Below are 72,089 nucleotides of genomic sequence, written 5' to 3'. Positions count from 1 at the left end.
AAGAGAATACCAATTCAGCCTGCACCTTGGATTCATCGATTACGAAAAAGCGTTTGACAGTCTGGATCAGGAATCTATGCTACAAACACTGAAGAAATTCAGCGTCGAGGCCAAGTACTTAAACATAGTGAAGTTGATCTACAGAGATCCTTCGGCAAAAGTCTACATCGGCTCCTCCATCACCAATGTGTTACCAGTTAAGCGAGGAGTTCGTCAGGGAGATCCGATCTCACCTAGACTTTTCACTTCAACACTAGAGGAAGCCTTCAGAAGCTTGGACTGGGAGAACAAGGGTGTCCGTGTTGATGGAGAACACCTTACCCATCTGAGGTTTGCGGACGACATCCTTTTATTGAGTCACGACCCAGAGGAACTGAATGGTATGATGCAAGAGCTCGATGCGGCAAGTAGAAAAGTTGGCCTTAAGATGAATATGAAGAAGACGAAAGTGATGTCCAATTCCAACACAGGCATAACACAATTTAAAGTGGGGAATGAAACACTGGACACAGTAGATGAGTACATATATTTGGGACAGAAGATCACATTTAAGATTGGGAATTCAGAGGAGATTCAGAGGAGAATACAACTTGCATGGGCAAAATTTGGCAAGTTGAGTTACATATTCAAGGACAGAAAAATACTGCAAAAGATGAAGCGTCAACTCTTCGACCAGTGCATCATCCCAGTTTTAACATATGGCGCTGAGACTTGGGCACCTTCAAAGAAATCAGAGCAAAAATTGCGAGTCACCGTACGGGCAATGGAAAGAATAATGGTTGGGGTCACAAAGAGAGACAGAATAAGGAACGAAGATCTTAGAAGAAAGACAGGGGTGCAAGACATAATAGTTGAGATCAAAAAGAAAAAGTGGAGTTGGGCAGGACATGTCATGAGAAGAGACAACCACAGATGGACCCTGAAAGTAACGGATTGGACGCCATTATCATTGAAGGGGCGAAGAGGAAGACAGCCTAAGAGATGGCGAGATGAAATCTCTGATTTTTAATAGGGAAGAAATGGAAACAACTGACAAGGGAACGAAAAGCATGGAAAGTTAGTGGAGATGCCAGCAGTGGATTGAATTAGGCTAATGATGAATATGCTGTGCAACACTCACTGACTGTACAACACTAAACATTTGTGAAGTTTGGATTGAGTGTTTATTTTTTCCACAATGAGTGTTTTCATCCGAAGACAGATGGTTCTTTATTTCTATGTTATCTGTTTTGCATTTTATGTATTTTAAAATTTTATTCAATGTCTTGCAATTTGCGGTAAAAATGCGATGGTTTTACATACACATGTACATGTGTATACATGTACGTTGTACGGCGCTTTCGTGTACACAACACACGCGGCACTGGGCCAGCTGGTCCCCGCGCACCAGTTTGTACGTGCTAGTGAGAGGCTAGATCGTGAACCAGCGATGCAGCAGTCCTAATTCTCTGCGAAGCTTTGGAATTGTAGTCTGATTTTCAACGTCTATATTTTATTTTAAAATGTTGACCCAGCAAAGAAAAAGTATGGTTTGGCTATTTTAATAACTGAATAATGGTATCAACATAAAGATTTCTTCTGAAAAAGTGCATTTCCCTTTTTTTGAAGGGCTTTTGAAAGTCTTCGATACGCGAATAAATTCATCCCGCATTGCAAACATGTTGGCGAAAATTCCCCTAAACTACACCTTGGGATATAAATGATACCCCTTTCTCATTTATTTCCTAAAGAAAGCATCATATTCCACCATTGCCTGTCATTTATGATTGTAAAACATATTTCTAAAGTGTATAATTTTGACAATATTTGGGACGAAACATCGGAATTTTTTTCTGTACGGTGACGGCGCCATGTTGTGTGACGTCATCGGCATCATTGGAGTTAAAAAAATACTGAACTAACGCATTACAGAACCTTTGTGTGTGTGCGCACAATGCATGTGGAACTGCCGTGAATACTTATCAGGTCAACATAACAATGAACAGCCGCACAGTAGCCACAGCTGTTTGACAATACCAACCACTTGCAGACAATACTTTATTATCAGGTCAATACAACAATCAACAGCCACACAGTAGCCACAGCTGTTTGGCAATGCCTGCCACTTGCAGACAATACTTTATCAGGTCTATACAACAATCAACAGAAACACAGTAGCCACTGCTGTTTGGCAATGCCTGCCACTTGCAGACAATACTTTATCAGGTCAATACAACAATTAACAGCCACAAAGTAGCAACAGCTGTTTGACAATGCCAGCCACTTGCAGACAATACTTTATCAGGTCAATACAACAATCAACAGCCACACAGTAGCCACAGCTGTTTGACAATACCAGCCACTTGCAGACAATCAACAGCCACACAGTAGCCAATGCTGTTTGGCAATGCCTGCCACTTGCAGACAATACTTTATCAGGTCAACATAACAATCAACAGCCACACAGGAGCCACAGCTGTTTGAAAATACCAGCCACTTGCAGACAATACTTTATCAGGTCAATACAACAGTCGGCAGCCACACAGTAGCCACAGCTGTTTGACAATGCCAGCCACATGCAGACAATACTTTATCAGGTCAATACAACAATCAACAGCCACACAGTAGCCAAAGCTGTTTGGCAATGCCTGCCACTTGCAGACAATACTTAATCAGGTCAACACAACAATCAACAGCCACACAGTAGCCACAGCTGTTTGACAATACCAGCCACTTGCAGACAATACTTTATCAGGTCAATACAACAATCAACAGCCACACAGTAGCAACAGCTGTTTTTGACCAGTGGGACAGTCAATGAGAGGTACCACTCATTGTGAATGCACTGTGTGACAGTCATACAGACGGGTCAAAATCATTCGTCTGATTTTGACCCGTGGGACAGTCAGTGAGAGGTACCACTCATTGTGAATGCACTGTGTGACAGTCATATAGACGGGTCAAAATCAATCATCTGGTTTTGACCCGTGGGACAGTCATGAGAGCTACCACTCATCGTGAATGCACTGTGGGACAGTCAATGAGAGGTGGGTCAAAATCAGTCGACTGGTTTTGACCCGTGGGACAGTCAATGAGAGGTACCACTCATTGTGAATGCACAGTGGGACACTCAATGAGAGGTGGGTCAAAATCAGTTGACTGGTTTTGACCCGTGGGACAGTCAATGAGAGGTACCACTCATTGTGAATGCACAGTGGGACACTCAATGAGAGGTGGGTCAAAATCAGTCAACTGGTTTTGACCCGTGGGACAGTCAATGAGAGGTACCACTCATTGTGAATGCACTGTGGGACACTCAATTAGAGGTGGGTCAAAATCAGTTGACTGGTTTTGACCCGTGGGACAGTCAATGAGAGGTAGCACTCATCGTGAATGCACTGTGGGACACTCAATGAGAGGCGGGTCAAAATCAGTCGACTGGTTTTGACCCGTGGGACAGTCATGAGAGGTAGCACTCATCGTGAATGCACTGTGGGACACTCAATGAGAGGTGGGTCAAAATCAGTCGACTGGTTTTGACCCGTAGGACAGTCAATGAGAGGTACCACTCATTGTGAATGCATTGTGGATTACAATATTTACTCCATGTTTTTTTTGGGGGGGGGGGGGGGCTCAGATATTTCATGTCAGTATAATATCGGGTAGTTGCTGGTGTTTTGTTAGGTGTTTTTTAATTGTGGCGGGGCTCAGATAAATGACAGGATAATAGTTGCTGGTGGATTTCAATACTTCCTTGGTGTGTTTTAGGGAGGGGTGTGATTTTTTAGGGGGGGGGGGGGCCTTCAGATAATTTACAGAGCAGAGTAGTTGCTTGGTGGATTACAATACTTCCTTGGTGGTTTTTTGTTTGATGAGGGGTGTTTGTTTTTGGGGGTTCAGATAATTCTCAGAGGAGCCACAACTGTTATTGACAGGGATCATGATTCAAAAGACAACAGCCACTATGGAGTCGTTCAGTCACCGTTTTGAATTCCCATTAAAACACTGGTTGCACTCGTTTCAGTGTAACTTTCTTGCCAAAACGATGTCTGAATGCTTTTTTATTAGACCGAATCGGTCAACTCGAAAATAAAACGGCAACTTAAACCCCCTCGGAGGGAGAGTTTAGCGAATAATAAGAATGAGTTTATCTCTTGGTACGATGTCTGAACTATTTTAGCTAAAACGCTGCCCGTTTTAGCCAGTGCAGTGACCCGGAGTTACGTAACGCCTTCTCCGTGGCGTGAAACCTGATTTCACTAATTGAGGACATGCCTGCATTACATGTGCACTTTGTCAAACAGCTGTTTGACAATACCAGCCACTTGCAGACAATACTTTATTATCAGGTCAATACAACAATCAACAGCCACACAGGAGCCACAGCTGTTTGACAATACCAGCCACTTGCAGACAATACTTTATCAGGTCAATACAAAAGTCGTCAGCCACACAGTAGCCACAGCTGTTTGACAATGCCAACCACATGCAGACAATACTTTATCAGGTCAATACAACAGTCAACAGCCACAAAGTAGCAACAGCTGTTTGACAATGCCAGCCACTTGCAGACAATACTTTATCAGGTCAATACAACAATCAACAGCCACACAGTAGCCACAGCTGTTTGACAATGCCAGCCACTTGCAGACAATACTTTATCAGGTCAATACAACAATCAACAGCCACACAGTAGCCACAGCTGTTTGGCAATGCCTGCCACTTGCAGACAATACTTTATCAGGTCAACACAACAATCAACAGCCACACAGTAGCCACAGCTGTTTGACAATACCAGCCACTTGCAGACAATACTTTATCAGGTCAATACAACAATCAACAGCCACACAGAAGCAACAGCTGTTTGACAGTACCAGCCACTTGCAGACAATCAACAGCCACACAGTAGCCAAGGCTGTTTGGCAATGCCTGCCACTTGCAGACAATACTTTATCAGGTCAATACAACAATCAACAGCCACACGGTAGCCACAGCTGTTTGACAATGCCAGCCACTTGCAGACAATACTTTATCAGGTCAATACATCAATCAACAGCCACACAGTAGCCACTGCTGTTTGGCAATGCCTGCCACTTGCAGACAATACTTTAGCAGGTCAATACAACAATCAACAGCCACACAGTAGCCACAGATGTTTGACAGTACCAGCCACTTGCAGACAATCAACAGCCACACAGTAGCCAAGGCTGTTTGGCAATGCCTGCCACTTGCAGACAATACTTTATCAGGTCAACACAACAATCAACAGCCAAACAGGAGCCACAGCTGTTTGTCAATACCAGCCACTTGCAGACAATACTTTATCAGGGCCCAATTTCAAAGCGCTGCTTAACAGCCGACTATGTGCTTACCGAGCCTCCATCTATTTCATAGGGACGCTTAAGCAGTAAGCACAGCAAAAGCAGGCTTAACCCCAGAAGAAAACTTTGCTTAAATCAGTAACGTAACAATAGAAATCTCCATGCGCGCGCAACTGTAAGCACAATCACGGCATGAAATAGTGCTTAAGCAGCAGCATGATTTTCTGCTATGGTAAGCACAACTTTTCTGCTTACTGTTAAGCAGTGCTATGAAATTGGGCCCAGGTCTATACAACAATCAACAGCCACACAGTAGCCACAGCTGTTTGACAATGCCTGCCACTTGCAGACAATACTTTATCAGGTCAATACATCAATCAATAGCCACACAGTAGCCACTGCTGTTTGGCAATGCCTGCCACTTGCAGACAATACTTTATCAGGTCAATACAACAATTAACAGCCACAAAGTAGCAACAGCTGTTTGACAATGCCAGCCACTTGCAGACAATACTTTATCAGGTCAATACAACAATCAACAGCCACACAGTAGCCACAGCTGTTTGACAATACCAGCCACTTGCAGACAATCAACAGCCACACAGTAGCCAAGGCTGTTTGGCAATACCTGCCACTTGCAGACAATACTTTATCAGGTCAACATAACAATCAACAGCCACACAGGAGCCACAGCTGTTTGACAATACCAGCCACTTGCAGACAAAACTTTATCAGGTCAATACAACAGTCGGCAGCCACACAGTAGCCACAGCTGTTTGACAATGCCAGCCACATGCAGACAATACTTTATCAGGTCAATACAACAATCAACAGCCACACAGTAGCCACAGCTGTTTGGCAATGCCTGCCACTTGCAGACATTACTTTATCAGGTCAATACAACAATCAACAGCCACACAGTAGCAACAGCTGTTTTTGACCAGTGGGACAGTCAATGAGAGGTACCACTCATTGTGAATGCACTGTGTGACAGTCATACAGACAGGTCAAAATCATTCGTCTGATTTTGACCCGTGGGACAGTCAGTGAGAGGTACCACTCATTGTGAATGCACTGTGTGACAGTCATATAGACGGGTCAAAAACAGTCATCTGGTTTTGACCCGTGGGACAGTCATGAGAGGTACCACTCATCGTGAACGCACTGTGGGACAGTCAATGAGAGGTGGGTCAAAATCAGTTGACTGGTTTTGACCCGTGGGACAGTCAATGAGAGGTACCACTCATTGTGAATGCACTGTGGGACAGTCAATGAGAGGTGGGTCAAAATCAGTCGACTGGTTTTGACCCGTGGGACAGTCAATGAGAGGTAGCACTCATCGTGAATGCACTGTGGGACACTCAATGAGAGGCGGGTCAAAATCAGTCGACTGGTTTTGACCCGTGGGACAGTCAATGAGAGGTACCACTCATTGTGAATGCATTGTGGATTACAATATTCCCTCCATGTTTTTTAATTGTGGCGGGGCTCAGATAAATGACAGGATAATAGTTGCTGGTGGATTTCAATACTCCCTTGGTGTGTTTTAGGGAGGGGTGTGATTTTTTAGGGGGGGGGGCCCTTCAGATAATTTACAGAGCAGAGCAGTTGCTTGGTGGATTACAATACTTCCTTGGTGGTTTTTTTGTTTGATGAGGGGTGTTTGTTTTTGGGGGTTCAGATAATTCTCAGAGGAGCCACAACTGTTATTGACAGGGATCATGATTCAAAAAACAACAGCCACTATGGAGTCGTTCAGTCACCGTTTTGAATTCCCATTAAAACACTGGTTGCACTCGTTTCAGTGTAACTTTCTTGCCAAAACGATGTCTGAATGCTTTTTTATTTAGACCGAATCGGTCAACTCGAAAATAAAACGGCAACTTAAACCCCCTCGGAGGGAGAGTTTAGCGAATAACCAGAATGAGTTTATCTCTTGGTACGATGTCTGAACTATTTTAGCTAAAACGCTGCCCGTTTTAGCCAGTGCAGTGACCCGGAGTTACGTAACGCCTTCTCCGTGGCGTGAAACCTGATTTCACTAATTGAGTTCATGCCTGCATTACATGTGCACTTTGTCAAACAGCTGTTTGACAATACCAGCCACTTGCAGACAATACTTTATTATCAGGTCAATACAACAATCAACAGCCACACAGGAGCCACAGCTGTTTGACAATGCCAGCCACTTGCAGACAATACTTTATCAGGTCAATACATCAATCAACAGCCACACAGTAGCCACTGCTGTTTGGCAATGCCTGCCACTTGCAGACAATACTTTATCAGGTCAATACAACAATCAACAGCCACACAGTAGCCACAGCTGTTTGACAATGCCTGCCACTTGCAGACAATACTTTATCAGGTCAATACAACAATCAACAGCCACACAGTAGCCACAGATGTTTGACAGTACCAGCCACTTGCAGACAATACTCTATTAGGGCCCAATTTCATAGCGCTGCTTAACAGCTGACTTTGTGCTTACCGAGCCTCCATCCATTTCATAGGGACGCTTAAGCAGTAAGCACAGCAAAAGCAGGCTTAACCCCAGAAGAAAACTTTGCTTAAATCAGTGACGTAACAATAGAAATCTCCATGCGCGCGCAACTGTAAGCACAATCACGGTATGAAATAGTGCTTAAGCAGCAGCATGATTTTCTGCTATGGTAAGCACAACTTTTCTGCTTACTGTTAAGCAGTGCTATGAAATTGGGCCCAGGTCAATACAACAATCAACAGCCACACAGTAGCCACAGCTGTTTGGCAATGCCTGCCACTTGCAGACAATACTTTATCAGGTCAATACAACAATTAACAGCCACAAAGTAGCAACAGCTGTTTGACAATGCCAGCCACTTGCAGACAATACTTTATCAGGTCAATACATCAATCAACAGCCACACAGTAGCCACCGCTGTTTGGCAATGCCTGCCACTTGCAGACAATACTTTATCAGGTCAATACAACAATTAACAGCCACAAAGTAGCAACAGCTGTTTGACAATGCCAGCCACTTGCAGACAATACTTTATCAGGTCAATACAACAATCAACAGCCACACAGTAGCCACAGCTGTTTGACAATACCAGCCACTTGCAGACAATCAACAGCCACACAGTAGCCAAGGCTGTTTGGCAATGCCTGCCACTTGCAGACAATACTTTATCAGGTCAACATAACAATCAACAGCCACACAGGAGCCACAGCTGTTTGACAATACCAGCCACTTGCAGACAATACTTTATCAGGTCAATACAACAGTCGGCAGCCACACAGTAGCCACAGCTGTTTGACAATGCCAGCCACATGCAGACAATACTTTATCAGGTCAATACAACAATCAACAGCCACACAGTAGCCACAGCTGTTTGGCAATGCCTGCCACTTGCAGACAATACTTTATCAGGTCAACACAACAATCAACAGCCACACAGTAGCCACAGCTGTTTGACAATACCAGCCACTTGCAGACAATACTTTATCAGGTCAATACAACAATCAACAGCCACACAGTAGCAACAGCTGTTTTTGACCAGTGGGACAGTCAATGAGAGGTACCACTCATTGTGAATGCACTGTGTGACAGTCATACAGACGGGTCAAAATCATTCGTCTGATTTTGACCCGTGGGACAGTCAGTGAGAGGTACCACTCAATGTGAATGCACTGTGTGACAGTCATATAGACGGGTCAAAAACAGTCATCTGGTTTTGACCCGTGGGACAGTCATGAGAGGTACCACTCATCGTGAATGCACTGTGGGACAGTCAATGAGAGGTGGGTCAAAATCAGTCGACTGGTTTTGACCCGTGGGACAGTCATGAGAGGTACCACTCAATGTGAATGCACTGTGTGACAGTCATATAGACGGGTCAAAAACAGTCATCTGGTTTTGACCCGTGGGACAGTCATGAGAGGTACCACTCATCGTGAATGCACTGTGGGACAGTCAATGAGAGGTGGGTCAAAATCAGTCGACTGGTTTTGACCCGTGGGACAGTCAATGAGAGGTAGCACTCATCGTGAATGCACTGTGGGACACTCAATGAGAGGCGGGTCAAAATCAGTCGACTGGTTTTGACCCGTAGGACAGTCAATGAGAGGTACCACTCATTGTGAATGCATTGTGGATTACAATATTCCCTCCATGTTTTTTTTTTGGGGGGGGGGGGGCTCAGATATTTCATGTCAGTATAATATCGGGTAGTTGCTGGTGTTTTGTTAGGTGTTTTTTAATTGTGGCGGGGCTCAGATAAATGACAGGATAATAGTTGCTGGTGGATTTCAATACTCCCTTGGTGTGTTTTAGGGAGGGGTGTGATTTTTTAGGGGGGGGGGGCCTTCAGATAATTTACAGAGCAGAGTAGTTGCTTGGTGGATTACAATACTTCCTTGGTGGTTTTTGGTTTGATGAGGGGTGTTTGTTTTTGGGGGTTCAGATAATTCTCAGAGGAGCCACAACTGTTATTGACAGGGATCATGATTCAAAAAACAACAGCCACTATGGAGTCGTTCAGTCACCGTTTTGAATTCCCATTAAAACACTGGTTGCACTCGTTTCAGTGTAACTTTCTTGCCAAAACGATGTCTGAATGCTTTTTTATTTAGACCGAATCGGTCAACTCGAAAATAAAACGGCAACTTAAACCCCCTCGGAGGGAGAGTTTAGCGAATAACCAGAATGAGTTTATCTCTTGGTACGATGTCTGAACTATTTTAGCTAAAACGCTGCCTGTTTAGCCAGTGCAGTGACCCGGAGTTACGTAACGCCTTCTCCGTGGCGTGAAACCTGATTTCACTAATTGAGTTCATGCCTGCTTTACATGTGCACTTTGTCAAACAGCTGTTTGACAATACCAACCACTTGCAGACAATACTTTATTATCAAGTCAATACAACAATCAACAGCCACACAGGAGCCACAGCTGTTTGACAATACCAGCCACTTGCAGACAATACTTTATCAGGTCAATACAACAGTCGGCAGCCACACAGTAGCCACAGCTGTTTGACAATGCCAGCCACATGCAGACAATACTTTATCAGGTCAATACAACAATCAACAGCCACAAAGTAGCAACAGCTGTTTGACAATGCCAGCCACTTGCAGACAATACTTTATCAGGTCAATACAACAATCAACAGCCACACAGAGGCCACAGCTGTTTGACAGTACCAGCCACTTGCAGACAATCAACAGCCACACAGTAGCCAAGACTGTTTGGCAATGCCTGCCACTTGCAGACAATACTTTATCAGGTCAATACAACAATCAACAGCCACATGGTAGCCACAGCTGTTTGACAATGCCAGTCACTTGCAGACAATACTTTATCAGGTCAATACATCAATCAACAGCCACACAGTAGCCACTGCTGTTTGGCAATGCCTGCAACTTGCAGACAATACTTTATCAGGTCAATACAACAATTAACAGCCACAAAGTAGCAACAGCTGTTTGACAATGCCAGCCACTTGCAGACAATACTTTATCAGGTCAATACAACAATCAACAGCCACACAGTAGCCACAGCTGTTTGACAATGCCTGCCACTTGCAGACAATACTTTATCAGGTCAATACAACAATCAACAGCCAAACAGTAGCCACCGCTGTTTGACAGTACCAGCACCTTGCAGACAATCAACAGCCACACAGTAGCCAAGGCTGTTTGGCAATGCCTGCCACTTTCAGACAATACTTTATCAGGTCAATACAACAATTAACAGCCACAAAGTAGCAACAGCTGTTTGACAATGGCAGCCACTTGCAGACAATACTTTATCAGGTCAACATGACAATCAACAGCCACACAGGAGCCACAGCTGTTTGACAATACCAGCCACTTGCAGACAATACTTTATCAGGTCAATACAACAGTCAGCAGCCACACAGTAGCCACAGCTGTTTGACAATGCCAGCCACATGCAGACAATACTTTATCAGGTCAATACAACAATCAACAGCCACACAGTAGGCAAAGCTGTTTGGCAATGCCTGCCACTTGCAGACAATACTTTATCAGGTCAACAAAACAATCAACAGCCACACAGTAGCCACAGCTGTTTGACAATACCAGCCACTTGCAGACAATACTTTATCATGACAAACCTGTAGATGTCAATGCAACAACCGATAACCGGAGCATAATTATCATAATACACTCATATATTCAACCAACAGGAAAACCTTGGCGTTGATTGGTCAATATTGCAATGTTAATATCATGTGTATTTACATTACTTTATCAGGTCAATACAACAATCAACAGCCACACAGTAGCAACAGCTGTTTTTGACCAGTGGGACAGTCAATGAGAGGTACCACTCATTGTGAATGCACTGTGTGACAGTCATACAGACAGGTCAAAATCATTCGTCTGATTTTGACCCGTGGGACAGTCAGTGAGAGGTACCACTCATTGTGAATGCACTGTGTGACAGTCATATAGACGGGTCAAAAACAGTCATCTGGTTTTGACCCGTGGGACAGTCATGAGAGGTACCACTCATCGTGAACGCACTGTGGGACAGTCAATGAGAGGTGGGTCAAAATCAGTTGACTGGTTTTGACCCGTGGGACAGTCAATGAGAGGTACCACTCATTGTGAATGCACTGTGGGACAGTCAATGAGAGGTGGGTCAAAATCAGTCGACTGGTTTTGACCCGTGGGACAGTCAATGAGAGGTAGCACTCATCGTGAATGCACTGTGGGACACTCAATGAGAGGCGGGTCAAAATCAGTCGACTGGTTTTGACCCGTGGGACAGTCAATGAGAGGTACCACTCATTGTGAATGCATTGTGGATTACAATATTCCCTCCATGTTTTTTAATTGTGGCGGGGCTCAGATAAATGACAGGATAATAGTTGCTGGTGGATTTCAATACTCCCTTGGTGTGTTTTAGGGAGGGGTGTGATTTTTTAGGGGGGGGGGGCCCTTCAGATAATTTACAGAGCAGAGCAGTTGCTTGGTGGATTACAATACTTCCTTGGTGGTTTTTTTGTTTGATGAGGGGTGTTTGTTTTTGGGGGTTCAGATAATTCTCAGAGGAGCCACAACTGTTATTGACAGGGATCATGATTCAAAAAACAACAGCCACTATGGAGTCGTTCAGTCACCGTTTTGAATTCCCATTAAAACACTGGTTGCACTCGTTTCAGTGTAACTTTCTTGCCAAAACGATGTCTGAATGCTTTTTTATTTAGACCGAATCGGTCAACTCGAAAATAAAACGGCAACTTAAACCCCCTCGGAGGGAGAGTTTAGCGAATAACCAGAATGAGTTTATCTCTTGGTACGATGTCTGAACTATTTTAGCTAAAACGCTGCCCGTTTTAGCCAGTGCAGTGACCCGGAGTTACGTAACGCCTTCTCCGTGGCGTGAAACCTGATTTCACTAATTGAGTTCATGCCTGCATTACATGTGCACTTTGTCAAACAGCTGTTTGACAATACCAGCCACTTGCAGACAATACTTTATTATCAGGTCAATACAACAATCAACAGCCACACAGGAGCCACAGCTGTTTGACAATGCCAGCCACTTGCAGACAATACTTTATCAGGTCAATACATCAATCAACAGCCACACAGTAGCCACTGCTGTTTGGCAATGCCTGCCACTTGCAGACAATACTTTATCAGGTCAATACAACAATCAACAGCCACACAGTAGCCACAGCTGTTTGACAATGCCTGCCACTTGCAGACAATACTTTATCAGGTCAATACAACAATCAACAGCCACACAGTAGCCACAGATGTTTGACAGTACCAGCCACTTGCAGACAATACTCTATTAGGGCCCAATTTCATAGCGCTGCTTAACAGCTGACTTTGTGCTTACCGAGCCTCCATCTATTTCATAGGGACGCTTAAGCAGTAAGCACAGCAAAAGCAGGCTTAACCCCAGAAGAAAACTTTGCTTAAATCAGTGACGTAACAATAGAAATCTCCATGCGCGCGCAACTGTAAGCACAATCACGGTATGAAATAGTGCTTAAGCAGCAGCATGATTTTCTGCTATGGTAAGCACAACTTTTCTGCTTACTGTTAAGCAGTGCTATGAAATTGGGCCCAGGTCAATACAACAATCAACAGCCACACAGTAGCCACAGCTGTTTGGCAATGCCTGCCACTTGCAGACAATACTTTATCAGGTCAATACAACAATTAACAGCCACAAAGTAGCAACAGCTGTTTGACAATGCCAGCCACTTGCAGACAATACTTTATCAGGTCAATACATCAATCAACAGCCACACAGTAGCCACCGCTGTTTGGCAATGCCTGCCACTTGCAGACAATACTTTATCAGGTCAATACAACAATTAACAGCCACAAAGTAGCAACAGCTGTTTGACAATGCCAGCCACTTGCAGACAATACTTTATCAGGTCAATACAACAATCAACAGCCACACAGTAGCCACAGCTGTTTGACAATACCAGCCACTTGCAGACAATCAACAGCCACACAGTAGCCAAGGCTGTTTGGCAATGCCTGCCACTTGCAGACAATACTTTATCAGGTCAACATAACAATCAACAGCCACACAGGAGCCACAGCTGTTTGACAATACCAGCCACTTGCAGACAATACTTTATCAGGTCAATACAACAGTCGGCAGCCACACAGTAGCCACAGCTGTTTGACAATGCCAGCCACATGCAGACAATACTTTATCAGGTCAATACAACAATCAACAGCCACACAGTAGCCACAGCTGTTTGGCAATGCCTGCCACTTGCAGACAATACTTTATCAGGTCAACACAACAATCAACAGCCACACAGTAGCCACAGCTGTTTGACAATACCAGCCACTTGCAGACGATACTTTATCAGGTCAATACAACAATCAACAGCCACACAGTAGCAACAGCTGTTTTTGACCAGTGGGACAGTCAATGAGAGGTACCACTCATTGTGAATGCACTGTGTGACAGTCATACAGACGGGTCAAAATCATTCGTCTGATTTTGACCCGTGGGACAGTCAGTGAGAGGTACCACTCAATGTGAATGCACTGTGTGACAGTCATATAGACGGGTCAAAAACAGTCATCTGGTTTTGACCCGTGGGACAGTCATGAGAGGTACCACTCATCGTGAATGCACTGTGGGACAGTCAATGAGAGGTGGGTCAAAATCAGTCGACTGGTTTTGACCCGTGGGACAGTCATGAGAGGTACCACTCAATGTGAATGCACTGTGTGACAGTCATATAGACGGGTCAAAAACAGTCATCTGGTTTTGACCCGTGGGACAGTCATGAGAGGTACCACTCATCGTGAATGCACTGTGGGACAGTCAATGAGAGGTGGGTCAAAATCAGTCGACTGGTTTTGACCCGTGGGACAGTCAATGAGAGGTAGCACTCATCGTGAATGCACTGTGGGACACTCAATGAGAGGCGGGTCAAAATCAGTCGACTGGTTTTGACCCGTAGGACAGTCAATGAGAGGTACCACTCATTGTGAATGCATTGTGGATTACAATATTCCCTCCATGTTTTTTTTTTTGGGGGGGGGGGGGGGCTCAGATATTTCATGTCAGTATAATATCGGGTAGTTGCTGGTGTTTTGTTAGGTGTTTTTTAATTGTGGCGGGGCTCAGATAAATGACAGGATAATAGTTGCTGGTGGATTTCAATACTCCCTTGGTGTGTTTTAGGGAGGGGTGTGATTTTTTAGGGGGGGGGGCCTTCAGATAATTTACAGAGCAGAGTAGTTGCTTGGTGGATTACAATACTTCCTTGGTGGTTTTTGGTTTGATGAGGGGTGTTTGTTTTTGGGGGTTCAGATAATTCTCAGAGGAGCCACAACTGTTATTGACAGGGATCATGATTCAAAAAACAACAGCCACTATGGAGTCGTTCAGTCACCGTTTTGAATTCCCATTAAAACACTGGTTGCACTCGTTTCAGTGTAACTTTCTTGCCAAAACGATGTCTGAATGCTTTTTTATTTAGACCGAATCGGTCAACTCGAAAATAAAACGGCAACTTAAACCCCCTCGGAGGGAGAGTTTAGCGAATAACCAGAATGAGTTTATCTCTTGGTACGATGTCTGAACTATTTTAGCTAAAACGCTGCCTGTTTAGCCAGTGCAGTGACCCGGAGTTACGTAACGCCTTCTCCGTGGCGTGAAACCTGATTTCACTAATTGAGTTCATGCCTGCTTTACATGTGCACTTTGTCAAACAGCTGTTTGACAATACCAACCACTTGCAGACAATACTTTATTATCAAGTCAATACAACAATCAACAGCCACACAGGAGCCACAGCTGTTTGACAATACCAGCCACTTGCAGACAATACTTTATCAGGTCAATACAACAGTCGGCAGCCACACAGTAGCCACAGCTGTTTGACAATGCCAGCCACATGCAGACAATACTTTATCAGGTCAATACAACAATCAACAGCCACAAAGTAGCAACAGCTGTTTGACAATGCCAGCCACTTGCAGACAATACTTTATCAGGTCAATACAACAATCAACAGCCACACAGAGGCCACAGCTGTTTGACAGTACCAGCCACTTGCAGACAATCAACAGCCACACAGTAGCCAAGACTGTTTGGCAATGCCTGCCACTTGCAGACAATACTTTATCAGGTCAATACAACAATCAACAGCCACATGGTAGCCACAGCTGTTTGACAATGCCAGTCACTTGCAGACAATACTTTATCAGGTCAATACATCAATCAACAGCCACACAGTAGCCACTGCTGTTTGGCAATGCCTGCAACTTGCAGACAATACTTTATCAGGTCAATACAACAATTAACAGCCACAAAGTAGCAACAGCTGTTTGACAATGCCAGCCACTTGCAGACAATACTTTATCAGGTCAATACAACAATCAACAGCCACACAGTAGCCACAGCTGTTTGACAATGCCTGCCACTTGCAGACAATACTTTATCAGGTCAATACAACAATCAACAGCCAAACAGTAGCCACCGCTGTTTGACAGTACCAGCACCTTGCAGACAATCAACAGCCACACAGTAGCCAAGGCTGTTTGGCAATGCCTGCCACTTTCAGACAATACTTTATCAGGTCAATACAACAATTAACAGCCACAAAGTAGCAACAGCTGTTTGACAATGGCAGCCACTTGCAGACAATACTTTATCAGGTCAACATGACAATCAACAGCCACACAGGAGCCACAGCTGTTTGACAATACCAGCCACTTGCAGACAATACTTTATCAGGTCAATACAACAGTCAGCAGCCACACAGTAGCCACAGCTGTTTGACAATGCCAGCCACATGCAGACAATACTTTATCAGGTCAATACAACAATCAACAGCCACACAGTAGGCAAAGCTGTTTGGCAATGCCTGCCACTTGCAGACAATACTTTATCAGGTCAACAAAACAATCAACAGCCACACAGTAGCCACAGCTGTTTGACAATACCAGCCACTTGCAGACAATACTTTATCAGGTCAATACAACAATCAACAGCCACACAGTAGCAACAGCTGTTTTTGACCAGTGGGACAGTCAATGAGAGGTACCACTCATTGTGAATGCACTGTGTGACAGTCATACAGACGGGTCAAAATCAGTCATCTGGTTTTGACCCGTGGGACAGTCATGAGAGGTACCACTCAATGTGAATGCACTGTGGGACAGTCAATGAGAGGTGGGTTAAAATCAGTCGACTGGTTTTGACCCGTGGGACAGTCAATGAGAGGTACCACTCATTGTGAATGCACTGAGAGACAGTCAATGAGAGGCGGGTCAAAATCAGTCGACTGGTTTTGACCCGTGGGACAGTCAATGAGAGGTACCACTCATTGTGAATGCACTGTGGGACAGTCAATGAGAGGTGGGTCAAAATCAGTCGACTGGTTTTGACCCGTAGGACAGTCATGAGAGGTACCACTCATCGTGAATGCACTGTGGGACACTCAATGAGAGGTGGGTCAAAATCAGTCGACTGGTTTTGACCCGTGGGACAGTCAATGAGAGGTACCACTCATTGTGAATGCACTGTGGGACACTCAATGAGAGGTGGGTCAAAATCAGTCGACTGGTTTTGACCCGTAGGACAGTCAATGAGAGGTACCACTCATTGTGAATGCATTGTGGATTACAATATTCCCTCCATGTTTTTTTTTTTTTGGGGGGGGGGCTCAGATATTTCATGTCAGTATAATATCGGGTAGTTGCTGGTGTTTTGTTAGGTGTTTTTTAATTGTGGCGGGGCTCAGATAAATGACAGGATAATAGTTGCTGGTGGATTTCAATACTCCCTTGGTGTGTTTTAGGGAGGGGTGTGATTTTTTAGGGGGGGGGGCCTTCAGATAATTTACAGAGCAGAGTAGTTGCTTGGTGGATTACAATACTTCCTTGGTGGTTTTTGGTTTAATGGGGGGTGTTTGTTTTGGGGGGGTTCAGATAATTCTCAGAGGAGCCACAACTGTTTTGACAGGGATCATGATTCAGAAAACACCAGGCACTATGGGGTCGTTCAGACACCGTCTTAATTCCCATTAAAACACTGGTTGAACTTGATTCAGTGTAACTTTCTTGCTAAAACGATGTCTGAACGTTTTTTATTTAAACCGAATCGAGTTGAACTCGAAGATAAAACGGCAACTTAAACCCCCTCGGAGGGAGGGTTTAGCGAATAACCAGAATGAGTTTATCTCCTAGTACAGTGTCTGAACGGTTTAAGCAAAAACGCTGCCCGTTTTATCCAGCGCAGTGACCAGGAGTTACGTAACGCTTTCTCCATGGTGTGCTTTTCTATTAAGCAAACAATGTCCTAATACTCCTACCGTTAAAAAAAAATCCAATTTCAAGTCCAATTTCCGCAAGTTTTCAGACCACATGGTCCGAGTGTCACATCGTGCTCACTCGCACGCACTCGACTCACGATGCCATGACAAACCTGTAGATGTCAATGCAACAACCGATAACCGGAGCATAATTATCATAATACACTAATATATTCAACCAACAGGAAAACCTTGGCGTTGATTGGTCAATATTGCAATGTTAATATCATGTGTATTTTCACGTGACTGACACAGAGATGCCACAGTGTCTGCTTGAAAAAAACGGAACTGGGTCTGCTTGAAAAAAACGGAACTTTTGTGTGTGTGAAAAAGCCACTCCGTGTCCGACACAAAGTGCCCGTTGTCATCTTTATCTTGTAGCCAAGCCAAGTTCTGTTTATTTTTTATTTTGTTTCTATGGCCTTTAAAGCTGTCAGTTCGTTCAATCACTTTGACTTTTTCCATATTCCTAATATTTATTCTGCCTTTGAAGCTGTCGGTTCGTTCAATCACTTTGAATTTTTCCATATTCCTAATATTTATTCTGCCTACCCGAATTTCCAACGTAATATTCGACACGAAACATGCACGATTCCACAACACTGCTGTCGTTGTACATGATCCTTGCACTACGCGATGCGCTCAACGAAAACATGGTTGGTACCCGCATTTATTGTATTCACCTATATCACTGCGATCGGAAACCACCGAAAGCTGAAATGATAGACTTGATTTCCAGGCTGAATGCTACGTGTGCTTAGCACACAACACGCCCACAAGCAGTGAAGCACGCGCGAGGCGCTGTTGTATACTGCGTGCAAGTACGTTGGCCGCTTGTATCGCATGCATGCTCGGCAACAACATATATACACAAAGACTGTTTTTAAGACTACTTCAACGAACAACGTTGTGCCATGCGTGCGCCTTAATGTACTAAATCGAGGTAAAAATCAACGCATTTCCACAGTTTTTCTTCTCTTTTTCTGGTTAATTTGACAGCCGGAAAAAAACGGAATTTTGTGAGTTTCTTTTTAAAAACCGGAATTCCGGTTTAAACCGGAAAAGTGGCATCTCTGTGACATGTTGTGCGGGCAAGTTGATGCAGTAAACCTGGAGTGAAATCTGTTCAATGAAGTCTTGTTTTGAACACTGGTTTTCGAACAACTTTTCAGAACATTTTTTATGTCTTTTTGCACCACGAAAGGTACAGAAAAAAGCACCCAAAATGTAAACACAAAAGGTGTATATGTAAGGGCGATACTTCCAAAAAATGGGGAAATTGCTGCGGCGAACAAGTAACTGTCATCATGTTTACCGGCATGCCACGCTACATGACCGGCCGAGGCTGCGATGTCAAACACGGCATGGCAACACACATCACACGGTGAGTGGCTCGGACCACGTGTAGCGAACTGTCAAAATGGAAGAGTGAAGGCTCTTTTTAGCGCACAGGTTTTGCCGAGGCGGATGTTCTACTTGACCTTAGACATTGAGATAAACTACATGTACTTCGAGTTGAACTTGCTATACGTAAAACGATGTCTGGACGCTCGGTAGTGGTGAGTGACCGTTTCAACGTGAGTGACCATTTTTGCTAACACGGTGTCTGAACATGGCCTATTGTTACCAACTGCAGACAATTCTTTAACTGGTCAACAGCCAATAGACTGCCATTGAACAGCCAAAGCTGTTTGACAATGCCTGCCACTTGCAGACAATACTTATCAAGTCAATACAACAACCAACAGCCACACAGTAGCCACAGCTGTTTGACAATGCCAGCCACTTGCATACAATACTTTATCTGGTCAATACAACAATCAACAGCCACACAGTAGCCACAGCTGTTTGACAATGCCAGCCACTTGCATACAATACTTTATCAGGTAAATACAACAATCAACAGCCACACAGTAGCCACAGCTGTTTGACAATACCCAGCCACTTGTAGACAATACTTTATCAGGTCAATACAACAATCACCAGCCACACAGTAGCCACAGCTGTTTGACAATGCCAGCCACTTGCAGACAATACTTTATAAGGTCAATACAACAATCAACAGCCACACAGTAGTACAGCTGTTTGACAATACCAGCCACTTGCAGACAATACTTTATCAGGTCAATACAACAATCAACAGCCACAGCTGTTTGACAATGCCAGCCACTTGCATACAATACTTTATCAGGTCAAAACAACAATCAACAGCCACACAGTAGTACAGCTGTTTGACAATACCAGCCACTTGCATACAATACTTTATCAGGTCAAAACAACAATCAACAGCCACACAGTAGTACAGCTGTTTGACAATACCAGCTACTTGCAGACAGTACTTTATCAGATCAATACAACAATCAACAGCCACACAGTAGCCACAGCTGTTTGACAATGCCAGCCACTTGCAGACAATACTTTATCAGGTCAATACAACAATCAACAGCTACACAGTATAGTACAGCTGTTTTACAATGCCTGCCACTCACAAACTGCTGACAATATTTTAGGCCCTCCCAAAAAGTTCTGCTTCCCATTACACAGCATTTGAAAATGGGGTGGGCAGGGATTTTTTTTTTGGGGGGGGGAGGGAGGGTATTTTTGACAGGGATGCTTGTCAAGTCAAAAACAGTCAACAGCAATTCAGCACCCACAGCTGTTTTGACAGGGATCATGTTTCAAACAGTCAATACCAGCAACTTACTGATGACAGTACTTTAACGAGTCAATAACAGTCAGCAAATTACATAAGTTTATGGATGTTGCATATAAAGGTAAAAGATGAGCTAGTATTTTTTTCTGGTTTTTTTTTTACTGCAAGGAAAAGGGTGCTTAGGACAAATTCAGTTTCTAATAGGCACTTCCAGTGACATTATCAAGCCATTTTACATTGTTGTCAAACGAGAATATCACAGTTTTCAAACTGGCTTCAAATTTATGATGTGATTAGGGTAATGTATGAACAAGGACAGACATTTTGTGACACATGTCCAGTCTGTTCGTACGTTTAAATCCTAATTATAAAATATCAAATAATTCTTCACATTGACCGAGTTTTCTAGGTTTTGACTGATAGCATTCCTCCAGGGTACATCTTTGCTGGCCACATACTTCATCTTTGATATGTCATACCCAAAAGGTATTAGAAACACCCTAACATTCCTGCAGTTGAATGTGTTGAAGATGTCTCAAGGGGCTAAACCCCCAAACCAGTGAGCAGGGTGATCAATCTCCTCAGGAAGGGTGATGATTAAATTGACTCAAATTCCATCATGATAACAAACCATATCAGCTGCTCATTTTTGTTTGAATTTTTCATTTTTAGTTTAAGTTTTATTGCATTGTTTTATTGATACTTTTTGCTCAAAGAAGAAGAAAGTACTTTCATTAATAGTAAGTCAACAACTTTGAACACTAAACGTGGCGGGGGGGATATCCACAGGATTCATACAAAAGTCGCATTTGTAGATTTGCCTGCTACTACTCTTTGTCAGCAACACTCGGCTATTTGTTGGTTAATCTGCTTATGATTCATGTCGTCAACAATGGTGGACGTACTTCAAATGCATTGTTGACGTTACGAATTTTGCTTCGCTTTTGCTTTCGCGTGAAGTATGAACCGGGCTTTATTGGTTTTTTTTTATGATACTAAATAATTGGATTATTTTTCTTTTGGAAAAGGATTCCAAATAAATGTACACAGAAGTGTGTCAAGCTTGACGTCAAATAACCATGACTCATTTTGTGTGTCATTCCGATGTCAGGTTTACATGTTTTCCTAATTCCTTTTAATCTACTCATCGAGTGGGTCATCATGGCATTTGAACTATATCTGAGTCTATTTACTCTTCTGTGAGTCAATTTTGAATGACTCACCAAGTGAGTCCAAAATATTTTGGAACAAATTTGAGGACACCTGCAATCAATATGTCACCCAACCAAACAAGCTGGATACTATTAGTGAAATTTATGACAACTTTCTACATCAAATTGATACGGCTATGATCAACTCTATCCCCCAAACCAACCCTAACCATTCTAAACCTCCCTCCTCATGGTGGAATGACGAGTGCCAACAAGCCATCCTCAATAAGAAGGAAGCCTTAAAAACAATAAGAAAAACCCCGCCTCCCATCAGACCTCATCGCATACAAGAAGGCCTGTGCCGTAGCGAGGAAAATGATCCATAATGCTAACCGAAAAGACTGGCAAAACTTCTGATAATTTCAACAAAGTCAGCAGCAATAATAACTACCATTCTTCATTTATCCCTAGGAAAGACAAAGCCGAAGAACTTGTCATTGACAATTATAAGGACAGTGTTATCAATGAACCCTTCAATATACAGGAATTACATCACGCTATTCACTCCTCCGAATATAACTCTCCTGGTAAAGATGGTGTTAGTAATAATTACGAAATGGATTAACAACTTTCCGGACTACTTCAGCTGCCAAGTTCTTAGGATTAATTTTTGACAGTAAACTTACCTGGACAAATCACTGTTCACATTGACAGTGTCAGAACCAAATATAAAAAGAGACTCAATATCTTACGATGCATATATGCGATAATTCCTGGGAAGCTAAGTGCAAAACACTATACCAACTATACTCAGCACTTATCAACCCATATTAGAATACAGCTGTGAAGCATTCGAATCTGCCTCTCAGACAACTAAACAAAGTCTTGACAGCTTTCAATACCAAGCTCTAAAAATCTGCACAGGAGCCATTCAAAGTGTACACCGCTCTACCGACTTCAAACAGAATGCTGTGATCCTCCCCTTGCACTACGACGACAGTTCATGAGCAACTTATACAGGAGAAATTCCCTCAATAATCACCCAAATGACCACGTTAACCTCGATAACTGGCAAAAACATTATTTCTCAAAAAAAAGAGATTCCTCCACCCATAACACCCCATTCGAAGCAAGGACCTCAGCTAAATATCCTCTGACCATTTTCCCCTCTACATGATCCTTTCCCGTATTGGCATTATATTAATCCCAATATCTCCACAGAAATTCACTCTCCCGTGGCACATACTGATAGCATACATACGACAAACAAAATATTAGTCTGGAAATTATCAATACCAAATGGAATAATCTGGACTACAAAAACAGCTTGAGATATGAGGTGCCCTTCTCGTTCACCAGCTGGGGCCTACAATGTTCCCAAGAAATCATCATGCACAGACTACGCCTTGGTGCATACAAAGGCATGAAGACCTTCCTCCACAAAATTGGCAAACATCCCGATGGTTTATGTGAATTGTGTGCATGTTCAGATGATGTCACTCATTTCCTTCTCAAATGCCGTAAATACAATACCGAACGACAATCCCTTCAAAAATCACTGGGCCTCTCAAATGACTCTCCATCAAATCCTTGGATCCAAACAAAACTGTCATTGTCGCAAGAGGGCGCAATTTTGTTTCTTTATATTATATTTAATATTCATTAATTCTTTTTTTTTTGTCAGTGACGTGTCCCGGAAACCAAAACTATTTTTCAAGTCGAACCTGGTTAGTGACAGCCATCAAATCCTTGGATACAAAAAGAGGGGCCAATCATCACCAAACAACTACAGACCAGTTTCCCTCACGTGGGTAGCCTGCAAATTACTGGAACATATCTTTAATCACTTGTGTGAAACCCAACTCATAAACACCATGGAAGAAATCCATCGACACCGAGATCAAAATAACAAAGCTCAGAAAGATGTGCAGGTGCTTGACTTCAGCAAAGCATTCGACACTGTAGCCCATGAGAGATTACTTCATAAAATAGAACACTACGGGATTAGAGGTAACACCTTGACATGGATCAGAACATGGTTAACCAACACAACCCAACAAGTAGTTGTAGATGGAAAAAAATCAGCTCTACATCAATTGCATCAGGAGTCCCCCAATGACATTGGTGACAACATTAGCAAAGACACCAAAATCAAGTTATCTGCTGATGACTGCCTACTATTCCGACGCATTGCTAACTTCAATGACCAACAACAACTCCAAAAAGATCTGGATAGCCTTGTGAGCTGGTCTCATCAATGGCAGATGTCATTTAAGCCACAGAAATGTCACACCCTACATATGACAAGAAGCAAAAATCATCATGATAATATCTACAGATTGATGAATGCCAACCTTTCTGTTGTACCCAATCATCCATACCTTGGAGTTGAAATTCAAAAACATTTGTCATGGTCTCTTCACATCAATCAAATAGCAAGCAGAGCTAATACAACACTTGGTTTTGTGAGCCTATGCCTCCAACACTGCAGAACAGTCAGCAGGGTCACTATGCTTTACCACTCCATCCATGAAGAAATTGCCCTTAACATCCCTTATTACATCACCCCAGTAGAACGACCACAAAGAAATAGACATAATCAGCCCTACGCTTCCTTGCAATGCCGCACACAAGCGTACCACAAAAGTTTGTTCCCAAACACGACTGAAGACTGAAACGGGCTCCCAAATGATCTTATTCATCAAACATCATCGTCCCAATGTAAGATATCCCTAGGAAAACATCTTTCATCACAACCTTAACTTCACGCTTGCACGGCACCGGCGTGAAGTCAAACTGCATGATGATGCCTAGCAGCGATATCCAGTCAACTCTCTGAGATTCTGTCATCACATTCTTAAATTTGTTAAAAAGTGTAATGTCACGATTCAACCATCCTTTTTTACCAGACTACCTCTCAAACTGAATTGACATTGCATGACTGGACATGGCGTCGCGTTATCGTCACCTGGGGGTACAAAGACTCAGGGTCAATAGAACAGAGGATCAAGCAGAGGATATGAACCAAAAACTGTTCAATTCATTCAAGGATAACTAAGGCTACACCATGGAACAAAAGAGGAATCAAACCAAGGTGCCCATGCAGAACATAAACTTCCTACTTACTTTATCATCAATGTAAGTCAGCACAACTCCATCAATCAGTACAGGTTGATCCATGTCTCAATGGTGTGCTCGATTGATTGCCTGGTCCACTGCTTCGTTACCACCCAAATAACTCCCCAACCAAGAGAACTAACTCAGACTGGTTGATTTCAATCAGCTGTTTGTGCAAAAATAACAAAACAGGAATAACAGTAATCATAAGGAAATGAAACATTTTCTATCTTTGTGCAGTTCTCTCTTGAAGGCAATAAATTGTATTCTGTTTTTTACATCGTGTTTCTACATTGGAAGCTACGGCAACAGTTGAAAATAAGTTACAACGAATTGCAATACGACAGCTGTTTCTTGCAGCGTGTTCTTGAAAGCGTGTTTGGCAATTAAACCGTGTGATTTGTGATTTTTTTAAATTTCATTTCAACCAGCAAACTAGTGCTTAAAATCTAAACAAGGATGCTTAATAACTAACCTGATGAAGTTTTGGCTCTATGAATGCTCTATATTTCAAGAAAACTGAACAAACATAACCACAATATTCTGAATCTCAAATGCCAAAGTTGCTGAGTCATATTTTGAATTGCGCCCTCTCATGACACATTCCCCAAATCAGCATTGGGACATGATTCTCATTCAGCCGGTTTCACATATTTGTGGATGCTCCAATTGAAAACCAAGAATAAACTGAACTGTTATACACTGCCCAGTTAAGTTAGGAATATATGTCTATGTAGAACAAAGGTTCACAAAATTAATTCCCTTTCCAGTACAATCAATGATTATGTTAAAAAATGTATCTTTAATAGTGTGATAAATTTCAGTAAATATTCTATGTGCGCAAAAAAGTTATTTCTGATTTGATGACATCATCATTCAAAAGCGGTTAGTGAATACTGATAAATTCGGAGAGGATACATTTTCATTGTGAAGTGAAAATAACATATGAAAATATGGGAAATATAATTGTTTGTATTATTAATAACACCTAACTTCCGGTTTGATGACATCACAGCATTAGAGTTATTGTAATGAACATTGTAATGGATATCATTACTTGGACTACGAAGATATGACAGGGATCAAATGATAGAATTAAATTAAAAATATGATCCTTTTCAAATTCTAAAATTAAAGAAAGCAAACTCTATTTGATGTGCCGCTAGGGGCGCCCTTTCGGATGATGACGTCATCACACTTTTTTTGTGTCTGGTTTTCCTCACTTTCATAATATGTGTGTAGTAAAATGCTTCCACTTTTGACTTGCATTCGGTTTTTATTTCCTGTAACAGCGGAAGTGAAGGTCAAGCGGTTTTCTGTCTGGAACAAAAAATATTTCTCACGGCATAGTCTACAACCTCACAAAAAACGAACACGATACTCTATGTAGTTCAAAAGATACAGCGCAAACTATTTTGTCAGAATTTGCCCTGAAATTGCTTGTAACTTGATACTTGATGACGTCATGATGACGTAACAAAATTTAGAACATCTTCGTAACATGGTACAAGTTCACACTAGGTTTCTGGATCATACTGTGACGAAAATGCCCCCAAATCCCACTTTTTACTTAAGTTTTATTACTCTAAGTCTTACATATATCCTCCTAGAGATCTGGCATTTTTGTCTAGAAAATTCCTGTTGTCTTTTCAGGTACTACTTCTAGGTAGTTTTGAGTATTTTTCTGCCGAAATTCTGTGTGTACACTCACGTGTTAGCCCTGGTTGACTCCCTTTCCTCCCTAGTCGTATTGCAATGAAGACTTCGTCCAACCTGGGCTAACTCACATGTTTGTTTACACATGTCAGCTGTGCTATATATAGCGTGATGGTAAAATCCAACATGGCTGCCATTTGAGCGGCGCTTAAAACGTTTCTGATTGGCTGAAAGTTCTAAAATTATTTCTAGCAAACTGAGACTTCTAAAACGTAATTTATATTATTAGAACGTTTTACTAAATAATTATGTAGCTTCTTTAGATGTGAAGTTGTCTAATTTGAATCAACTTTGAAAGTTGGGCAAGTTTTGATGACTTTTCTGTCAGATTTCGTCTGGTAAGTCACAGCCTCGACTCCATGGGCGCGTGCGCATTCCTTCACTAACCCCTGGCCGTGATGTACACATAAATGATGCTGACTGGCTTTTCAGAGCGTACTGCGCACGCATTTCGAAGATTGATACATTTAATACAAATCTTTGCTAAATAACGCAATGTCCAAACCTTATGTTTGAAAGGATGGATTCTTCAAAATCACAATTTTTAACATTTTAAAGATGGCGTCGGCACGTCAAACGGATAAACTTCTGCCTAATTACCGTATAATGTGCCATATTTTGATACATTTAAATTACACAATTCCAGGGGTTAAGATCGCGCAAGGCATGATGGGAAGCAACATGGCTCAGCAAGATCTCGTACCCATGGGAACAAGGTTGGGTAAGTCAGTGACTGTCTCATGATTATTCATATCTGTGACATCACTGAATTTTCTTCAATGAACTTAAAGGGAAAATACATCATTTGCTTTTGCTGTAATTTTCAGAAATGAATGGAATTGGGGGGTTTGGAAATATATAGCAAATGTAGTTACACTGACCTTTTGAGGTTTTGGGTTCAAAAATGTTATAAAAACCAAGAAAAACAATCATTTTCCTGTAGTCTGGTTCCCTGACTCCATATAAGAAGAAACAGAGCAGTTTACATACATTGGGGAATTGTAAGGTCAGAGAACCAGTCTAGCTGGCTCGTACCCGTTCATAGGTGTGTAATTGATTGCAAACAAGTGCGATGGTCAATTGGGGCCAGTATTTGGAAAAAAGCCAGTTTTTTCCAACGCTGGTCAGCCGACCAGTGTTTGAAATTGATACAAGAATACCACTTTTCTTGAAAATGACAGTATACCAGGTGCCATGATTTTACAGGATGCTTTACACTGTCATTCACTAATAGTCCAGCAAGGTATTTCAAAATGATTTGGTAGTTTTATTTTTTGATGTTTGCAAATGTTGTATTTTCCCTTTAAGGTTTTTTTTCATTCATTCACTACTTGTAAAAGTGAGCATTTGGGGGATTCTGTACAATTTATTCACATGTTTACAACAGATTTACTGTAAGGAATGTCTTGAAGATTAATTTAAGCCTTTTTGTGTGATATTTTGCTGTATAATTCTGGAGAAATTGAGGAGAAACTATCGCTATGTGAATTCAGTATACTGTGATTTTTACAAAATGGGCGTGGCCTATTAACTATCGCGTACTTTTTATTTTCGCGCTGGGCCAATAGGGTATAAATAGGGCAGATTTTGTTCATTTTGGGTACGGTTCTTTGATGGGTGTTGGTCTACTGCTAGCTGCGAACTCTACTGCTGATCTCTAACTGTATTTACACATAGTGCTTTGGCCAGTTTGGGGAGCTGAGATACTTAGAGAATGTGTCATCTTTACAACTTGAGTTGGGGGAGCCAACTTGATGAAATTGGGGAGCTGAGCTGAGCTGGGCAGCAAAGTTTTGGGGAGCAAAGTTTTGGGGAGAAAAACTTTGGGGAGCCAGAGTCGGAGAGCGGATATCTAGACAGTTAGTAACTGTGATTTACATCAGTTGTAGCTGATATCTTTAATTATTAAGACTCTGACAGGAGTCAGGGGATCTTGAGATCAGGCTGGAGTCAGGCTGCTGAGTCGGATTTCATCGAGGAATATCAAGAGAGGCCTGGGCCTATTAGATTTTATTGCCGGACCACTCAATTAGAACACATTGGGGGGGGGGGGGGGGGGAATCACAGGAATTTAAAAAAATGTATCACTTGACACATGTTTGGAAATTGATAGAATGCGAAAAGGTTGTCACCCATTTGTGCATTCCCAAGTTGCAAACCAAGTGCAATTAGAGTGCATGGGGAGGGGGGATTTACAGAAATTTTCAAAAATGTGTCACTTGACACGCAAGAAGGTATGCGAGAAGGTTGTCATTCATTTGTGGCTTCCCAAATTGTAACAACGCATTGGGGGATTTACAAAAATTTCCAAAAATGTGTCACTTGACACATCTTTGGAAAGGATCTTATTTTGTTTTCTGCAAATTGACAGCATGCCAGAAGGTTGTCAACCATTCGTGAATTAAGTACAAATTAGAACACATAGAGGAGTAGGAGGATTCACAGAAATTTCCAAAAATGTGTCACTTGACACACGTTTGGAAGCTGATAGCATGCGAGAAGGTTGTCACTCATTTGTAAATCCCCCGAATGCAAACCAAGAACAAATTAGAGCACATGGGGGGATTTACAGAAATTTCCAAAAATGTGTCGCTTGACACATTTTTTTTGGGGGGGGGGATTAGAACACAGGGGGGGGGGGCAGATAAACAGAAATGTCCACAAATGTGCCTCTTGACACATGTTTGGAAATTGACGTCATGCAAGGTTGTCACTCATTCGTGGATCCCCCAATTGCAACCAATTACAAATTAGAATGCATGGGGGAAGGGCGGATTCACAGAAATTTCCAAAAATGTGTCACTTGACAAACGTTTGGAAATTGGCAGCATGTGAGAAGGTTGTCACCCATTTGTGCATTCCCCAAAAGGTCTCGTAAAATGACCTATTGCATAATGTGTATCGGCCGCGTCGACATTCGAAAAACATTTCAAGCAATAAGCGCACATGTTTGGAACATTTTCAACACTGCGCAATGCATGATATATTGCATAAAATACGTAGTAATAAACATCAACTTATTTAAAACACAAAAACGTGAGGTAAACATATGAGTTTTCACAGAAGATTTAAATACAGACAATGATGATGACTGGCAAATTTCAAGGGGTAGATTGTTCCAGAGTTTGGGAGCGGCGCTTGAGAAAGACCGGTCTCCCCAAGAGTGATTGGTGCGGGGAACAGTAAGCTGTAGTGCTCTGGCCGAACGAAGTCTACTTGACGGCTGATATTTTCGAGATAATGTCCGTTATATAGTCCGGTGAAGTTCCTTGTAGTGACTTGAAAGCGAGAAGGAGGATCTTGAAGGCAATGTGATCAGCGATGGGGAGCCAGTGAAGGGACTTGAAGACGGGGGTGATATGAGTGGTGCGTCTGGATAAGGCGATGAGGCAAGCAGTGGCATTTTGGAGGCGTTGAAGTTTGTTGATTTGGTGTTGTGGCAGGTTATACATGAGGGAATTACAAAAATCTAAGCGCGAAGTTATAAATGCATGGACGAGTTGCTCAGTGGCCGTACGATTTAGATACTTCCGAATGAAGCCAAGATTACGGAGATGAAATCTGACTGATTTTGACACTGCTGATATCTGATCAATGTGGGACATGTGGGGGTCGAAAGTGACACCTAGGTTGCGACACTTGTTGGAAGGATGGATGTGGCAATCTCCAGTCCTAATGCTTGTGATATTGAACTTGGAGTTGTTATTTTGAGCCACACAGGATAAATTCAGACTTGTTGTCATTGAGTGGTCGGGCACAAACCGACCACTCTTTGGATCTGTTACGATTAATCTTTCTTTCTTTCTTTCTTTGAGTGGTCGGGCACAACCCGACCACTGTCTAGAATTGTTCCGATTAATCTTTCTTTCTTTTTTTTTTTCTTTGGACAATAATTCTCCGCAGCTTTACTCCTAAACTGTTCAAGATATGAACACATATCGACCCTGATATCGAGTAGTGCATATTGTCCTGACGTCATGATGACGTCATCAGGTATCAAATTACAAGCAATTTAGTGTTTCTATTTTTTAATCATTACAAATCGATACAAAATCAACCGTGAGAGACCGGAACTTGTTTTTTAACAGCAGTCAATAGAATAATACTCGGTCTTCAATTTACTTCCTGAGTGTCAAATCATACAACCCTTACTTCCGGTCGAAACCGGTCGAACCTGGAAGTTATGAACGTACTTTCAACGATGTTAGTCTTCGGCACGAAAGTACTTTTCAAAACTGTAACCGATGACGTCATGGAATATTAGAGCGCCCTCTAGCGGCAGGTTGAAAAATGTCCAAAATGCATTTTAAATAGATGTCTGTGGCGAAGTTTGCTGTAATCTTTTGAAAATTAGTATATATGATGACCTTCATGCAAACAACACATGTGTGAAATTTGAAGCCAATGATGTCATCAGACGGGAAGTTACAACGGAAAGACTTTTTATTCTTCAAAAATTGCTAAAAAATCAATCGTGAGAGATATAATCTTAAATTGTCCATTAAATGATAGATTAAACATTGGCGTCAATTGTGCCAGGCGCGTGGCTTGTCAAATTGTTCACACACGTGACCCGCCGCCAACAAAAATACCCTAACGGTAGTCCGTCGCTCAAAAATTCAATGAAAACGTAGAGCTGGGTGTGCGTGAGTACACTGCATTTACAGGACATCCATTGTACATGCATTCAGTGGAGATCCATTATTTCATCATCGTCATGCTTGTTGGAATGGGGCCAAACACGTGGCGCGTAGTCTTGTGCTCAAGACGCTTGGTCTTCTATAACAAATCCCATAGACTTTGTGCACGATTTATCTCGTCAGCATTTTAGTCATAAAGCACACTCATTATGACATTGAAACTTAACATAGTCAAAGCAAAGGTCGTTGGCGAAGATAGACGCAATGATGACATCATCATGTGATTTATTATGAACATTTGAATATTTATTTAAGCCCATAGACTTTGTACACAGTTTTTCCACTTTGTGCCCTTCTTTTTCAAGGGACCTTTTTGGCCACTTTTCAATGGGGAATCTTCATCAAAGTAACACTAAGCAAAGACCTTAATGCTAAGATTGTGCCAGAACAATAATGGCATGATGACGTCATCAGGTGTCACGTGACAAGCAATTAAACTTTGATATTTTGTTACCTTTAAAAATCTATATAAAATCAATAATGAGATCTGTCGTCTTGCTGTTTGCGGCAAGTAAATTAAGGTCTTTATTTTTTTAACATGTACGTAAAACCACATGACCCTTGCTTCCGGTCGAAACTGGAAGTGGCTTATTATTGGCTTATTATTTAAAATTGGTAATAGATATGAACTTGCTTTCAATGGTGTTAGTCTCTGGCCAGACAATATTCTTCAAAACTTGTACCGGTGACGTAATGAAATTCTCGACCACCCTCTTGCGGCAGGTTTAAGAATGTCCAAAATGCATTTTGAATAGATGTCTGTGGCGAAGTGTTTTGTAATCACCTTAAAACTGGCATATATAATGACCTTCATGCAAACAACAGATGTGTGAAGTTTGAAGTTGATGACGTCATCAGACCGGAAGTTACAACGAAAAGACCTTCTATTCTTCAAAAATAAATCAATCCTGAGAGATATAATCGTGAATTGTCCATTGAATGACAGCTTAAACATTGGCGTCAATTGTGCCAGGTTTCGTGGCTTGTCTAATTGTTCACACACGTGACCCGCCACCGACATAAATACCCTAATAGTAGTCCGTCGCTCAAAAATTCAATGAAAGCATAGCGCGTCGCCGTTCGGCGCGCACGCCCGCTGAACGTAGCCTGGCTTTTCGTTTGCTTTTCGCGGGCGTACATGTACATGTACAGTTATTAGTATGTAGACTCTGAGAAAGTCTGAGGAGAAGTACTGTCGTCACGCGTGTACGACTAAAATAGATCGCTGCGCGAGTCTTCGTCTTGAAAAAAGGCAAGACAGAAAAGCGCGCATGCGCAGTTAATGTGTCATAACCGGGGTTAAGCTTGTACACTGCATGCACACTGTGATTCGGAAAGTAGAATCAGTGCACTTATTACGCTGTTCACTTTGTTAGTCTTTACATAAAAAATATTCATAACTTAGCTGGACAGTGTTTCATAAAATAGTTGTCTACCCGACCACTCTGCGTTTGTAACAACAAACGCCAAGCTCTAGTTCTTTCTTTCTTTTTTTTTTTTCGGACAATACTTCTCCATGGGTTTTCTCTTAAACGGTATATGGTATGAACTTGTAACTTTCAATATATATCAACCCTCATCCGAAGTGGTGCATATTACTCTGACGTCATGATTACGTCATCAGGTGTCAAATTACAAGTGATTTTATCTGAAAAAGTGACCAATTACTTTACCTATAACTCTTGAACTAAATAATCAATGATGTTTGTATTCTGTAGTGAGATAGACTATCAATTGCTCAACATTTTTTGTCATGTACGTAAACTCGCCTGACCTTTACTTCCGGGTCCACCGGAAGGTCAAAGTTAGGTGAATTCAAAATGAAGACGTTAGCCTGAAATCAAAACAAAGCAAAATTTCTTCCGAACGGTTTACGGTATGATCACAAAACCTTGTGTGAACTTGTACCATGTTACGAAGATGTTATAAATTTTGTTACGTCATCATGACATCATCGGGTATAAAATTACAAGCGATTTAAGGGCAAATTTTGACAAAATAGTTTGCCCTTAAATCTTTTGAACTAAATAGAGTGCCGTGTTCTTTTTTCGTGAGGTTGTAGACTATGCCGTGAGAAACATTTCGGGTTCCCGGACGCAAAACCGCTTGACCTTTACTTCCGGTGTTACCAGAAGTGCAATAAAAACTGAATATAACTCAAAAGCGGAAGCATTTTACTACAGACATATATATTATGAAAGTGTTTAGTGAGGAATGCAAGACGCAAAAAAACAGTGGGATGACGTCAATTCAAAAGGGCGCCCCTATCGACACATAAGATCGAGTTTCCCTTCTTTAATTGTAAAACCATCCCTCCAAATTTTACCAAATCACCTCTTGACATTCTCTGATTAACCACAGATAACTTGGCAAGGTTTCAAATTCATGTCGTCATCAGACCAGAAGTTACTTTAAGGAGAATTTGAAAAAGATCATGGTTTTAATTTAATTCTATCATTTGATTCCTGTCATATCTTTGAAGTCCAAATAATGATATCCATTACAATGTTCACCTTTGGATCTCTAATGCTGTGACGTCATCAAACCGGAAGTTAGGTGTTATCAATACGTCATCAAACTGGAAGTTAGGTGTTATTAATACAAACAATTATATTTCCCATATTTTCATACGTTATTTTAACTTTACAATGAAAAATTATCCTCTCCGAACTTTATCAGTATTCACTAACCGTTTTTGACTGATGACGTCATCAAACCAGAAATAACTTTTTGTGCACATCATGAGAATGTTTACTGAAATTTATCACACCGTTAAAGATACCTTTTTGAAACATTGATTGTATTTGAAGGGATTTTGATCCCGTTTTTCTACATAAACATATATTCCTAACTTAACTGGGCAGTGTAAAATGAAAGGCTGTCCGCCCGACCACTCTGCGTTTGTAACTCAACAAACGCGAAACTCTAGTTCAATTTGAGACTGTTTGTCATCATTCATGTCTTGATCTCATCAATGCAAGCCTCAAGATTCTCCAGGGCAGACACAGCATTGGGTTGAGATGGATTGAAGGATTGATACAGCTGTATGTCATCAGCATAGCAGTGATATTACAGGTTGTGTTTCTGGATGATCTGGCCGAGTGGGACGGTGAATAACATGGGACCGCCAACCGATCCTTGAGGAACACCACAGTCAAGGGAGGCAGGGGCAGATAATACTCCATTGAAGTTAACAGACTGTTGCCGGTCTGCAAGGTATGAGTCAAACCACTGCAAGGCTGCATCGTGCACTCCCAAAGAGTGCAAGCGACTGATCAGGATGCGTGATCTATGGTGTCAAATGCTGATGACAGATCGAGAAGCACAAGCACCATTACTTTGCCAACATCCATCTGTCGTAGGATGTGGTCGCGGACAGATGAACAAGTAATGTTTCTACATTATGGTTCTGACGATTTGCAGATTGGCGACTATCCAATAGATCATTATTCCGTAAATGCATCGACAGCCTGGAGATAGCAACACGCTCAAGTAACTTTGAGATGTACGGCAAGTTGGAAACTGGGCGGTAGTATTGGAGTTCTTTAACAATGCTGGACACACGTGGGCAACTTTGAAAACAGAAGGAACAACACTGCATTGCAGGCTGCGGTTGATAATCGTGGTGATGGCAGGAACGATGGATTCAGAACATTGCTTAAGGAGCCAGGTTGGCCATAGGGTTCAAGTCACATGATTGATTTGGCTGGGAATTTGAAGATGACAGTGCAAACCTCATCTTGAGAGGCGGAACAGAGACTGGTCATGCAGTGTCTCATCTTGAGAGGCGGAACGGAGACTGGTCAGTGTAGTTTGTGTTGGCGGGGTGGGGGTAGAAGTATCTGTATCTGGCACAAGGAGAGGTAGTGCATCACGAATCGAAGAAATCTTGGACGTGAAAAAAACGGCTGAAATGGTCAGCCGGTGACTTGTCAGAATCGTACTTGTGGTATTAAGAAGATTCCTTATTCCTATGGAGAAGCTTGTTGGTGACACGAAAACAGTTGTTTTTGATCACCGGAACACTTGGAGACTATTTCTGAGTAATGGGTTCTTTTAGCCTTACGGATCAGCGAGATCACATGCTGGCATTGTTGGTGATGTAGTTGGAGGTCAATCTCGAGTGAGGATGCATGCCACCTGTGCTCAAGCTGTCTTCGTCTGTGCTTAGCTTGGAACACCTCATCAGTGTACCAACCAGTGTCGGGCTGAAAAGAAATGACGGAACTCGTACTCAGGCAGCAAAGTACTCGAACTCGAAAAGCAGGACTCGGGGGAAATGGTATAGCTTGACTTTATACACCATGGCCTTATTTTATCAATACTTTCAGTTTGAAATGGTTGATTGGCTTGTGGTAAAATCGAAGTTTCCTGATTTTCCTCTGTGCACGTCCAGACAAACACAACAGCTAGCCGTGATTGGGTCTGCATATCGGTCTGACTGGGTCTGGGCCAATTATTATGCACAATCAACCATTTGCCATAGGGCTGTATTCGGAATACAACTACTTGTACTCGTACTCGGAAGTAAAGTACTCGTACTCGGAAGTATAAGTACTCATACTCGGAGACCTGTTCTTGTACTCGGAGGTACTCGTACTCGTACTCGTACTCGTACTCGGTTACTTAAGTACTCAGGGATGTGATTGGGATGTGACTAAAACCCTGAAAATGTTATGCACGAGTACAAACTCTGGCGAGTGCGAAGCCATTACAGCATGGGGCCTGGGGCCCGCTAAAGGGCCCCGAAAAATTTTGGATTTTAGATGCTCTGTGGTGCAATCTAAGCCTTTTTGGGCCATCATTTGAGCCAAAATATTTTGCCAATTTTGTTATTTCTTTTTTCACTTTTGTTGCATTTTGTTTCAGTTCATCACCATCATCATTGATTTGTCACTTATTTGTAATTATAAGTACTCCATGGTGATTAATAATAACCATTGTAAAAGCATGAAGAAATATATATAACAAGATTATTCTACACAAATATTTGTTTTGCTTCATCCACAACTGAATGGAACATACCATCTTTGGAAGCACCAGACTAATCAGTCTCAATGATGATGTGCTTCAGGTGTTTCATATGGGATACGAGCAATTTCTTTCCACTCGACGCGTAGTTACATTATAATAGACATCGGGTCTTTCGGCGCCACGATTGCATTTTCAACATGGTACAATTTTGAAGGTGGATTCGTCATTTAGTATTACAGTAAATATTTGTTGATGATAATGTTGAGAAATAGACATCGGAAATAGGTGTATACCTCCCAGCCCGGCACGGATGCGGGCCCGCGTCACCACCGGCGAACTACGATCAAATGTATCTCGCTTGCAATTCAAAAAGCAACACACTTGCGTTCCGTCTAGCTTGCAAGAGCATGTGTCGAGTGCTAAAACTTGCCTTTGGGCAAAACTGATGATTGTTTTTGTCCTAAGAACAAACAGATCTCTTGTATGTACCAAACTTATCAGATTTGTATTTTCTGCAACGCGTAGTAATGTCAAAACCCAACTTTCTTCATTAAAAAAACGTTTTATGGACGGATCAATGACCTTCAGGGGTGTTTCAGTTTTTTTCAGGGTTTTACATCTCAAATAAAGTCTTACGAAATTATATGATGACGTGACGTTGAAGAATTCAAATTTAAACAAGGACATGTTTTGGACTCCGTGAAAAAGTATAATTTGTAATTCAAAAGCGCGTGGAACTGCTGGCAAATTGTTCTTACTGAAACACACCCTTGACCAATGGGGGTGGTCCAAAGAGCAGTGCACAACGTGTGTGTGTCGCCCACAGCACATAAACTGCATGTTCGTAGAGAATAAATCGTGTACATTCGTATGAATCGCATTCAATAACGGTATATGCAGGGTACGTACAGGGTACGTACGATGGGATCGCGGTCGAGTCGAGTACTCAATGTTTGCAGGCTCATGTTTAATATCGGTGCCGGTATTTTTGTAAGGAGGTTCCCTCCTCCTTCCCTCCTTTTCTCTCACCTCCCCTCTTTTCCCCCCTTCTATTCCTTTTTTATTTTTGGACTCAAATTTGACGGGGGGCACGTGCTCCCGCGGCCCTCCCCTGGATCCGCGCCTGCTACATCAGGAGTCCCCCAGGGCACCGTACTAGGCCCTTTGATGTTTCTACTCTACATCAATGACATTGGTGACAACATTAGCAAAGACACCAAAATCAAGTTATTTGCTGATGACTGCCTACTATTCTGACGCACTGCTAACTTCAGTGACCAACAACAACTCCAACAAGATCTGGATAGCCTTGTGAGCTGGTCTCATCAATGGCAGATGTCATTTAAGCCACAGAAATGTCACACCCTACATATGACAAGAAGCAAAAATCATCATGATAATATCTACAGATTGATGAATGCCAACCTTTCTGTTGTACCCAACCATCCATACCTTGGAGTTGAAATTCAAAAACATGTCATGGTCTCTTCACATCAATCAGATAGCAAGCAGAGCTAATACAACACTTGGTTTTGTGAGCCCATGCCTCCAACACCGCAAAACAGTCAGCAGGGTCACTATGCTTTACCGCTCCATCCATGAAGGAATTGCCCTTAACATCCCTTATTACATCACCCCAGTAGAACGACCACAAAGAAATAGACATAATCAGCCCTACGCTTCCTTGCAATGCCGCACACAAGCGTACTACAAAAGTTTGTTCCCAAAGACGATTGAAGACTGAAACGAGCTCCCAAATGATCTTATTTATCAAACATCATCGTCCCAATGTAAGATATCCCTAGGAAAACATCTTGCATCACAACCTTAATTTCACGCTTGCACGGCACAGGCGTGAAGTCAAACTGCATGATGATGCCTAGCGGCGATATCCAGTCAACTTTCTGAAATTCTGTCATCACATTCTTAAATTTGTTAAAAAGTGTAATGTCACGATTCAACCATCCTTTTTTACCAGACTACCTCTCAAACTGAATTGACATTGCATGACTGGACATGGCATCGCGTTATCGTCACCTGGGGGTACAAAGACTCAGGGTCAATAGAACAGAAATCAAGCAGAGGATATGAACCAAAAACTTTTCAATTCATTCAAGGATAACTAAGGCTACACCATGGAACAAAAGAGGAATCAAACCAAGGTCAAAGCCCATGCAGAACATAAACTTGCTACTTACTTTCTCATCAATGGTGTCAATCTTAGTCAGCACTACTCCGTCAATCAGTGGAGGTTGATCCATGTCTCAATGGTGTGCTCGATTAATTGCCTGGTCCACTGCTTCGTTACCACCCAAATAACTCCCTAACCAAGAGAACTAACTCAGACTGGTTGATTTCAATCAGCTGTTTAAGCAAAAAATAACAAAACAGGAATAACAGTCAATCATAAGGAAATGAAACATTTTCTATCTTTGTGCACTTCTCTCTTGAAGCCAATAAATTGTATTCTGTTTTTACATCGTGTTTCTACATTGGAAGCTACGGCAACAGTTGAAAATAAGTTTCATGATTTCTTATACTTGTAATCTTGTCTCCTCTGGAGTTACATTGTCATATTCTCTGTATATGTTTGTTGCAAATCTTGGCCGAATAAATAATAATAATAATAATAACAACGAGTTGCAATAGGACGGCTGTTTCTTGCAGCGTGTTCTTGAAAGTGTGTTTGGCAATTAAACCGTGTAATTGTTATTTTTTTAAATTTCATTTCAACCAGCAAACTAGTGCTCAAATCTAAACGATGCAAAGCCTCAAATCTTATATAAACAAGGATGCTTAATAACTAACCTAATGAGGTTTTGGCTCTATGAATTCTCTATATTTCAAGAAAACTGAACAAACATAACCACAATATTCTAAATCTCAAATGCCAAAGTTGCCGAGTCATATTTTGAATTGCGCCCTCTCATGACACATTCCCCAAATCAGCATTGGGACATGATTCTCTTTCAGCCGGTTTCACCCATTTGTGGATGCTCCAATTGAAAACCAAGAACAAACTGAACTGTTATACACTGCCCAGTTAAGTTAGGAATATATGTCTATGTAGAACAAAGGTTCACGAAATTAATTCCCTTCCAGTACAATCAATGATTATGTTAAAAAAATGTATCTTTAATAGTGTGATAAATTTCAGTAAACATTCTATGTGCGCAAAAAAATTATTTCTGATTTGATGACATCATCATTCAAAGCGGTTAGTGAATACTGATAAAGTTCGGAAGGATACCTTTCATGTGAAGTGAAAATAACGTATGAAAATATGGGAAATATAATTGTTTGTATTAATAACACCTAACTTCCGGTTTGATGACGTCACAGCATTAGAGTTATCCAAACGTGAACATTGTAATGGATATCATTATTCGGACTACGAAGATATGACAGGGATCAAATGATGGAATTAAATTAAAAATATGATCCTTTTGAAATTCTAAAATTAAAGAAAGCAAACTCTATTTGATGTGCTGCTAGGGGGCGCCCTTTCGGATGATGACGTCATCACACTTTTTTGTGTCTGGTATTCCTCACTTTCTTAATATGTGTGTAGTAAAATGCTTCCGCTTTTGAGTTATTTTTGGTTTTTATTGCACTTCCGGTAACACCTGAAATGAAGGTCATGCGGTTTTGTGTCCGGGAACAGGAACCGTTTTTCACGGCATAGTCTACAACCTCACTAAAAAATGAACACGATACTCTATTTAGTTCAAAAGATACAGCGCCATCTATTTTGTCAGAATTTTCCATGAAATTGCTTGTAATTTGATACTTGATGACGTCATGATGACGTAACAAAATTTAGGACATCTTCGTAACATGGTACAAGTTCACAATTTCTGGAAAATGCACCCAAATCCCACTTTTTACGTAAGTTTTATTACTCTAAATCTTACCTTTATCCTCCTAGAGATCTGGCATTTTTGTCTAGAAAATTCCTGTTGTCTTTTCAGGTATTATTTCTAGGTAGTTTTGAGTATTTTCCTGCCGAAATTTGTGTGTACACTCACGTGTTTGTTTACACATGTCAGCTGTGCTAAAATAGCGTGATGGTAAAATCCAACATGGCTGCCATTTGAGCAGCGCTTAAAATGTTTCTGATTGGCTGAAAGTTCTAAAATTATTTCTAGCAAACTGAGACTCCTAAAAAGTAATTTATATTATTAGAACGTTTTACTAAATAATTATGTAGCTTCTGTAGATGTGAAGTTGTCTAATTTGAATCAACTTTGAAAGTTGGGCAAGTTTTGATGACTTTTCTGTCAGATTTCGTCTGGTAAGTCACAGCCTCGACTCCATGGGCACTTGCGCGTTCCTTCACTAACCCCTAACTAAGCGTATTGCGTGCGCATTTCGAAGATTGATACATTAAATACAAATCTTTGCTAAATAACGCAATGTCCTAACCTTATGTTTAAAAGGATGGATTCTTCAAAATCACAATTTTTAACATTTTTAAGATGGCGTCTGCACGTAAAACGGATATACTTCTGCCTTATTATAATGTGCCATATTTTGATACATTTAAATTACACAATTCCAGGGGTTAAGATCGCGCAAGGCATGATGGGAAACAACATGGCGCAGCAAGATCTCGTACCCATGGGAACGAGGTTGGGTAAGTCAGTGACTGTCTCATGATTATTCATATCTGTGACATCACTGAATTTTCTTCAATGAACTTAAGGTTTGTTTACATTCACTACTTGTAAAAGTGAGCATTTTGGGGATTCAGTATAATTTATTCACATTTTTACAACAGATTTACTGTAAGGAATGTCTTGAAGATTAATTTAAGCCTTTTTGTGTGATATTTTGCTGTATAATTTTGAGAGAAATTTAGGGGAAACTATCGCTATGTGAATTCAGTATACTGTGATTTTTACAAAATGGGCGTGGCCTATTTACTAGCGCGTACTTTTGATTTTCGCGCTGGGCCAATAGGGTATAAATAGGGCAGGTTTTGTTCATTCTGGGTACGGTTCTTTGATGGGTGTTGGTCTACTGCTAGCTGCGAACTCTACTGCTGATCTCTAACTGTATTTACACATAGTGCTTTGGCCAGTTTGGGGAGCTGAGATACTTAGAGAATGCGTCATTTTTACAACTTGAGTTGGGGGAGCCAACTTGATGAAATTGGGGTGCTGAGCTGAGCTGGGGAGCAAAGTTTTGGGAAGCAAAGTTTTGGGGAGCCAACTTTTGGGGAGCCAAATTTTGGGGAGCAAAGTTTTGGGGAGAAAAACTTTGGGGAGCCAGAGTCGGAGAGCGGATATCTAGACAGTTAGTAACTGTGGTTTACACCAGTTGTAGCTGATATCTTTAATTATTAAAACTCTGACAGGAGTCAGGGGATCTTAAGATATATTTGAGTCAGGCTGCTGAGTCGGATTTCATCGAGGAATATCAAGAGAGGCCTGGGGCCTAAGTGTATTTTATTGAGAAGATTTTATTGCCGGACCACTCAATTAGAACACATTTGGGGGGGGGGGGAATCACAGAAATTTAAAAAAAATGTATCACTTGACACATGTTTGGAAATTGATAGAATGCGAGAAGGTTGTCACCCATTTGTGCATTCCCAAGTTGCAAACCAAGTGCAATTAGAGTGCATGGGGAGGGGGATTATAGAAATTTCCAAAAATGTGTCACATGACACATCTTGGAAATGATCTTTTCTTTTCTTCAAATTCACAGCATGTCAGAAAGTTGTCAACCATTCGTGGATAACAAACTAAATACAAAAATTAGAACATATGGGGGATTTACAGAAATTTTCATTGACACAATGGGGAAGGGGGCCAGATTCACAGAATTTTCCTTAATAACTCCTATGAACATCTATGGAAATTAACAGCATGCAAGGTTTGGACCCATTCGTGGATTTCTAAATTGCAAACCAAGTACAAATTAGAAGCATGGGGGAGAAGCCAATTCACAGAAATTTTCAAAAATGTGTCACTTAAAATGCAAGAAGGTATGCGAGAAGGTGTCATTCATTTGTGGCTTCCCAAATTGTAACAACGCATTGGGGGATTTACAAAAATTTCCAAAACTATGTCACATGACAAATCTTTGGAAATGATCTTTTGTTTTCTTCAAATTGAGAGCATGGCAGAAAGTTGTCAACCATTCGAGGATTCCCCAATTGCAAACTAAGTACAGATTGGAACGCATTTGGGAGGTGGCAGATTCACAGAAATTTCCAAAAATGTGTCACTTGACACATCTTTGGAAAGGATCTTATTTTGTTTTCTGCAAATTGACAGCATGCCAGAAGGTTGTCAACCATTCGTGAATTAAGTACAACTTCGAACACATAGGGGAGTAGGAGGATTCAAAGAAATTTCCAAAAATGTGTCACTTGACACAAGTTTGGAAACTGATAGCATGCGAGAAGGTTGTCACTCATTTGTAATTCCCCGAATGCAAACCCGAGTACAAATTAGTGCACATGGGGGATTTACGGAAATTTCCAAAAATGTGTCGCTTGACACATTTTTTTGGGGGGGGGAATTAGAACACATGGGGGGGGGGCAGATAAACAGAAATTTCCACAAATGTGCCTCTTGACACATGTTTGGAAATCGACATCATGCAAGGTTGTTACTCATTCGTGGATCCCCCAATTGCAAACCAATTACAAATTCGAATGCATTGGGTAGGGGCGGATTTACAGAAATTTCCAAAAATGTGTCACTTGACAAATGTTTGGAAATTGGCAGCATGCGAGAAGGTTGTCACCCATTTGTGCATTCCCAATAGGTCTTCTTCAAGTGAAGTCATTTCCTACCAGCCGCGTGCATCAAAATACTGAACATCCAATTGCATAACGAGTATCGGCCACGTCGAAATTCGAAAAACATTTCAAGCAATAAGTGCACATGTTTGGAACATTTTCAACACTGCGCAATGCATGATATATTGCGTAAAATACGCAGTTGCAGCTCTCCTACAGATTTGGACGTCATTGAGCAAGCCCTATAGCAAACCAAGTACAAATAGCAATGCATGGGGGGGGGGGGGACCAATTCACAGACATTTCCAAAAATGTGTCACTTGACACATGTTTGGAAATAGTAATAATAATAATAATAATGAACATTTATAAGGCGCCGATATCCGCTAAGCAAGACGCTCATGGTGCACAATACATACAAAACAATTACAGTATAAATTAAGTTCAATTTGAATAACAGAAATTAGTGACAGGAGCAATAAACATCAACATCATTAAACACAAAAACGTGAGGTAAACACAGGAGTTTTCACAGAAGATTTAAATACAGACAATGATGATGACTGGCGAATTTCAAGGGGTAGATTGTTCCAGAGTTTGGGAGCGGCGCTTGAGAAAGACCGGTCTCCCCAAATGAAGACTACGTGACGGCTGATATTTCGAGATAATGTCCATTATATAGTCTGTTGAAGTTCCTTGTAGTGACTTGAAAGTGATGTGGGGGTCAAAAGTGACACCTAGGTTGCGACACTTGGTGGAAGGATGGATGTGGCAATCTCCAGTCCTAATGCTGGTGATATTGAACTTGGCGAGTTGTTATTTTGAGCCACACAGGATACATTCAGACTTGTTGTCATTCAATTTGAGACTGTTTGTCATCATCCATGTCTTGATCTCATCAATGCAAGCCTCAAGATTCTCCGGGGCAGACACAGCATTGGGTTGAGATGGATTGAAGGATTGATACAGCTGTATGTCATCAGCGTAGCATAGCAGTGATATTGAAGGTTGTGTTTCTGGATGATCTGGCCAAGTGGTAAAATGTAGATGGTGAATAACATGGGACCCCAACAGATCCTTGAGGAACACCACAGTCAAGGGAGGTAGGGGCAGATAATACTCCATTGAAGTTAACAGACTGTTGCCGGTCTGCAAGGTACGAGTCAAACCACTGCAAGGCTGCATCGTGCACTCCCAAAGAGTGCAAGCGACTGATCAGGATGGCGTGATCTATGGTGTCAAATGCTGATGACAGATCGAGAAGCACAAGCGCCGTTACTTTGCCAACATCCATCTGTCGTAGGATGTGGTCGCGGATAGATGAACAAGTAATGTTTCTACACTATGGTTCTGACGATTTGCAGATTGGCGACTATCCAATAGATCATTATTCCGTAAATGCATCGCCAGCCTGGAGATAGCAACATGCTCAAGTAACTTTGAGATGTACAGCAAGTTGGAAACTGGGCGGGTAGTATTGGAGTTCTTTAACAATGCTGGACACACGTGGGCAACTTTGAAAACAGAAGGAACAACACTGCATTGCAGGCTGCGGTTGATAATCGTGGTGATGGCAGGAACGATGGATTCAGAACATTGCTTAAGGAGCCAGGTTGGTATAGGGTTCAAGTCACATGATTTGGCTGGGGATTTGAAGATGACAGTGCAAACCTCATCTTGAGAGGCGGAACAGAGACTGGTCATGCAGTGTCTCATCTTGAGAGGCAGAACGGAGACTGGTCAGTGTAGTTTGTGTTGGCGGGGTGGGGGTAGAAGTATCTGTATCTGGCACAAGAAATCTTGGACGTGAAAAAAACGGCTGAAATGGTCAGCCAGTGACTCGTCGGAATTGTACTTGTGGTAAAGAAGATTCCTTATTCCTATGGAGAAGCTTGTTAGCGACACGAAACAGTAGTTTTTGATCACCAGAACACTTGGAGACTATTTCTGAGTAATGGTTCTTTTGGCCTTACGGATCAGCGAGATCACATGCTGGCATTGTTGGTGATGTAGTTGGCGGTCAATCTCGAGTGAGGATGCATGCCACCTGTGCTCAAGCTGTCTTCGTCTGTGCTTAGCTTGCAACACCTCATCAGTGTACCAACCGGTGTCGGGCCGAAAAGAAATGACGGAACTCGTACTCAGGCAGCAAAGTACTCGTACTCGAATAGCAGTACTCGGGGGAAATGGTATAGCTAACACCATGGCCTTATTTTATCAATACTTTCAGTTTGAAATGGTTGATTGGCTTGTGGAGAAATCAAATTTCCTGATTTTCCTCTGTGCATGTCCAGACAAACACAACAGCTAGCCGTGATTGGGTCTGCATATCGGTCTGACTGGGTCTGGGCCAATTATTACGCACAATCAACCATTTGCCATATGGCTGTATTCGGAATACAACTACTTGTACTCATACTCGGAAGTAAAGTACTCGTACTCGGAAGTAAAGTACTCATACTCGGAGACCTGTTCTTGTACTCGGAGGTACAAGTACTCGTACTCGGTTACTTAAGTACTCAGGGATGTGATTGGGATGTGACAAAAATCCCTGAAAATGTTATGCACGAGTACAAACTCTGGCGAGTGCGAAGCCATTACGGCGTAAGCGGGCCCTGAAAAATTTTGGATTTTAGATGCTCTGTGGTGCAATCTAAGCTTTTCTGGGCCATCATTTGAGCCAAAATATTTTGCCAATTTTGTTATTTCTTTTCTCACTTTTGTTGCATTTTGTTTCAGTTCATCACCATCATCATTGATTTGTCACTTATTTGTAATTATAAGTACTCCATGGTGATTAATAATAACCATTGTAAAAGCATGAAGAAATAAATAAAACAAGATTATTCTACACAAATATTTGTTTTGCTTCATCCACAACTGAATGGAACATACCATCTTTGGAAGCACCAGACTAATCAGTCTCCATGATGATGTGCTTCGGGTGTTTCACATGGGATACGAGCAATTTCTTTCCACTCGACGGGTAGTTGTTAGTGTCGTTGCAAACATTGCAAAAAACCTTGCCAGCGGTTGTTATTTTATCGAAACACTCTTGAAATTCATGCTGATGCCCGTCAATAATAACGGAGTCCTGAAACCATTCCCACCGGAACTTATTTTTCACTTCTTTATCAAGCACTCGCACAGATTTATCTCTGTGCGACAATATTGACTTGTTGGGCGCAGCCATGTTGGAAGCATCCGTACACAACGCGTACACAAACACTCGACGCACATGAAACAACGTGCAAAATCCACACGATTGCACTGTACTGTATGCTGTTGTGCACGCTGAGCAATATTAGTCTGTACACCTGACCAGCGCAACACGTGCATCTTGGGTACCGACACAGGAACTAGACCTAAATAATCACAACCTCGAACCCGAGCGAAAAATCACATGATCGCGCTAACGGCAACGCATGGTCTTCAACCTCGTTCTCGCATTGGTTATTCAATATGTGTATGCGTATCGATCAACGAAGTAATGTCCGTAAGTAAATTCGGATATTTCGGCAAGCAAAACTCATTATGAATAATTAATTAGCACATTCTACCCCCTACTTTTTCAACGGATTCACACGATTCACGTTGGTGGACTTTTGAACCCCCCAAAAAACGGATTTCCGGGAAAAACGGAAAATCACATCCCTGAGTACTCGGTACTCAGAAAAAAGGACTCGACTACAACACTGGCAACAGCCACTTGCAGACAATACTTTATTTGGTCAATACAACAATCAACAGCCACTAGGTAGCCACAGCTGTTTGACAATGCCTGCCACTTGCAGACAATACTTTATCAGGTCAATACAACAATCAACAGCCACACAGTAGCCACAGCTGTTTGACAATGCCTGCAACTTGCAGACAATACTTTATCAAGCCAATACAACAATCAACAGCCACACAGTAGCCACAGCTGTTTGACAATGCCAGCCACTTGCAGACAATAATTTATCAAGTCAATACAACAATCAACAGCCACACAGTAGCCAAAGCTGTTTGACAATGCCTGCCACTTGCAGACAATGCTTTATCAGGTCAATACAACAATCAACAGCCACACAGTAGCCACAGCTGTTTGACAATACCAGCCACTTACCAACTTGGATCCGAACAAAAATGTCATTGTCGCAAGAGGTCGCAATTTTGTTTCTTTATATTTAATATTCATTAAAAACATTTTGTCAGTGACGTGTCCCAGAAACCAAAACTATTTCCTAAGTAGAACCTGGTTTGTGACAGTCATCAAATCCTTGGATACAAAAAGAGGGGCCAATCATCACCAAGCAACTACAGACCAGTTTCCCTCACCTGGGTAGCCTGCAAATTACTGGAACATATCTTTAATCACTTGTGTGAAACCCAACTCATAAACACCATGGAAGAAATCCATCGACACCTAGATCAAAATAACAAAGCTCAGATAGATGTGCAGGTGCTTGACTTCAGCAAAGCATTCGACACTGTAGCCCATGAGAGATTACTTCATAAAATAGAACACTACGGGATTAGAGGTAACACCTTGACATGGATCAGAACATGCTTAACCAACAGAACCCAACAAGTAGTTGTAGATGGAGAAACATCAGCCCTACATCAGGAGTCCCCCAGGGCACCGTACTAGGCCCTTTGATGTTTCTACTCTACATCAATGACATTGGTGACAACATTAGCAAAGACACCAAAATCAAGTTATTTGCTGATGACTGCCTACTATTCCGACGCATTGCTAACTTCAATGACCAACAACAACTCCAACAAGATCTGGATAGCCTTGTGAGCTGGTCTCATCAATGGCAGATGTCATTTAAGCCACAGAAATGTCACACCCTACATATGACAAGAAGCAAAAATCATCATGATAATATCTACAGATTGATGAATGCCAACCTTTCTGTTGTACCCAACCATCCATACCTTGGAGTTGAAATTCAAAAAGATTTGTCATGGTCTCTTCCCATCAATCAAATAGCAAGCAGAGCTAATACAACACTTGGTTTTGTGAGCCCATGCCTCCAACACTGCAGAACAGTCAGCAGGGTCACTTATGCTTTACCTCTCCATCCATGAAGAAATTGCCCTTGACATCCCTTATTACATCACCCCAGTAGAACGACCACAGAGAAATAGACATAATCAGCCCTACGCTTCCTTGCAATGCTGCACACAAGCGTACCACAAAAGTTTGTTCCTAAAGACGATTGACAGAGATGCCACAGGGTCTGCTAAAAAAAAATGGAACAGGGTCTGCTTGAAAAAAAAACGGAACAGCTGCTTGAAAAAAACGGACTTTTTTGTGTGTGAAAAAGCCACTCCGTGTCCGACACAAAGTCCCCGTTTAGTTGTCATCTTTATCTTGTAGCCAAGCCAAGTTCTGTTTATTTTTAATTTTGCTTCTATGGCCTTTAAAGCTGTCGGTTCGTTCAATCACTTTGACTTTTTTCCAAATTCCTCAAATTTATTCTGCCTACCCGAATTTCCAACGTAATATTCGACACGAAACATGCAGATTCCACAACACTGCTGTCGGTGTACATGATCCTGCACTACGCGATGCGCTCAACGAAAACATGGTTGGTACCCGGCGTTTTTTGTATTCACATATATCATTGCGATCGGAAACCACCGATAGCTGAAATGATAGACTTGATTTCCAGGCTGAATGCTACGTGCGCTTAGCACACAATACGCCCGCACGCGGTGAAGCACGCGCGAGGCGCCGTTGTATACTGCATGCAATTAAGTACGTTGGCCGCTTGTATCGCATGCAGGCTCGGTAACAACATACACAAAGACTGTTTTTAAGACAACTTCAACGAACAACGTTGTGCCATGCGTGCGCCTAAATGTACTAAATCGAGGTAAAAATCAATGCATTTCCACAGTTTTTCTTCTCTTTTTCTGGTTAATTTGACGGCCGGAAAAACCGGAATTTTGTGAGATTTTTTTAAAAACTGAAATTCCGGTTAAAACCGGAAAAGTGGCATCTCTGGATTGAAGACTGAAACGAGCTCCCAAATGATCTTATTTATCAAACATCATCGTCCCAATGTAAGATATCCCTAGGAAAACATCTTGCATCACAACCTTAATTTCACGCTTGCACGGCACCGGCGTGAAGTCAAACTGCATGATGATGCCTAGCGGCGATATCCAGTCAACTTTCTGAAATTCTGTCATCACATTCTTAAATTTGTTAAAAAGTGTAATGTCACGCTTCAACCATCCTTTTTTACCAGACTACCTCTCAAACTGAATTGACATTGCATGACTGGACATGGCATCGCGTTATCGTCACCTGGGGGTACAAAGACTCAGGGTCAATAGAACAGAAATCAAGCAGAGGATATGAACCAAAAACTTTTCAATTCATTCAAGGATAACTAAGGCTACACCATGGAACAAAAGAGGAATCAAACCAAGGTCAAAGCCTATGCAGAACATAAACTTGCTACTTACTTTATCATCAATGGTGTCAATCTTAGTCAGCAGAACTCCGTCAATCAGTGGAGGTTGATCCATGTCTCAATGGTGTGCTCGATTGATTGCCTGGTCCACTGCTTCGTTACCACCCAAATAACTCCCCAACCAAGAGAACTGACTCAGACTGGTTGATTCAATCAGCTGTTTTGAGCAAAAATAACAAAACAGGAATAACAGTAATCATAAGGAAATGAAAAATGTTCTATCTTTGTGCAGTTCTTTCTTGAAGGCAATAAATTTATTCTGTTTTTTACATCGTGTTTCTACATTGGAAGCTACGGCAAAAGTTGAAAATAAGTTACAACGAGTTGCAATACGACAGCTGTTTCTTGCAGCGTGTTCTTGAAAGCGTGTTTCGCAATTAAACCGTGTAATTTGTTATTTTTTTAAATTTCATTTCAACCAGCAAACTAGTACTCAAAATCTAAACAAGGATGCTTAATAACTAACCTCTCATGGCACATTCCCCAAATCAGCATTTGGGACATGATTCTCATTCAGCCGGTTTCACCCATTTGTGGATGCTCCAATTGAAAACCAAGAACAAACTGAACTGTTATACACTGCCCAGTTAAGTTAGGAATATATGTCTATGTAGAACAAAGGTTCACAAAATTAATTCCCTTTCCAGTACAATCAATGATTATGTTAAAAAATGTATCTTTAATAGTGTGATAAATTTCAGTAAACATTCTATGTGCGCAAAAAAGTTATTTCTGATTTGATGACATCATCATTCAAAGCGGTTAGTGAATACTGATAAAGTTCGGAGAGGATACATTTTCATTGTGAAGTGAAAATAACGTATGAAAATAGAGAAAATATAATTGTTTGTATTAATAACAGCTAACTTCCGGTTTGATGATGTCACAGCATTAGAGTTATCCAAACGTGAACATTGTAATGGATATCATTATTCGGACTACGAAGATATGACAGGGATCAAATGATAGAATTAAATTAAAAATATGATCCTTTTCAAATTCTAAAATTAAAGAAAGCAAACTCTATTTGATGTGCTGCTAGGGGGCGCCCTTTCGGATGATGACGTCATCACACTTTTTTATTTCTGGTATTCCTCACTTTCTTAATATTTGTGTAGTAAAATGCTTCCGCTTTTGAGTAATATATTTGGTTTTTATTGCACTTCTGGTAACACCTGAAATGAAGGTCATGCGGTTTTGTGTCTGGGAACAGGAACCGTTTTTCACGGCATAGTCTACAACCTCACTAAAAAACTAACACGATACTCTATTTAGTTCAAAAGATACAGCGCAATCTATTTTGTCAGAATTTTCCATGAAATAGCTTGTAATTTGATACTTGATGATGTCATGATGACATAACAAAATTTAGAACATCTTCGTAACATGGTACAAGTTCACACTAGGTTTCTGGATCATACTGTGACGAAAATGCCCCCAAATCCCACTTTTTACTTAAGTTTTATTACTCTAAATCTTACCTATATCCTCCTAGAGATCTGGCATTTTTGTCTAGAAAATTCCTGATGTCTTTTTAGTATTATTTCTAGGTAGTTTTGAGTATTTTCCTGCCGAAATTCTGTGTGTACACTCATGTGTTTGTTTACACATGTCAGCTGTGCTATAAATAGCGTGATGGTAAAATCCAACATGGCTGCCATTTGAGCGGCGCTTAAAATGTTTCTGATTGGCTGAAAGTTCTAAAATTATTTCTAGCAAACTGAGACTTCTAAAAAGTAATTTATATTATTAGAACGTTTTACTAAATAATTATGAAGCTTCTTTAGATGTGAAGTTGTCTAATTTGAAGCAATTTGAAAGTTGGGAAAGTTTTGATGACTTTTCTGTCAGATTTCGTCTGGTAAGTCACAAGCTCGACTCCATTGGCGCGTGCGTTTTCCTTCACTAACCCCTGGCCGTGATGTACACATAAATGATGCTGACTGGCTATTCAGAGCGTACTGCGTGCACATTTCGAAGATTGATACATTTAATACAAGTATTTGCTAAATAACGCAATGTCCAAACCTTATGTTTGAAAAGGATGGATTCTTTAAAATCACAATTTTTAACATTTTAAAGATGGCGTCGGCACGTAATTTGGATAAACTTCTGCCTAGTTATGTGCCACATATCATACATTTAAATTACACAATTCCAGGGGTTAAGATCGCGCAAGACATGATGGTAAACAACATGGCGCAGCAAGATCTCGTACCCATGGGAACGAGGTTGGGTAAGTCAGTGACTGTCTCATGAATATTCATATCTGTGACATCACTGAATTTTCTTCAATGAACTTAAAGTTTGTTTTACATTCATTCACTACTTGTAAAAGTGAGCATTTGGGGGATTCTGTATAATTTATTCACATTTTTACAACAGATTTACTGTAAGGAATGTCTTGAAGATTAATTTAAGCCTTTTGTGTGATATTTTGCTGTATAATTTTGGAGAAATTTAGGGGAAACTATCGCTATGTGAATTCAGTATACTGTGATTTTTACAAAATGGGCGTGGCCTATTTACTAGCGCATACTTTTGATTTTCGCGCTGGGCCAATAGGGTATAAATAGGGCAGATTTTGTTCATTCTGGGTACGGTTCTTTGATGGGTGTTGGTCTACTGCTAGCTGCGAACTCTACTGCTGATCTCTAACTGTATTTACACATAGTGCTTTGGCCAGTTTGGGGAGCTGAGATACTTAGAGAGTATGTCATCTTTACAACTTAAGTTGGGGGAGCCAACTTGATGAAATTGGGGAGCTGAGCTGAGCTGGGCAGCAAAGTTTTGGGGAGCAAAGTTTTGGGGAGAAAAACTTTGGGGAGCCAGAGTCGGAGAGCGGATATCTAGACAGTTAGTAACTGTGATTTACATCAGTTGTAGCTGATATCTTTAATTATTAAGACTCTGACAGGAGTTAGGGGATCTTGAGATCAGGCTGGAGTCAAGCTGCTGAGTCGGATTTCATCGAGGAATATCAAGAGAGGCCTGGGGCCTATTAGATTTTATTGCCCGACCACTCAATTAGAACACATTTGAGGGGAGGGGGGGGGAATCACACAATTTGGGGGATTTACACAAATTTCCAAAACTGTGTCACATGACAAATCTTTGGAAATGATCTTCTTTTGTTTTCTTCCAATTGAGAGCATGGCAGAAAGTTGTCAACCATTCGAGGATTCCCCAATTGCAAACTAAGTACAAATTGGAACGCATTCGGGAGGTGGCAGATTCACAGAAATTTCCAAAAAGGTGTCACTTGACACATCTTTGGAAAGGATCTTCTTTTGTTTTCTGCAAATTGACAGCATGCCAGAAGGTTGTCAACCATTCGTGAATTAAGTACAAATTAGAACGCATAGGGGAGTAGGAGGATTCACAGAAATTTCCAAAAATGTGTCACTTGACACACGTTTGGAAACTGATAGCATGCGAGAAGGCTGTCACTCATTTGTTAATCCCCCGAATGCAAACCGAGTACAAATTAGAGCACATGGGGGGATTTAAAGAAATTTCCAAAAATGTGTCGCTTGACACATTTTTTTGGGGGGTGGGGAGTAGAACACATGGGGGGGGGGCAGATAAACAGAACTTTCCACAAATGTGCCTCTTGACACATGTTTGGAAATTGACATCATGCAAGGTTGTCACTCATTCGTGGATCCCCCAATTTAAACCAATTACAAATAAGAATGCATGGGGGAAGGGCGGATTTACAGAAATTTCCAAAAATGTGTCACTTGACAAACGTTTGGAAATTGGCAGCATGCGAGAAGATTGTCACCCATTTGTGCATTCCCCAATAGGTCTTGTAAAATGACGTCATTTCCTACAGACCAGCCGCGTGCATCAACATACTGAGCATCCAATTGCATAACGAGTATCGGCCGCGTCGAAATTCGAAAAATATTTCAAGCAATAAGCGCACATGTTTGGAACATTTTCAACACTGCGCAATGCATGATATATTGCGTAAAATACACAGTTGCAGCTCTCCTACAGATTTGGACGTCATTGAGCAAGCCCTATTGCAAACCAAGTACAAATAGCAATGCATGGGGGGGACCAATTCACAGACATTTCCAAAAATGTGTCACTTGACACATGTTTGGAAATAATAATAATGAACATTTATAAGGCGCCGATATCCGCCAAGCAAGACGCTCATGGCGCACAATACATAAAAAAATTACAGTATAAATTAAGTTCAATTTGAATAACAGAAATTAGTGACAGAAGTTATAAACATCAACTCATTAAACACAAAAACGTGAGGTAAACATATGAGTTTTTACAGAAGATGTAAATACAGACAATGATGATGATTGGCAAATTTCAAGGGGTAGATTGTTCCAGAGTTCGGGAGCGGTGATTGAGAAAGACCGGTCTCCCCAAGAGTGATTGGTGCGGGGAACAGTAAGCTGTAGCGCTCCGGCCGAACGAAGTCTACTTGACGGCTGATATTTCGACATAATGTCCGTTTAGTCCGGTGAAGTTCCTTGTAGAGACTTGAAAGCGAGAAGGAGGATCTTGAAGGCAATGTGATCAGCGATGGGGAGCCAGTGAAGGGACTTAAGACGGGGGTGATGTGAGTGGTGCGTCTGGATAAGGTGATGAGGCGAGCAGTGGCATTTTGGAGGCATTGAAGTTTGTTGATTTGGTGTTGTGGCAGGTTATACATGAGGGAATTACAAAAATCTAAGCGCGAAGTTATAAATGCATGGACGAGTTGCTCAGTGGCCGTACGATTTAGATACTTCCGAATGAAGCCAAGATTACGGAGATGAAATCTGACTGATTTTGACACTGCTGATATCTGATCAATGTGGGACATGTGGGGGTCGAAAGTGACACCTAGATTGCGAAACTTGTTGGAAGGGTGGATGCGGGAATCTCCAATCCTAATGCTGGTGATACTGAACTTGGCGAGTTGTTGTTTTGAGCCACACAGGATAAATTCAGACTTGTTGTCATTAAATTTGAGACTGTTTGTCATCATCCATGTCTTGATCTCATCAATGCAAGCCTCAAGATTCTCCAGGGCAGACACAGCATTGGGTTGAGATGGATTGAAGGATTGATACAGCTGTATGTCATCAGCATAGCAGTGATATAGGTTGTGTTTCTGGATGAACTGGTCGAGTGGTAAAATGTAGGTGGTGAATAACATGGGACCGCCAACAGATCCCTGAGGAACACCACAGTCAAGAGAGGTAGGGACAGATAATACTCCATTGAAGTTAACAGACTGTTGCCGGTCTGCAAGGTATGAGTCAAACCACTGCAAGGCTGCATCGTGCACTCCCAAAGAGTGCAAGCGACTGATCAGGATGGCGTGATCTATGGTGTCAAATGCTGATGACAGATCGAGAAGCACAAGCGCTGTTACTTTGCCAACATCCATCTGTCGTAGGATGTGGTCGCGGACAGATGAACAAGTAATGTTTCTACACTATGGTTCTGACGAATTTGCAGATTGGCGACTATCCAATAGATCATTATTCCGTAAATGCATCGACAGCCTGGAGATAGCAACACACTCAAGTAACTTTGAGATGTACGGCAAGTTGGAAACTGGGCGGTAGTTTTGGAGTTCTTTAACAATGCTGGACACACGTGGGCAACTTTAAAAACAGAAGGAACAACACTGCATTGCAGGCTGCGGTTGATAATCGTGGTGATGGCAGGAACGATGGATTCAGAACATTGCTTAAGGAGCCAGGTTGGTATAGGGTTCAAGTCACATGATTTGGCTGGGGATTTGGAGACTATTTCTGAGTAATGGGTTCTTTTGGCCTTACGGATCAGCGAGATCACATGCTGGCATTGTTGGTGATGTAGTTGGCGGTCAATCTCGAGTGAAGATGCATGCCACCTGTGCTCAAGCTGTCTTCGTCTGTGCTTAGCTTGGAACACCTCATCAGTGTACCAACCGGTGTCGGCCGAAAAGAAAAGACGGAACTCGTACTCAGGCAGCAAAGTACTCATACTCGAATAGCAGTACTCGGGGGAAATGGTATAGCTTGACATTATACACCATGGCCTTATTTTATCAATACTTTCAGTTTGAAATGGTTGACTGGCTTGTGGAGAAATCAACGTTTCCTGATATTCCTCTGTGCACGTCCAGACAAACACAACAGCTAGCCGTGATTGGGTCTGCATATCGGTCTGACTGGGTTGGGCCAATTATTACGCACAATCAACCATTTGCCATATGGCTGTATTCGGAATACAACTACTTGTACTCGTACTCGGAAGTAAAGTACTCGTAACCGTACTCGGAAGAATAAGTACTCATACTCGGAGACTTGTTCTTGTACTCGGAGGTACAAGTACTCGTACTCGGTTACTTACAGTACTGTAAGTACTCAGGGATGTGATAGGGATGTGACAAAAAAAACCTCAAAATGTTATGCACGAGTACAAAATCTGGCGAGCGCGAAGCCATTACGGCATGGGGTCCGGGGCCCGCTTAAGGGCCCCAAAAATTTTTGGATTTTAGATGCTCTGTGGTGCAATCTAAGCCTTTCTGGGCCATCATTTGAGCCAAAATATTTTGCCAATTTGTTATTTCTTTTTTCACTTTTGTTGCATTTTGTTACAGTTCATCACCATCATCATTGATTTGTCACTTATTTGTAATTATAAATACTCCATGGTGATTAATAATAACCATTGTAAAAGCATGAAGAAATAAATAAAACAAGATTATTCTACACAAATATTTGTTTTGCTTCATCCACAACTGAATGGAACATACCATCTTTGGAAGCACCAGACAAATCAGTCTCAATGATGATGTGATTCGGGTGTTTCACATGGGATACGAGCAATTTCTTTCCACTCGACGCGTAGTTGATAGTGTTGTTGCAAACATTGCAAAAAACCTTGCCAGTGGTTGCTATTTTATCGAAACACTCTTGAAATTCATGCTGATGCCCATCAATAATAACAGAGTCCCGAAACCATTCCCACCGGAACTTATTTTTCACTTCTTTATCAAGCACTTGCACTGATTTATCTCCGTGCGACAATATCGACTTTTTGGGCGCAGCCATGTTGGAAGCATCCGTACACACCGCGTACACAAACACTCGACACACAAAATCCACACGATTGCCCTGTACTGTATGCCGTTGTGCACGCTGAGCAATAGTAGTCTGTACACCTGACCAGCGCAACACGTGCATCTTGGGTACCGACACAGGAACTAGACCTAAATAATCACAACCTCGGACCCGAGCGAAAAATCACATGATCGCGCTAACCGCAACGCATGGTCTTCAACCTCGTTCTCGCATTGGTTATTCAATATGTGCATGCGTATCGATCAACGAAGTAATGTCCGTTAGTAAATTCGGATATTTCGGCAAGCAAAACTCATTATGAATAATTAATTAGCACATTCTACCCCCCTATTTTCTCAACGGATTCACACGATTCACGTTGGTGGACTTTTGAACCCCCAAAAACCGGATTTCCGGAAAAAAAAACGGAGAAATCACATCCCTGAGTACTCGGCAGTACTCGGTACTCAGAAAAAGTACTCGACTACAACACTGGCAACACTGCATCGGGCTGACAGATGGTTGCCTTCAATCTCAGTGCACAAGAGATTCAACTCAATGCTGTGGAGGATGCGATGGATAACCATGTCTCACAGATACCACTGGTGCTGGAGGAACATCCAATTGTTACCAGCAGAAGGTGTGATCTACTAGTCACAAAAGATACCTGACGTCTTGGTGCGCAGAAAAACTGCTAAAGCCCCAAATGCACAGGAAAGAAAGGAAAAACTCCCTTAAAATGCTCCCAAACCAGATGATGTTACATATATTCTGGCTCACTTGATCAGTTTGCGCTAAAGTTCAACTTGACATGAAGACATGACTGGAAACACCGCTAAGAAAGAGGAAATCAGTACATTGGTGGAGAGCATGATGAGGAGCCGCCAGTTAGTAGCGCTGCACTCTATAACATTACTCAGGTCAATACAACAATCAACAGCCACACAGTAGCCACAGCTGTTTGACAATGCCTGCCACTTGCAGACAATACTTTATCAGGTCAATACAACAATCAACAGCCACACAGTAGCCACAGCTTTTTGACAATGCCAGCCACTTGCAGACAATGCTTTATCAGGTCAATATAACAATCAACAGCCACACAGTAGCCACAGCTGTTTGACAATGCCAGCCACTTGCAGACAATACTTTATCAGGTCAATACAACAATCAACAGCCACACAGTAGCCACAGCTGTTTGACAATGCCTGCCACTTGCAGACTATACTTTATCAGGTCAATACAACAATCAACAGCCACACAGTAGCAACAGCTGTTTGACAATACCATCCACTTGCATACAATACTTTATCAGGTCAATACAACAATCAACAGCCACACAGTAGCAACAGCTTTTTGACAATACCAGCCACTTGCAGACAATACTTTATCTGGTCAATACAACAATCAACAGCCATACAGTAGCCACAGCTGTTTGGCAATGCCAGCCACTTGCAGGCAATACTTTATCAGGTCAATACAACAATCAACAGCCACACAGTAGCCACAGCTGTTTGACAATGCCTGCCACTTGCAGACAATACTTTATCAGGTCAATACAACAATCAACAGCCACACATTGTAGCCACAGCTGTTTGACAATACCAGCCACTTGCATACAATACTTTATCAGGTCAATACAACAATCAACAGCCACACAGTAGCCACAGCTGTTTGACAATGCCTGCCACTTGCAGACAATACTTTATCAGGTCAATACAACAATCAACAGCTACACAGTAGCCACAGCTGTTTGACAATGCCAGCCACTTGCAGACAATACTTTATCAGGTCAATACAACAATCAACAGCCACACAGTAGCCACAGCTGTTTGATAATACCAGCCACTTACCAATTGCTGACAATACCAATAGGCCCCCACCCAAAAAGTTCTGCTTCCAATTACATGGCATTTGAAAACAGGGTAGTAGGTAGGGTTGGTTTTTTTTGGAGGGTTTTTTTTTTGACAGGGATCATGTTTCAGTCACTACCAAACACCAACTGTGGACAGCACTTTGTCAAGTCAGTCCTTCTGATTTGAGGCGTGCGATCACACCCCCACACCATCGCACACCTAAAAGCTTCCCGCGAAGTGTGAACAATTGCATGCCTGAATTTCTCTGGACCACAGATCACACACCTAGAAAATCACACACCTAGAAAAAATACACACCTAGAAAAGTCCAGGTGTGCCTTCTCCCACACGCCTGTGATTTTCAAATCAGAAGGACTGTCAAGTCAAAAACAGTCAACAGCAATTTAGCACCAACAGCTGTTTTGACAGGGATCATGTTTCAAACATTCAATACCAGCAACTTACTGACCACGACAGTACTTTAACGAGTCAATAACAGTCAGCAAATATTCATTATCAACAACTGTTCTACGGGTCACAGTTGGTCAAGTCATTCTCATGGCCAGTTACTTAAGCAGTCAAAACGGGTCAATAATGTAGTTCTATGCATAGAATTCCATCGGGTCAAAAAACGGTCACCTGACTGATTTTGACCCGAGTATAAACAGCATGGCTGAGAATGCATGTTTGCATCGGAGGGTTCTAATGGGCCAAGTACATAAGTTTATGGATGTTGCATATAAAGGTAAAAGATGAGCTAGTATTTTTTCTCTTTTTTTTCACTGCTAGGAAAAGGGTGCTTAGGACAAATTCAGTTTCTAATAGGCACTTCCAGTTATATTATTAAGCTATTTTACATTGTTGTCAAACGAGAATATCAGTTTTCAAAATGGCTTCAAATTTATGATGTGATTAGGGTAATGTATAAACAGGGAGAGACATTTTGTGACAAATGTCCAGTCTGTATGTACGTTTAAATCCTCATTATAAAATATCAAATAATTCTTCACAATGACTCTGAGTTTTCTAGGTTTTGACTGATAGCATTCCTCCAGGGTACATCTTCACAATGACTCTGAGTTTTCTAGGTTTTGACTGGGTTATCATTATTAAGAAATATCTGAAAGGTAGAGCAAGAGGTGGGGGGGGGAAAAGAAATGTTCAAATTAACCCCACAAATCAGTGCCCCACTACCAGCACTCTTTATTTGTGGGAGAACATAGCAGAGTGCCAGATCACCCAGTTTGATTACTTGTTTCCGCTTATTCTTTGGGCCAAAAAAAAAAGTCTCCAGTTTCTGGTATGCGCGCGCGTCGCCGTAGCCATGCGCGTCGGCAAAATGAAAAAGTTTTTTTTTCAATGAAAGATGATGTTTCAAAACCGCCAAACTCACTGGTTTGACTGGAATTCTGCTGTTGCACAATTTTAACGTGTTTTTAGGTGGGGTTATGGTTGAGAATAAGCTTTATGTGGCCTCTCTGGACTCCCAATCCCATATAGGCCTATTTGTACTAACTTTAGTTGGGCACCATTTGCAGTCATCAGCCGACATTTGAAGCAAAAAAATCAGGTAAAAAAAAAAAAAAGCCTCGTCGCCGCACCACTTTTGGGCAAGCTCCATACCAGAAACCGGAGACTTTTTTTTTTTGGCCTTAGGTACATGTAACTAAAAACTAACCTCAAGAATCAGTAATGGGTAGCCCAGCAAGCAGGTCATCCGTTCATCTGTTGGTCCTCCTCCCTGCTTCCGGTTCCTCGGGTTTCTGTTTGATGAGGCTGTCGGAGCCCTGACAATGTCATGAGGCAGGCTCATCCTCATCTCAGTAGAGCAATTCCCTCATCAGTCAGTGGTCCTCACTTTGCTGAAAGGATTCAAATTACGAAAGGAAACATTTGAATTATTGAGCTGTATTCGTGCCAGGGCTCGAAAGGGGAAAGAAAAAATTGAATTAACTCCACAAAGCAAAGCCCTGCTACCAGAACTCATTTGTGCACAAACATAATAACAGAGTCAGATCGCCCATTTAAATTTGTTCTGTGACTTGATTGTTCCTGTTAAGAGGAGGCCTATACACAGCCTAAAAGCAGAACAGGAAGGGGACAGACCTCATTTATCCCAGGACAAACCAATAACACCAGTAAATAAAGATATGCTGCAAACTATGTTACAAGGCTATGATGGCAATAAGTACAAATTCTTAATTCATGGTTTTACATTTGGTTTTTAGGTTTTACAGGCAATCAAAAATTTAGCCCGATTGGTTTAGTTTCTAAAAAACAGCCTGGTTCATTTTGAATAATTCATCATTTGTCTCATCCTAAACATGGTTCCGTAAACGATGGAATACCAGATTGCAACGCAACAGTCAAGTATGCGTCAACCGATGACGCAATAAAAATTGTGAAGAAAGTGGGCCCAGGACGTGTTCTATCTAAGCTGGACATAAAGTCTGCATTCAAGATTATACCGATTCATCCAAGTGACCACAATCTGCTAGGGTTTTCATGGGATAACCAACTTTTTTATGATAAAACTCTACCAATTGGTTGCCAATATGCTATATTCGAGGAATTTAGCACAGCAATAGAATGGATAGTAAATAAGGAATTGAAGCCAGCTGGCTTAGTCCATATTCTGGATGATTTTCTAATAGTTTTGGTAATATGATTTGGTCGGATCTCAAACACTCAGTAATAAGCTGGGTATTCCCCTTGCACCAGAGAAAACTGAAGGGCCTACAACCTGGCTAACATTTGCCAGGATCGAACTAGATACAATACGGTAGCAATGGCCGTGCGGTTACCGGCAGACAAATTGCAAAAGCCATCTTAAAACCCGTCAAGCATTAGACAAAACCAAAGTCACTTTAAAGGAAATGCAGTCAATTGTTTTGTTTTTTAATTTTGCTTGCAAAGTTGTTGTCCCGAGTCGTGCATTTTTCAGGAGGTTAATAAATTTGACCATAGGTGTCAGATGCCCCTGGCACTTTATAAGGTTAACAACTCAAATGAAGTTGGATTTACAGGCCTGGCTATTGTTTTTACGGCAATTTAATGGCAAGGCATTCTTTCTGTCAGATCAGTGGCTAACAAACCAAATCTTACATTTGTACACAGATGCCTCTGATTCATTAGGATATGGTGCAATTTTCGGTAGACGTTGGTTTTATGGGCAATGGCCAGCATCATATAGTCTTAAGAAAATATCACTCTTTAAAGATTGTTATCAATTGTAGCTGCAGTTTGTGTCTGGGGAAATCACTGGTCTAATAAAAGAATCCTAATCCATACAGACAATGAGGCGTTAGTGCACATTATTAACTCCAATACAGCTAAAGAAGTGAAAGTTATGGCTCTAGTGCGTAGACTAGTATTACAAAGAATGTTGTTTAATACAGTAAACTCCAGGCCAAGACGGCACTCTCGGGACCAGAGAATTCGTGACGACTTACATGAATGTCGGCTTCTGCTGCAAGTCCTCATTTTGCCGACTTTAATACACAAATACACAAATTGAATCACGGAGTGAAAAAAAATAGATTGAATTAGCTAACCCTAACTCCCTAGGCCTTTTTGCTAGGATGTAGCCTCAATCCTGCAAAATCCTCCAATAGGCCCCATGGAAAAATAGCATATACATTTGTAGCCTCAATCCTGCAAATTCCTCCGTTATTTCTTGAATATGGTTCATGGAGGGGTGACCACTGCCTGAATCCTGCAAAATCCTCTGGCTATGACTGTCAATAGGCTGAGGCAGAGGCAGTGACATCCTGGAGCAGTACGGAGGATGTCAAGTATAATCAAGGACTAAGTTTATGCACGGCTGAGCATAAACAAAACAAGGTCCGGACCAAGACCTTGACACAGTGCGTACTCCGAAATCAGCAACGCACTTTTGCCATGTATAACCTCAATCCTGCAAATTCCTCCAATTTGCAAAAAGGATTTTATAATGGCCTACGCTGTATCTGGATCATGCAAACAAGATTCATGGCTAAAATTCAAAGGCTTTGATTTACCCTGGTCATTCTGCCGACTTTAATACACAAATACACAAATTGAATACATCCATGGTTAATTCCAGCAAATATATCCTCAATGTTTATCATCACAAACAGGCTGTGGTATTGATCACAGAAAGTCATGCATGTACATGTACGTACGTACGAAGCAAGTACTGTGCAGCCAGCTAGCGCGTTAACAGTGGTACGATATACAGATCGCTTGCATACTGTAGGTCTATGTACATGTAGTGTACATTGTGCACGTACGTACGTGTACAGTCACGAATTAAATGTGTGCAGGGACTGGTACAATAAGGGGACCCCCAAAATGAACAGAGCGCAAAATTTTAAGTGCAGTCGAGAGGGGGTACTGGTATTGATGTACTATCGGGAAAACCCCTTTTTGATTGCGCACGTGTAAGGCTGAAACGATACGCCTGTGTCACGATACGATACGTATCACGATACGTATCACGATACATATCAAACGATACGATATATATCGCGATATATCTTGGTATAAAAAAATAAATAAAATCATAACAGATGAACTTAATCAGGGTCTATAAAGTCCTCTTTAATCTGTCTCTACTCGTTTCTGATAATACACAAATAAGTATAAGCCGCACCGACCGCAGCGGTTTCAATTTTGTAAGGCCTCCAAATTCTAGTCAAAATCCTTTGAACCAGTTCCATTTACACTACAGAGCTATAAAAAGGGCCACAAAAGTTATATCAAATCATTTACAATAGATACTCTAACAAACAAATATGGAAATTGCTCATGAGAAATAAACTAGGGGAATTACTGCGGCTGCCCTGTCCGGTCCCCGGCCTTAAAAGTTAATGCATGGCCCGGCAGCATGCGCCGGTGAATGACAACATTTGCTGATTTGTTTTGCCCTAAGACTAAACAGGTCCCGTTTACCTCAAAACTTATCAAACTTGTGTGATTACTTGCGAGTAGTTACGTTGAAAGTTCAAGTTTCAATTGTAACTTTCTTCAAAAAATCAAAACCAAAGATCTTGTCCTGTAGCGCCGTAGGAAACGATGCTGACACTTTCATGGGTGAATCCATTAATTTTGCAAGGGGTGATTCAGTCCCCTTTTTTAGTTTTACATCATTCTTGAATACATTTCAAGAAAAATATATATATTGTGACGTTGAACAACTTATTATCTAATAAAGAAATATTTCGAACACCATAACAAGTATTAGTCGTCATTTTTCTTTTTTTAATCAGCGGAAATATTGGTAATTTTTGTTCCCAAGAAAGAAAACCACCCCTTCATTACCACAAATGGTGTGGTCCGCTAGGGTATTAAGCATACTGCCTAGTAATGATGGAGGAATCCTCCATGGTATCACGTACAGCTAGTCAAAAGTGTCTAAGACAGCTTTCACCGTACTTTTTACTGCTCGGTTTTGGTTTCAGTTTGTTAATAACTTTATTAATTGATAATTCATTTCAGCAACACCTCTCTTCTTGTACCAGTACATTAAATACACATGTGAATCTTATTTGTATTCTTCAAGGCTTGGCGTATAAGCTGCCCTGCGTATAACTAGCCGCAGAAAACATTTTCATGGGCAAAATCAACGATAAGCCGCGGCTTATATTCCGAATATTACGGTACATGAAATGCATGCACCATCTGAAGAAAACGAACTTGACGGAGAGTCTTCATGAACTTTTCACGCGCGCGCACTCAGAAATGTGAGACTTCAACTCTTCGCATTATTATTTGTACATTTCGTGCTCCTCATGCATCGCAGTAGCTTGCAATTTTGTTTCGATGTGCTGCCACTGTTATTTATTATATTGTTATTAATAATATCGATATCAAACATTTGTACCGATATATCGCATCGTGAACGAATGTATCGCAATGCTCCGATATATCGATGTATCGTTTCAGCCTTACGCACGTGTAAGCAAACGATGCACACAATGTACAGACTGTGCATGAAACAGTGTACACGTGCGATTAGTGTACACGTGCTGGCCGATGCATCAATCACGGGCTGTGCCATTGATAAACAGATGTCAGTTAGCAGTGTGTGGGAATATCACTCGACACTTCTTGCAAACCGCAGAGCACGATGCCGACTTATTCAGAGGAATTTTTGTAGTTTCGAGGAAATGGGACTGAAAGTAACACGCCGACAAAGGCGAAATGGCGGCTTACAAAGGCAAACTTAGAAAAGAGACGAGACAATCGGGACTTTCGTCAGACGGCCGATTTAAGCGATATGACAGTTTACACGATGTCGGTTCAGCCGGAGTTTACTGCATTTCTTTCTAAATAGTGCCCTCTTGTGTCCTACTTAAAGTGTGCCCTCTACATCTCGTTTCGAATCGGATCGCCACAATACAAATACTAATATTTTTGATAAGACATTACTATGAAGTTTGTGTAAAAAGTTGCTTATTACATGTATAAGGCTTTATTTATAAAAGTTGTGGATGTAAAGTGTCTAAAGTAAAATATTTAATGAAGAACTTAAGAGTTAGTTTATTCAGCTCACCTGGGTCAACACAGGTAAGGCAGACAGGTCAGCCAAGTCAGCCGGGCTGATCAAACGCTCAACCACAAGCCATCACAATCCTCATGGGACGCCCTTAGCCGTGGCCGTAGCCACTCACAAAATACCCGTTACAGATTGGGTCTTAGTATGAGATTTACTGGGAAATTCCACGGTTATTTACGTTACGTCTTTGATCCACTTCTGAGTTTCCTTGGGCTGTAATAACCTTACTGAAAAGGTTTAATAACTGCTATCCCGATGGTAGATAGAGTAGACCTAGATCTACCTAAGCACCAAAGATGACATCCAGAAAAAGGTGTTATGTATGATAAACAAGATGCACAAAATCAGTTACTCATGTTACATTTTCAGACATGCATCAAAAGCCAACTATACTTTCAACACAGGCGGGTCACAAATGGTCAGATTACATACTATGACGGGTCAATATCAGTCGACTGGTTTTGACTCGTGGGACAATCAACGAGAGGTACCACTCATTGTGAATGCACTGTGGGACAGTCAATGAGAGGCGGGTCAAAATCAGTTGACTGATTTTGACCCGTTGGACAGTCAATGAGAGGTACCACTCATTGTGAATGCACTGTGGGACAGTCAATGAGAGGCGGGTCAAAATCAGTTGACTGGTTTTGACCCGTTGGACAGTCAATGAGAGGTACCACTCATTGTGAATGCACTGTGGGACAGTCAATGAGAGGCGGGTCAAAATCAGTTGACTGATTTTGACCCGTTGGACAGTCAATGAGAGGTACCACTCATTGTGAATGCACTGTGGGACAGTCAATGAGAGGCGGGTCAAAATCAGTCGTCTGGTTTTGACCCGTTGGACAGTCAATGAGAGGTACCACTCATTGTGAATGCACTGTGGGACAGTCAATGAGAGGCGGGTCAAAATCAGTTGACTGGTTTTGACCCGTTGGACAGTCAATGAGAGGTACCACTCATTGTGAATGCACTGTGGGACAGTCAATGAGAGGCGGGTCAAAATCAGTTGACTGATTTTGACCCGTTGGACAGTCAATGAGAGGTACCACTCATTGTGAATGCACTGTGGGACAGTCAATGAGAGGCGGGTCAAAATCAGTCGTCTGGTTTTGACCCGTTGGACAGTCAATGAGAGGTACCACTCATTGTGAATGCACTGTGGGACAGTCAATGAGAGGCGGGTCAAAATCAGTCGTCTGGTTTTGACCCGTTGGACAGTCAATGAGAGGTACCACTCATCGTGAATGCACTGAGACAGTCAATGAGAGGTGGACAGTCAATGAGAGGTACCAATAATTGTGAATGCACTGTGGGACAGTCAATGAGAGGCGTGTCAAAATCAGTTGACTGGTTTTGACCCGTTGGACAGTCAGTGAGAGGTACCACTCATTGTGAATGCATTGTGGATTACAATATTCCCTCCATGTTTTTTTTTTGGGGGGGGGGGGCTCAGATATTTCATGTCAGTATAATATCAGGTAGTTGCTGGTGTTTTGTTAGGTGTTTTTTATTTGTGGCGGGGCTCAGATAATTCATGTCAGTATAATATCGGGTAGTTGCTGGTGTTTTGTTAGGTGTTTTTTATTTGTGGCGGGGCTCAGATCATTCACAGGATAATAGTTGCTGGTGGATTTCAATACTCCCTGGGTGTGCTTTAGGGAGGGGTGTGATTTTTTTAGGGGGGGGGCCTTCAGATAATTTACAGAGCAGAGTAGTTGCTTGGTGGATTATAATACTTCCTTGGTGGTTTTCTGTTTGATGGGGGGTGTTTGTTTGTTGGGGGGGGGGGGTCTCAGATAATTCTCAGAGGAGCCACAACTGTTTTGACAGGGATCATGATTCAGAAAACACCAGCCACTATGGGGTCGTTCAGACACCGTCTTAAATTCCCATTAAAACACTGGTTGAACTCGATTCAGTGTAACTTTCTTGCTAAAACGATGTCTGAATGCTTTTTTATTTAGACCGAATCGAGTTGAACTCGAAGATAAAACGGCAACTTAAACCCCCTCGGAGGGAGGGTTTAGCGAATAACCAGAATGAGTTTATCTCCTAGTACGATGTCAGAACAGCGTTAGCTAAAACGCTGCCCATTTTAGCCAGCGCAGTTACCCGGAGTTACGTAACGCTTTCTCCATGGTGTGCTTTTCTATTAAGCAAACAATGTCCTAATACTCCTACCGTTAAAAAAAAAATCCAATTTCAAGTCCAATTTCGCAAGTTTTCAGACCACATGGTCCGAGTGTCACATCGTGCTCACTTGCACGCACTTGACTCACGATGCCATGACAAACCTGTAGATGTCAACGCAACAACCGATAACCGGAGCATAATTATCATAATACACTAATATATTCAACCAACAGGAAAACCTTGGCGTTGATTGGTCAATATTGCAATGTTAATATCATGTGTATTTTCACGTGACTGACACAGAGATGCCACAGGGTCTGCTTGAAAAAAACGGAACTGGGTCTGCTTGAAAAATGGAACTTTTGTGTGTGTGAAAAAGCCACTCCGTGTCCGACACAAAGTGCCCGTTGTCATCTTTATCTTGTAGCCAAGCCAAGTTCTGTTTATTTTTTAATTTTGCTTCTATGGCCTTTAAAGCTGTCAGTTCGTTCAATCACTTTGACTTTTTCCATATTCCTAATATTTATTCTGCCTTTAAAGCTGTCGGTTCGTTCAATCACTTTGACTTTTTCCATATTCCTAATATTTATTCTGCCTACCCGAATTTCCAACGTAATATTCAACACGAAATATGCACGATTCCACAACATGATCCTTGCACGACGCGATGCGCTCAACGAAAACATGGTTGGTACCCGCATTTTTTGTATTCACATATATCACTGCGATCGGAAACCACCGAAAGCTGAAATGATAGACTTGATTTCCAGGCTGAATGCTACGTGTGCTTAGCACACAGCACGCCCGCATGCGGTGAAGCACACGCGAGGCGCCGTTGTATACTGCGTGCAAGTACGTTGGCCGCTTGTATCGCATGCATGCTCGGCAACAACATATATACACAAAGACTGTTTTTAAGACTACTTCAACGAACAACGTTGTGCCATGCGTGCGCCTAAATGTACTAAATCGAGGTAAAAATCTACGCATTTCCACAGTTTTTCTTCTCTTTTTCTGGTTAATTTGACGGCCGGAAAAAAACGGAATTTTGTGAGTTTTTTTTTTTAAAACCGGAATTCCGGTTAAAACCGGAAAAGTGGCATCTCTGTGACATGTTGTGCGGGCAAGTTGATGCAGTAAACCTTGAGTGAAATCTGTTCAATAACGTCTTGTTTTGAACACTGGTTTTCGAACAACTTTTCAGAACATTTTTTATGTCTTTTTGCACCACGAAAGGTACAGAAAATAGCCCCCAAAATGTAAACACAAAAGGTGTATATGTAAGGTCGATGTACGCGATACTTCCAAAAAATGGGGAAATTGCTGCGGCGAACAAGTAACTGTCATCATGTTTACCGGCGTGCCATGCTACATGACCGGCCGAGGCTGCGATGTCAAACACGGCATGGCAACACACATTACACGGTGAGGGGCTCAGACCACGTGTAGCGAATTGTCAAAACGGAAGAGTTCAGGCTCATTTTAGCGCGCAGTTTTTGCCGAGGCAGATGTTCTACGTGACCTTAGAAATTGAGATAAACTACTTGGAGTACTTGCTATACGTAAAACGATGTCTGGACACTCGGTAGTGGTGAGTGACCGTTTCAACGTGAGTGACCATTTTAGCTAACACGGTGTCTGAACATGGCCTATTGTTACCAACTGCAGACAATTCTTTAACTGGTCAACAGCCAATAGACTGCCATTGAACAGCCAAAGCTGTTTGACAATGCCTGCCACTTGCAGACAATACTTATCAAGTCAATACAACAACCAACAGCCACACAGTAGCCACAGCTGTTTGACAATACCAGCCACTTGCAGACAATACTTTATCAGGTTAATACAACAATCAACAGCCACACAGTAGCCACAGCTGTTTCACAATACCAGCGACTTGCATGCAATACTTTATCAGGTCAATACAACAATCAACAGCCACACAGTAGCCACAGCTGTTTGACAATACCCAGCCACTTGTAGACAATACTTTATCAGGTCAATACAACAATCAACAGCCACACAGTAGCCACAGCTGTTTGACAATGCCTGCCACTTGCAGACAATACTTTATCAGGTCAATACAACAATCAACAGCCGCACATTGTAGCCACAGCTGTTTGACAATACCAGCCACTTGCAGACAATACTTTATCAGGTCAATACAACAATCAACAGCCACACAGTAGCCACAGCTGTTTGACAATGCCTGCCACTTGCATACAATACTTTATCAGGTCAATACAACAATCAACAGCCACACAGTAGCCACAGCTGTTTGATAATACCAGCCACTTACCAATTGCTGACAATACCAATAGGCCCACACCCAAAAAGTTCTGCTTCCAATTACATGGCATTTGAAAACAGGGCAATAGGTAGGGGTTTGTTTTGGAGGGGGGGGGGATTTTTTGACAAGTATCATGTTTCAGTCAATACCAAACACCAACTGTGGACAGCACTTTGTCAAGTCAGTCCTTCTGATTTGAGGCGTGCGATCACACCCCCACACCATCGCACACCTAAAAGCTTCCCGCGAAGTGTGAACAATTGCATGCCTGAATTTCCCTGGACCACAGATCACACACCTAGAAAATCACACACCTTGAAAAAATACTCACCTAGAAAAGTCCAGGTGTGCCTTTTTCTACACGCCTGTGATTTTCAAATCAGAAGGACTGTCAAGTCAAAAACAGTCAACAGCACTTTAGCACCCACAGCTGTTTTGACAGGGATCATGTTTCAAACAGTCAATACCAGCAACTTACTGACTATGACAGTACTTTAACGAGACAATAACAGTCAGCAAATATTCATTACCAACAACTGTTCTACGGGTCACAGTTGGTCAAGTCATTCTCATGGCCAGTTACTTAAGCAGTCAAAACGGGTCAATAATGTAGTTCTATGCATAGAATTCCATCGGGTCAAAAAACGGTTACCTGACTGATTTGGACCCGAGTAACAGCATGGCTGAGTATGCATGTTTGCATTGGAGGGTTCTAATGGGCCAAACACATAAGTTTATGGAAGGTAAAAGATGAGCTAGTATTTTTTCTCTTTTTTCACTGCTAGGAAAAGGGTGCTTAGGACAAATTCAGTTTCTAATAGGCACTTCCATTATTAAGCCATTTTACATTGTTGTCAAACGAGAATATCAGTTTTCAAAATGGTTTCAAATTTATGATGTGATTAGGGTAATGTATAAACAGGGAGAGACATTTTGTGACACGTTGTACGTTTAAATCCTCATTATAAAATATCAAATAATTCTTCACGATGACTCTGAGTTTTCTAGGTTTTGACTGATAGCATTCCTCCAGGGTACATCTTCACAATGACTCTGAGTTTTCTAGGTTTTGACTGGGTTATCATTATTAAGAAATATCTGAAAGGTAGAGCAAGAGGTAAGGGGGGGGGGGGGGGGGAAAGAAATGTTCGAATTAACCCCACAAAGCAGTGCCCCACTACCAGCACTCTTTATTTGTGGGAGAACATAGAAGAGCGCCAGATCACCCATTTTGATTACTTGTTTCGGCTTATTCTTTAGGTACATGTAACTAAAAACTAACCTCAAGAATCAGTAATGGGTAGCCCAGCAAGCAGGTCATCCGTTCATCTGTCGGTCCTCCTCCCTGCTTCCGGTTCCTCAGGTTTCTGTTTGATGAGGCTGTCGGAGCCCTGACGATGTCTTGAGGCAGGCTTATCCTCATCTCAGTAGAGCAATTCCCTCATCAGTCAGTGGTCCTCACTTTGCTGAAAGGATTCAAATAACGAAAGGAAACATTTGAATTATTGAGCTGTATTCGTGCCAGGGCTCGAAAGGGGAAAGAAAACATTGAATTAACCCCACAAAGCAAAGCCCTGCTACCGGAACTCATTTGTGGATAAACATAATAACAGAGTCAGATCGCCCATTTAAATTTGTTCTGTGACTTGATTGTTCCTGTTAAGAGGAGGCCTATACACAGCCTAAAAGCAGAACAGGAAGGGGACAGACCTCATTTATCCCAGGACAAACCAATAACACCAGTAAATAAAGATGTGCTGCAAACTATGTTACAAGGCTATGATGGCATTAAGTACAAATTCTTAATTCATGGATTTACAATTGGTTTTTAGGTTTTACAGGCAATCAAAAATTTAGGACATCAACAAATTTAAAATCTGCTCTTCAAAATCCAAAAGTGGTTTCTGAAAAACTAGGGTTAGAACTTAGACAAGGTAGGCTCGCAGGGCCGTTCCAAGACTTGCCACTTAATAATTTTTGCGTTAGCTCGATTGGTTTAGTTTCTAAAAGACAGCCTGGTTCATTTTGAATAATTCATCATTTGTCTCATCCTAAACATGGTTCCGTAAACGATGGAATACCAGATTGCAACGCAACAGTCAAGTATGCGTCAACGGAGGACGCAATACAAATTTTGAAGAAAGTGGGTCCAGGATGTGTGCCATCTAAACTAGATATAAAGTAATGAAAGGTTTGCGGAAACACCATGTGCGAATAATTTTTTCAACTAATAGAATGGTTCTAAAAAGAACCAGAGGTGTAAACTCGACGTTCCGGTCAGTATGCTCTGACCGTCTTCAGGAGAGTGCCTAAACTCTAAGAAAGTGAATACTTAAGAGTAATTCCGTGTAAATACTTCATATAAGTGTCCACGCTCAAAAAATCGAATTTTTTAAAACTTTGTGGGATGAAAGGACTTAGGGAGCAAGTAACCAAAATATACTTTTTAAACTTTTATTTTGCCCGTTGCCATGGTTATGGGCCATTATGTGTTTTGGGCATTTTTCGGCAATTTTGAGGCTGCAAAAATTCATTT

At 41.6% G+C, this 72,089-nt stretch overlaps 1 long non-coding RNA gene across 1 annotated transcript; it reads right to left on the bottom strand.

Moving 5' to 3' along the window:
• Positions 1-25,032: 25,032 nt before the first annotated feature.
• LOC119733320 lies at positions 25,033-60,309 on the bottom strand. The gene is made up of 3 exons (XR_005271774.1): positions 60,268-60,309; positions 38,629-38,794; positions 25,033-25,206 (listed from the first exon to the last, which is right to left on the bottom strand). It is a non-coding gene; the product is annotated as an uncharacterized LOC119733320 (long non-coding RNA).
• Positions 60,310-72,089: the final 11,780 nt, after the last annotated feature.

Source organism: Patiria miniata, unplaced genomic scaffold, assembly GCF_015706575.1.
Source record: "Patiria miniata isolate m_02_andy unplaced genomic scaffold, ASM1570657v1 HiC_scaffold_25, whole genome shotgun sequence".
NCBI lineage: Eukaryota > Metazoa > Echinodermata > Asteroidea > Valvatida > Asterinidae > Patiria > Patiria miniata.
Note: the sequence above shows the minus strand (reverse complement) of the source record. Positions and strands in the feature narration are given on the sequence as shown.